This window comes from Triticum dicoccoides, chromosome 5A (genome assembly GCF_002162155.2).
Source record: "Triticum dicoccoides isolate Atlit2015 ecotype Zavitan chromosome 5A, WEW_v2.0, whole genome shotgun sequence".
Taxonomy (NCBI): domain Eukaryota; kingdom Viridiplantae; phylum Streptophyta; class Magnoliopsida; order Poales; family Poaceae; genus Triticum; species Triticum dicoccoides.
The window spans coordinates 441,157,107-441,229,195 of NC_041388.1; positions in this window are offsets into that span (position 1 = coordinate 441,157,107).

The following is a 72,089-nucleotide window of genomic DNA, read 5'->3' on the forward strand; positions in this document are numbered from 1 at the left end:
GTAGTGTGTGTTGAAGAAAGATGATATCTTCATCGATTGGTCCTTGTGATCAGTTGCTGGACCTATTGTCTTATCAATCCTTTGATTTGAGTGTGGGCTATCGTCAAATCAAATCAGTACCAACGATGCTCGTAATGTTGTCTTATTCGTGGTTGATCCCTCGAGCATACACCATTACATCTTTGGTCTGACCAATGCTATCACCGTGTTCACTTAACTATGGAATTCCTTTTAAAAGGAAACCCGGATGAATTGTTGTTGAGCCCATTGACAACATCCTTGTCTTCTCCATAATTTTGCTGAACATTAAGCTAGTGTTGGAAATTTTTGAAAGCATTTGTTCATGCTAGCTCATGAAGCATATGTTTGGATGAAGGTAGTGACTTCCTTTAATTCATGTGCATCTGATGCAAGTTGCCGCCGTGGATTCGAGAAAGTCAATGTTGCTTTCTTTGGAATCATTCCAAATCAGTCATGCACACGTGCGAAGAATGTTGTGGTTTGAAGACTTGCAACCTTCAATCTATATGTATCCCTAGCACACCAAGCCACTGGTTGATTTGTTCAAGGAGAAGGAGTTCCTTCATAAGAGCTAATCCGGACTTATGAAAGAACTTCGATACCCTCGTTGATGGTTCCCCCTCCTGAACTCGGTAGTGTTTTGTTATAAGACTACTATGTGGTCATGCTTGTCTGGGACAACGTGTTCACATGTTAGTAGCAGAACCAGCTCATGTTTTGGAGCTTGCTATCGTAGTTCATCTCCCGAGAATCCCGCAACGTCATCTCGTCGATTTGTGTTGCAAACTTTCATTTTTCTTCCTAGACTCGATGGGTCTGGAATATTCTGACACCAACCAGATCTGAATCTCAGGCAGATATGATGGTTGGAACATTTCCCCAAGAACTATAATATTGGTTCCTCGATAACCGGTAAAGTGGATGTCGTGGCCAACACACCCAACCGGAAGACCTATTATTGTAGTATCTTGATTGAAGAAGTTGGCCACCTCCCCTAAGGATTTCGTAGGATTTACTCCCTAGTTGCCCCTATGGATTTTTGTGTTCCCGAAGTCCGACCTTTTACTTGATGTTTTAGATATCAAACCATATCTATGAATGGGTTATACTAGCACATCAAGGAGAACATTAGAAGCGGAGTGCTAAATGTCTCTCGGTCGATCATCCAGATTTTATTTGCTTGGCCTCGCTAAGGTGAAATCTGAGAAAGTGTTATCTTCCTTTGCATCTGCATCCTCCATCATCATTCATCATGGTAGCAAGTTGTGTTGCCAGGATCCTTGACACGGATATTGGTAAAACCTTGATGAATGTGGAAATGCTCAAGTTCTTGAGAGCACGCACAAGCGCTACGTGTTATCATCGGCACTAACTGGGTTTGCTCTCAGTTTCCTCGACAATGCTATGATCTTTTCAAACAGTAAATTCACTCTCTGTTGTTGGGTTCTTCCCCAGTTACCAGAATCATTCCCAGCATTTGCATTTTGTTCCCAGCTTGCACCGCCAATGTGCCATTCTACCACGGGTCTCCTCCATTTCCGGTGATAAGCAAATTCATCCATTGCGTTGTCTTCAACAAGTAATCCACATCATCCAAGTCCAAGTATGCCATTCTACCGACCCCGCCAATCGATTGCTGTGATTTGCCTTAGGCTGATATAGAGAGTCTCAATGATCTCTATATCAAAGGTAATTCTTTTTGCCACTTGAGGGGAGATATCTATGAGTCACGGTTCCGAAGGTGTCTCGTTGTGGTATCATGGCAATTCAACTCCTCGCTACGTTGACAACCGATTACCACCTTCTTAAGTGTGGAATTGTTGTCCACCTAGTGAACCTTCGTCATCCGTTTCTTTCCACCCCTCTTGATGTGTATCTCGTGTCTCAACCCGAGAGATGGTCCTATGTCTCATTCCGTGAGTTGTTCGATCTTCAAGAAGATCGACCCTTCTAGAGTCTCCTTCTTCCCTCCATGTCATGTTGGCAGGATTTCTCAGAGCAAGACGACAAGACAAAGATGGTGTTCAAATCAACGTTCATTTGAAGTGCAACCTGGATCGTGAAGATTGTGTTAGGTTGCGTTTCCCATCGCCTTACCCTACGCTTGAATCTCGAGACGAGATTCTTGTTTAGTGGGGGTGAGTTGTCACATCCCTAGCTTCAGGCATTGCTCTAGGTTAGCTTCATGTGTGCATCATGTCTATATTTTTGAAACTTGAATTGAGGAATATTGGAAGCCTCAAAACCCTAAATAAAAGAGGGGCAAAAACCCTAGAAATCTCATTCATTGCTCCAAAAATGCCTTTTTAAATGTTTGATAATTTTTGGTAAGGGTTCTGGTCCCAACCAAAATATTGAACATTTTTAAGGAATTATATTTGGGACTTTGGATTTAATTCATTAGCTATTTGAATTTGAATTATATTCATATAACTAGAATATAATTTCAAATACCCCTGAAATATTTTTATAAGCTTTTGGAAAAGTCCATCCAGCAATATAAAATATTCAGAGGAACTTTGGCATTGTTTGAATTATTATTTTTAATTCAAAACAGTGGCAAAAGAATTAAATAAAAGAAAAACAGAACAAAAAATAAAAGAAAAGGAGAGAAGGAAGCTACCTGGCCTTACCGTGCAGCCCACCAGAGCCTGGCCCAGCTCCCCCACCTGACCAGCCCAGCCCATCTCCATCCCTCCTCCTGTCGCCTTCCTCCTCGCGCCAGTAGGCAGAGGAGGGACACCGCGACGCCGCCGAGCTCGCCACGCCACCTCCCTCCTTGCCTGCCTCACCGAGGCGCCTCGAAGCCTCCTCGGCATCGCTCTGGACCCCTGACCCCCCCTCACTCTCCCGTGCACCTCTTCCCTCTCTCCCTGCCTCGCTTCCCTCGCCCCCTCCCCCGAAGCAGAGCGCAGCCGCCGACGCCGTTCGCCGTAGCTGCAGCCACCGCCTTCCCCTCGCTTCTCTGACCGGACCAGAGGCTCCGCCTCGACCCCCTCTTCCTCCCCACCGACCCACGCCCTACCGGAAGCCCTGCAGTGACGCCATCACCACCATCTTCATCGCCACGGCTGGCGATCGTCGCCGTTCGATTCACCGCTGACAGGTCGCCCCCGAGCCCGCTGAGACGCGCTCTGCAACCACAGTGAGCTCTTGGATCGATTCCCCCTCCTCTCCTGCTCGCGTTCTTGCTCTAGCCCCGTTCCCCACCTCCGCCGAAGCTCGCCGCCGCCATGGCCGACGAGCTCCATGCTCCTGAGCTCGTCCGCTCGCCCGAGCATCACCAGCGTGCTCACCGCGCTCCTGCGAACCCGAAACACCCACGAGTGCTCCCTGCCATGCCCTATAACGCCATCTCCGCGGTTGCCCGAACTCCGGCCGCCGCCTTTGAGCTCGCCGCCGTCGATATAGGTCGCCCCCGGCCTAACTGACCGCACCACTCGACGCGCGGGATCTTCAGCGTCACGTAGCTGCCCTCCGCCGGCCATTTGGTCGCCGGAGGAGGAATTCCGACCCCCTCCGCCGTCTCTGGCTCCGCCGGCGACGAGCCGCGAGTCAACTCCGGCGAGTTGACCCGGGGTTTGACCCCCTGACGTGTGGGCCCAGGCGCCTGCTTAGTTAGTGCTAGGTTAGTTAGTGTTAATTAATTTAGTTAATTAGGTGAGCCACTGACATGCGGGCCCCGCCCGGCTAACTAAGTTAGTTAGGGCTAACTAACTTGGTTAGTTGACTGGGTCACTGACCAGTGGACCCCACTGGTCAGGTTTGACCTGGTCGACGCCTTTGACTTGCTGACATCATGCCGACGTCATGCTGACGCAGTAACTTATTTTCTGAATTTATTTTTATATAAGAAATTTCAGAAAATGCCTAAAACTTCTAAAAATCATAGAAAATTAACCGTAACTCCAAATTAAATAATTTATATATGAAAAATTATCAGAAAAATTCAAGGAATCCATCTGTACCATTTTCATGCATGTTAGAACAACTTATAGCTGCTGTTTAGCACAAATCAATTAAAGGGCATTTATTTAATCACATATGGAGTTTGAATTTGAATTTTATATTCAAACCAACTTCATTTAATCTGTTGCTAGTTGCATTAGCCCAAAACACATTCATATTGCCATGTCATAGCATGCATCATATTGTGCATTGCATTGATCGTGTTTTTCTGTGTTGCCGGTATTTGTCCCCTCTCGATAGACGTGATACCGATGATGTGATCGCTGACACTGATGAAGACTCAATGTTATCTTCAGAAGTGCCAGGCAAGCAAAACCCCCTTGTTCATTCCGATACAATCCTACTCTCTCGCTCCTGCTCTCTTTTACTGCATTAGGACAACATCGATTCATCTGTTACTTGCTGCGGTAGCTGAACCCCTTTATCCTCTGCATGACCTGTCATTGCCACAGTAAATAGATGAAACCCACTAGCATGAGTAGGAGTTGTTTGAGCCCTGTTGTGCCTACTCATTCATGCTTGTTTGTCACGCCTGCTACTGCTTAGAGTTGAGTCAGGTCTGATTCATCGGGGATGAATCAGAGGCGGGTGAACATGTCCTACTGTGTGTGAGCTAAGTGTGTGAACACGATTTGGTAAAAGGTGTCGGTGAGAGGCCATGTAGGAGTACATGGTGGGTTGTCTCATTGAAGCCGTCCTCAGGAACTGAGTTCTGTGTTTGTGATCCGTGATTCAGCTACTACCATACATTGGGCCCTGAAATATGACCCCGCTCGACTTCTTATTCACCCTTGTCCTCTGTCCAGGAGTTGCAAGTAGTTTCTGGTGTTTGTAGTATGCTGGAGGCCGTGGACAGCGCTGACCGTAGGGGTGGGCTGTGATGCGGTAGGCACGTGGCCGGGTATACCGGGCGCCCGTTTGGTGTCACGGAACCCTGTTCACATCGTTTGGGGCTGTGAGCGAAACTCCGGCCGGATCTCCTCATGGATGGAACCCGAATAGGCGATAAACCTGGACTAGAGACTTAGGTGTTTAGGTAGGTCGTGGTCTACACCCACGTCGGCTTTCGCTTGAAGTCTGCCGAGCACATGTCGTGTGCAGACGCTAAGTGGTGGAAACATGTATGAAGAGGTACACCCCTGCAGGGTTAACATCATCTATTCGAATAGCCGTGTCCGCGGAAAAAGACTTCTGGGTTGCTTATATCAGTTCATAGACAAGTGAAAGTGGATACTTTAAAATGCGCAAGATAAGCGTGAGTGCTATGGATGGCATTCTCGTAGGGAGACGGGAGCGGATCCATAGTGGTGTATTGATATGGTGAATATGTGGACTCGTGTGCGCCACCTCAAAAGAGTCGCTTGCAGTCGTAGTTCAGGATAGCCACCGAGTCAAAGCTGGCTTGCTGTAGTTAAACCCCACCATCCCCTTTGTTGATAATGATGCATATGTAGTTAGTTCTGATGTAAGTCTTGCTGGGTACATTTGTACTCACGTTTGCCTATTTTATGTTTTTGCAGAGAGACTTCGGTCTCACTAGTAGTTCCACGTGGACTTCGACGTTTAGCTTGATACCTCAGCTACGATCTTGTGCCTCGGCAGGATTTGGTAGATAGTCAGGCTTCTCAGCCTTTTTCATTTATAGATGTCTGTACTCAGACATGATAGCTTCCGCTTGTGCTTGATTTGTATGCTCTGAATGTTGGGTCATGAGACCCATGTTTGTAATATCTCGCTCCTCGGAGCCTATTGAATAGAATACTTGAGTCATAGAGTCATGTTGTGATGCCATGTTGTATTTGCACATATCGAGCATATTGTGTGTATGTTATTGAAATGCTTGGTATGTGTGGGATCTGACCATCTAGTTGTTTATCTTTAGTAGCCTCTCTTACCGGGAAATGTCTCCTAGTGTTTCACTGAGCCATGGTAGATTGCTACTGCTCCGGAACACTTAGGCTGGCCGGCATGTGTCCTTCTTCGTTCCTGTGTCTGTCCCTTCGGGGAAATGTCACGCGATGAATACCGGAGTCCTGTTAGCCCGCTACAGCCCGGTTCACCGGAGTCCTGCTAGCCCAGTGCTACAGCCTGGATTCACTCGCTGATGACCGACACGTTCGATGCTGGGTCATGAATGCCTGTCCCTGTAAGTCTGTGCCACTTTGGGTTTACGACTAGCCATGTCAGCCCGGGCTCCTTATCATATGGATGCTAGCGACACCGTCATATACGTGTGCCAAAAGGCGCAAACGGTCCCGGGCCAAGGTAAGGCGACACCCGTGGGAATACCGTGCGTGAGGCCGCAAAGTGATATGAGGTGTTACATGCTAGATCGATGTGGCATTGAGTCGGGGTCCTGACACTCCGGCTCTCCGACAAGTCGGCGGTCCGCTTGCCCAGCTCTTCAACATTACGGTTGAAGGCAGTAACACGGAGGTTGTGGTAGTCCTGCGACAAAATATTTCAAACAAAAGTAAGTACCCGGAACTCACCAATTGGAGTTCCGGGCCGCCTGCTCAGCAGCCGGCCCGAAACTCGGGGACTACACCCAGTGGGTGCGCTGGCGCGCCCCCACAAAGAGGAACAAAAACAAGAAAAAAAAGAGGACCAAAGAGAAAGCATACCCGGACGGCTGCTCGCGACACCAGGTATGCCTTGGTGCAATTCTGGATCGCGTCGCCCTCAGCTCACAGCTTTGTCTAGACGTCCAGAAGCGCCTGGTTCAGCGGCCCTGTGCCGCCTCCTCGCACCCACCCAATGGGCGCGGCACTCGTTGCTTCGGCGTCTGGGATCGCTGAGCTGGCGATGCCGGTCTCCAGGGGGCGTGGCGCCGAAGTCGCCTTCTCAAGACGGCGGTGCGTTGGCAAGCCGACTTGAATGAGTAGCCTTGCCACGGCCTCATCTTCAGTCAGTGGCACCGGCGGGTCCGCCGGCTGTTCGCCTTGCGCGCCCCCAGATGGCGGCGGAGGTGGCGGCGGAACGATCACGTCCGGTGTCGAGGAGTCGCCGCCTTCCCTCTCCAGGATGGGGTTCTCGCTGCCGGCTTCCCCAGTATGCCCCGTGAACTCCGGAGGCGGCGGCACAGAGTTCAGTGGGGTGACGAACACCGCCGATTGGCGGCACGCGGCCTCCTCAGCCTGCCGTTTCATCGCGGCGACGGCTTCAACCTCGGCCAATTTCTTCTTGGCGGAGGCCTCCGCCTTATCGGCCTCCACCTTCTCCAGGCGGGCGGCCTCTTCCTCGTTGCGCTTCTCCTGCGCATTCCGCTCCATCGCCTCCTGGAGGTCGGCGGCGGGGTCAATTCGCCGAGTGGTAATGGACGTCTCCGCTGACCCCATGACGGAGGCGGCGACGACCCTCTCAAGATTGAGGGGAGCCCTGAAGCAAGGGAAGCAAGTAAAAGACTTAGACAAAGCCACAAAGAAAGAATAAAGCGTTGAGACGGAATACTCACGCGGAGACCAGTGGCGGCTTCTTCACTTCCTTACGGAAGCGGATGGCCTTCGCAGCCGCCTCGTCCCGCCGGGTCGCCGCAGCCGAACTCTTGGGCTTCTTCGGCCGACTGCCGAACAAGGTCGGCACGGCCCTACGCTTCTTCCCGCCGCCTGGAGCACCCGGCGCGGTAGAAGGGCCCGCGCCGGGGTGGCTGGCTCCTAGCCGATGGCGGGGGCGACCTCCTCATCATCATCAAGCCAGTCCTCTGGGCTGGCCCCGAGCCGCGGGCCGCCTCCTCCCTCCGCGTCGTCTTCCAAAGCTGCCGCTCCCAGATCGGGGTCGTCGACATCGCTCTCTGCCCGGTCAGCAAGGAACTCGTGGGCCGGCCCCGTGGTGCCGGCTAGTGGATGGAGGAGGGGATTCTGACCAAAGCTGACTGGTCAAGCCGCACAAAACTAACTCGGCAAGAAAGAAAACAATCCAAAGAAAGAAAGAAAAGGCAACTCACTGTGGGTGGGGGGTTGGCGCGGGAGTACGGCTCCTTGCCAAACCGCCAGTCCTCCAGGAGCTTGCTGTCCGAGAGGTAGTTCACCATGTAGGCCACCTCCTCGTGAGGCATGTCCTTGGTGCACATCCGACTCGGGTCACGGTGCCCGCTCATTTGGCATATCATGTGGGGCGACCTTGGAGCGGGAGAACTCGGCGCGCCATGAAGGCGGCCAGCAGGTCTGGACCAGTCAAGCCCTCCGACTACGCCAGCACTTGGAGTTGCACGACGGCATCGGCTCCCGCAGGCGTCAGCGACTTGGCCCGGTACGACCAGTTGGGCAGTCTCCCAGCCGGCGGGCCGGCTTCGAAAGCCGGCAGGTTGACCCAATCGTCCCTCACAAAGACGCTCTTGATCTAGAAGTACGATCGCTGCCACATCTTCACTGACTTTATCAGCTTGATGGTGGGGAAGCGGTTGTTGGCCCCCGATCTCCGCCCGGCGATGAACGCGCTGCATTGAGCCGGCATGCCTGCAGCCTGGGTGCCGAGCTTGGAGTAGAAGAACTCCCCCAGAGCTCGAGGGTGGGGAGGACTCCGAGGAAGCCTTTGCACAAGGTCACGAAGGCGGACAGCAGCACCAGCATGTTGGGCGTGAGGTGGTGCGGCTGGAGGCCTTAGAACTCCAGAAAAGAGCGGAAGAAGCTGCTCGCCGGTAGCCCCAATCCGCGCAGGCAGTGCGAGCGGAAGATGACCCGCTCGCCCACCTCCGGCGCTGGGGAAATCTCCCCCCTCGGTGCAAGACGCACCCGCACATAATCTTCGCCGGGGAGCCGACGAGTCTTGCGGAGGAACTTGATGTGGTCGTCGTGAACTTCTGAGCCGTCCCAGGTGCCGGAACGCACCGAGGGAGGCGCGGCGGCAGAAGAAGAACTCATTGTGAGCTGATCCCACGGCGTTCGTCAAAGCTTGGGCGCGCGGCGGGGCGAGGAAGAACAAGAAGGAGAAGAGCAAGGAGTAGTGGGAAGGAGGGGCGCACGTGCTCTGCCGCGCCCCCCTCCTCCCCCTACTTATAGCCTCATAGGCTGCGAAGCCGAGGGGGCGGTCGTGGGACTTACTGCGCCCACGACCCCACGACCCCCACGTTTCCACGACAAAGTTACTACGCGCAGTAACTTCACAAGAATCCCAACCGTCCACTCGGGCCACAGCGGATCCGCTCGAGCGCTGAGGCACGGTAATGGCGGGCCCCTCCTACGGGCCTGTCCTATCACGCGTGTAGGCTGGCAGACTGGCCCGGCCGCGCGTTGCCACGTGACGGGCCCGGAACGGGCGGCGGCCTGGAAGCTTAGCCAGCACGCTACTTGGATCCCTCCATGACGTTTGAAATACTGTGCAAGTTAGAGTTGGGCGGGTCCGACTCCTTCTAGTCGGCCCAGCAGAAATCAAGCAAGAACCATGTGTCGAGCATCCGGAAAGAGAAACTGCTGAGGCTTCTCGGTCGATCATCTGCGGCGCCTCATCAGCTTCGGGGACTACTGTCAGAGTAATGGGCCACGGGTAGGCTAACCCGAGCCCCAAAACCTTTCAAGACATCGGGGCAGGTTGCGCCCCTCAAGATCCCAGGACACGGAGCCGCCTTTAGAGAAGTCGACGGCAAGGCAACCGACTAGCCACTCGCGGCCGAGTCCCAGGAACGACTTTAGGATAAGCCGACTCCTGACTGCCGACTTCCCAAGAAGCCGACCTTGGGGAGTCAGACTGCGACTCCAACAAACCCCATATCCTCATCGGGAGGGACAGGACCGGGGAGTGGCTACAGTAAAGCCCGCTCCCGCCCCTTACCAGGGGCAGGCATGGCCACAGCACGCCGTACCCGGGGAGATCTCCGTGCGGCGTGGCACTATTGTCGTGCCGGCCCTGACATCAGCGCCGAAGGACCGAATCCTGCACCCACGACGGCTTGTCTGTACGACCCTGGGGTGGCGGGTCCCACTAGCCAGTGGGACCCCAGGAGACGGCAAGTGCGCCACCAGTCGGCCCCCGAGAGTCGGCCAGATCCTCCCCCGGGGCCCACGCGCCATTAATCAGATGTGACGGAGAGTGGCAATAGTGATCGCCCGCCAGGCGGCGGGGCTATTGCCACGACTCCATGACCAAGCTCGTGTCATCAGAAGCACGGCTACAGTAACAAGCAGCCGGCAAGACCCGCCCGCGGCGGACGCGGTCTGTCGGCTCCGTACCTAGCCAGTCGGCGGGGTCCACCAGTCGGCGGGTCCCAGTAGTTGGCAGAGAAGACGGAGGCCGGAGGCACTGACGGCTGGGCCCGTGTCCAGCCGGATTACCATCGTACCCCTGGGGGGTAGGCCTATATAAACCCCCCAGGGCACCCATGCAAAGGGTTGGAATCCATTAGCTCTAGACCAGATCATATAGGAGGGAGAGAGCTAGCCTTGCCCTCTCCTACCTCCAGGAAACAGCTCAAGGAGCAATCGTGTAAACACTTTGCCATAGTGATCATGCGGAGACCCCATAGAGCGGCAGTAGGGGTATTATCTCCCCGGAGAGCCCTGAAGCTGGGTAAGATTTGCCGGCGTGCATGTCTATGCCTCATCCCGTTTCCAGGCACCGGCGACGTTCTACTCGCCCCCACCATGATAAGCCATCCTTTGGCATATGTCGCACCCAACCCCCGACAGAGGGACTCATCATATTTACCAGAACAAAAGAGGTCGAGTTCATACCAGCTTTTCTCATCTCAGTCAGTCCATCATATATCATCATAATTGCCTTTCACTTGCACGACCGAGCGGTGTGAATAATAATAAGAGTGCACGTGCATTGGACTAAGCTAGAATCTGCGAGCATTGAATAAACAGGAGAAGACAAGGCAATATGGGCTCTGGGTTAAATCAACAATAGTGCATATAAGAGCCACTTCAACAATTTAATTATGGTCTTCTCCTACTGACCCCCAAAGAAAAGAAAAGAAATAAAACTATTTACACAGGAAAGCTCCCAACAAGCAAAAGAAGAACGGGAAATATTTTTGGGTTTTCTTTTTAGTTATTACTACTACAGCAGAAAAATAAACTACTACTAATTTTTTTTCTTAAGGTTTAACAAACACACAAGAAGATAGCAGGAAAAGGAAACTAAACTAGCATGGATATTACAGTGAAAAAGTATGAGCACCGACGTCTAGCAATGAGTGTGTGTGAATATAAATGTAATGTCAGTGAGAAATACGTACTCCCCCAAGCTTAGGATTTTAGCCTAAGTTGGTCTATGGCCACGGCTGGCTTGGCGGATATCCATAATAATAGTTGTTGGGGTGGTACTGTGATGAGGAGGAATAGTTGGGATCATACTATTGTGCAGCGGTTATCGCCTGCTGAGCTGCAACGTGGAGTCGGGCTGCCTCCGCTCTCCTCTCGTACTCTTCTGCCTCCTCTCTGGTAATAACTTATCTTCCTTTTGTTTGTGAATTAAAGAAGGCAGGAGAAGGGAGAGTAATACGGAAAACACGTCGTTTATCAAAAATTAAGCGATATAAGAGAGGTGATTCAGGCATCTCGACAAACTGGTGCGATGCCATAGAGTTATAATCTAAATATGCAGGAGGCAACTCCATATCACCCTCACGAATGTCTATTTCAAGAAAATGAGCTAAGCGGGTTGCATAAATTCCTCCAAAGAAATCTCCATTATGTCTATTATGATGCAACCTACGAGCTACAATGGCTCCCATATGATAAGATTGGTCTCCTAACACAGCACTCCTAAGAATGCTAAGATCAGGGACACACATGTGACATGCTTCATCCTTAGCATTTATGCATCTACTGATGAAGAGAGCAAAATAATGTATAGCAGTAAAGTGAATGCTCCCTATGGTAGCCTGCGTTATGTCTCTGGATTCCCCCACAGTTATACTAGCAAGAAAGTTTCTAAATTCAGATTTAGGGGGATCCCTAATACTGCCCCATGATGGGAGTTCGCAAGCAGAAGTGAAATCCTCTAGGTCCATGGTATAAGATTTGTCATAAAGATCAAACATGACTGAAGGAGAATTACGCGATGATGAATACTCAAACCTCCTCACAAATGAACTTGTCAGATCATGATACTGGGGGCATTTGTTAGCCTCAAAATCCTCAAGACCGGCATTGTGCAAATATGCTTTGAATTCTTCTTTAATTCCCGCACGGTCCATAAAATTTTCTGACGGCCATTCGCAGGGCCGTACTGGAGCGTCTCTTGGTGGATCCTTGGTAGCATCGCGCATAGCAATCCTGGGTCCTTGCTTCTTAGAGGAACCACCTTGGAACATCTTCCTAAACATATTGTTTTTCTCTGAAAAATTCTGAAATTTTTAGTAACTTCAAAAAAAAGTGAACCAACTTCAATAATATTGATAGCAACTACTCCTACAAGTGCCTAGAGCCTATATCAAGCATTAGTACTACTTGGAACCATATAAATTTGACATGCAAGCTCAAGAACATGGTCACCTATGTAGCACAAATTTGCAAATAATAAAGCACTAGAACAAAATCTAATTGGACCAATGGAGGAGTCACATACCAAGGAACAATCTCCCCAAGCAGTTTTGCGAGAGGTGCTTTGAGCAAGGAGATCGAAAATCATAGCAAAAGTGGCTGGAACTCGTGCTTGAGTTGGTTTTTTGGGTTTGTGTGAGATAGAGGAAGAAGATGGGTGCTGGGATAAGTGGAGGAGGGCCACCGTGGGCCCACGAGGCAGGGGGCACGCCCTATAGGGGGGGCGCGCCCACCACCCTCGTGGTCAGGTGGCAGCTCCCCCGCGGTAATTTTTGCATAGTAAATCCTCAAATATTCCCAAAAAAATCATATTAAATTGGCATGGCATTCCGAGGACTTTTATTTTTGGGATATTTTTATATTGCACGGATAAGTCAGGAAACAGACAGAAAAATACTATTTTTACTTTATTTAATATAAATAACATAAAGTATAAAGAGGGTACAAAAGGTTGTGCTTCTAGTTTCATCCATCTCATGCTCATCAAAAATAATCCACTAACAAGGTTGATCAAGTCTTGTTAACAAACTCATTTCGATAATCATGAAACCGGAGAAATTTCGAATAACACTAAGTTACCTCAGCGGGGATATGCACATCCCCAATAATAAGAATATCATATTTCTTTTTGACAGTAGGAAGAGGAAATTCAAAACCTCCAATTATAATCAATGGAATTTTTCCAATAGAGTTGATACTATGAACTTGAGGTTGTTTCCTCGGAAAGTGTACCGTATGCTCATTACCATTAACATGAAAAGTGACATTGCCTTTGTTGCAATCAATAACAGCCCCTGCAGTATTAAGAAAAGGTCTTCCAAGAATAATAGACATACTATCATCCTCGGGAATATCAAGAATAACAAAGTCCGTTAAAATAGTAACGTTCGCAACCACAACAGGCACATCCTCACAAATACCGACAGGTATAGCAGTTGATTTATCAGCCATTTGCAAAGATATTTCAGTAGGTGTCAGCTTATTCAAGTCAAGTCTACGATATAAAGAGAGAGGCATAACACTAACACCGGCTCCAAGATCACATAAAGCAGTTTTAATATAATTCTTTTTAATGGAGCAAGGGATAGTAGGTACTCCGGGGTCTCCAAGTTTCTTTGGTATTCCACCCTTAAAAGTGTAATTAGCAAGCATGGTGGAAATCTCAACTTCCGGTATCTTTCTTTTATTAGTAATGATATCCTTCATATATTTAGCATAAGGATTTGTTTTGAGCACATTAGTTAATCTCATACGCAAAAATATAGGCCTGATCATTTCAGCAAAGTGCTCAAAATCCTCATCATCCTTTTTCTTGGATGGTTTCGGAGGAAAAGGCATGGGTTTCTGAACCCAAGGTTCCCTTTCTTTACCATGTTTCCTAGCAACAAAGTCTCTTTTATCATAATGTTGATTCTTTGATTGTGGGTTATCAAGATCAACAGCAGGTTCAACTTCTACATCATTGTCATTACTAGGTTGAGCATCATCATGAACATCATTATTGATATTTTTACTAGGTTCTTGTTCATTACCAGATTGTGTTTCAGCATCAGACATAGAAATATCATTTGGATTATCAGGTGGTTCAGCAATAGGTTCACTAGAAGTTTGCACAGTTCTATCATTTTCTTCTTCTTCTTTTTAGAAGAACTAGGAACATCAATATTGTTTCTTTGAGAATCTTGCTCGATTCTCTTAGGGTGGCCTTCAGGATACAAAGGTTCTTGAGTCATTCTACCAGTTCTAGTAGCCACTCTAATAGCATAATCATTTTTCTTACTATTCATTTCATTAAGCACTTCTTTTTGAGCCTTAAGTACTTGTTCTACTTGAGTGGTAACCATAGAAGCATGTTTGCTAACAAGTTTAAGTTCACCTTTAATATCAGCCATATAATCACCCAAGCGTCTAATCATATAAGCATTTTCTTTTAATTGTCTACCAAAATAAGCATTGAAGTTGTCTTGCTTATACATAAATTTATCAAACTCATCCAAGCATTGACTAGCAATTTTAGTAGGAGGGACTTCAGCTTTATCATATCTATAGAGAGAATTTACCTTTACTACCTATGTCGGGATATCGGGATCAGGAGGTTCTTCAGTGAATAAATAATTGAGATCATATGTTTCTTCAACATGCGGTATATTAAGACCATGTATTTCTTCAATAGGAGGTAAATTCTTAACGTCTTCAACTTTAATACCTTTTTCTTTCATAGATTTCTTTGCCTCTTACATATCTTCGGGACTGAGAAATAAAACACCTCTCTTCTTCGGAGTTGGTTTAGGAATAGGCTCAGTAATTGGCTCAGGAGTTGCCCAATTATTTTCATTTGTCAACATATTATTCAATAGAATTTCAGCTTCATCCGGTGTTCTTTCCCTGAAAAGAGAACCAGCACAACTATCCAGGTAATCTGTGGAAGCATCGGTTAGTCCATTATAAAAGATATCAAGTATTTCAGGTTTCTTAAGAGGATGATCAGGCAAAGCATTAAGTAACTTGAGAGGCCTCCCCCAAGCTTGTGGGAGACTCTCTTCTTTGATTTGCACAAAGTTGTATATTTCCCTCAAAGCAGCTTGTTTCTTATGAGAAGGGAAATATTTAGCAGAGAAGTAATAAATCATATCCGGGGGACTACGCACACAACCAGGATCAAGAGAATCAAACCATATCTTAGCATCACCCTTTAATGAGAATGGAAATATTTTGAGTATATAAAAGTAACGCGATCTCTCATCATTAGTAAATAGGGCAGCTATATCATTTAACTTAGTAAGATGTGCCACAACAGTTTCAGATTCATAGCCATAAAACAGATCAGATTCAACCAAAGTAATTATATCAGGATCAACAGAGAATTCATAATCTTTATCAGGAACACATATAGGTGAAGTAGCAAAACCAGGGCCAGGTCTCATTTTATCTCTAAGTGATTCTTTGTTCCATTTAATTAATAACCTCTTAAGCTCATATCTATCTTTGCAAGCAAAAATAGCGGCAGAAAATTCCCTATCAAAAAGATAACCCTCAGGAATAACAGGCATATTTTCATCATCACTATCATCGTCGTATTCAGATTCAATAATTTCTTTTTCTCTAGCCCTAGCAATTTGTTCATCAAGAAATTCACTAAGGGGCACAGTAGTATAGGGCATAGAAGCAGTTTCATCATAAGTATCATGCATAGCAGAAGTGGCATCATCAATAACATGCGACATATCAGAACGAATAGCAGAAGCAGATGTAGGTGTCGCAAACTTACTCATAACAGAAGGTGAATCAAGTGCAGAGCTAGATGGCAGTTCCTTACCTCCCCTCGTAGTTGAGGGATAGATCTTGGTTTTTGGATCTCTCAAGTTCTTCATAGTGTCCAGCAGATATAAATCCCAAGTGACTCAAAGAATAGAGCTATGCTCCCCGGCAACAGCGCCATAAATTAGTCTTGATAACCCACTAGTATAGGGGATCGCAACAGCTTTCGAGTGTAGAGTATTCAACCCAAATTTATTGATTCGACACAAGGGGAGCGAAAGAATATTCTCAAGTATTAGCAGCTGAGTTGTCAATTCAACCACACCTAGAAACTTAGTATCTGCAGCAAAGTGTTTAGTAGCAAAGTAATATGATAGTGGTGGTAGCGGCAACAAAAGTAAAGTCAGCAAAAGTAATGTTTTTGGTATTTTGTAGTGATTGTAACAGTAGCAGCGGGAAAGTAAATAAGCGAGAACCAGTATATGGAAAACTCGTAGGCATCGGATCAGTGATGGATAATTATGCCGGATGCGGTTCATCATGTAATAGTCATAACATAGGGTGACACAGAACTAGCTCCAATTCATCAATGTAATGTAGGCATGTATTCCGTATATAGTCATACGTGCTTATGGAAAAGAACTTGCATGACATCTTTTGTCCTACCCTCCCGTGGTAGCGGGGTCCTATTGGAAACTAAGGGATATTAAGGCCTCCTTTTAATAGAGAACCGGAACAAAGCATTAGCACATAGTGAATACATGAACTCCTCAAACTAGAGTCATCACCGGGAGTGGTCCCGATTATTGTCACTTCGGGGTTGCCGGATCATAACACATAGTAGGTGACTACTGACTTGCAAGATAGGATCAAGAACTCACATATATTGATGAAAACATAATAGGTTCAGATCTGAAATCATGGCACTCGGGCCCTAGTGACAAGCATTAAGCATAGCAAAGTCATAGCAACATCAATCTCAGAACATAATGGATACTAGGGATCAAATCCTAACAAAACTAAATCGATTACATGATAAATCTCATCCAACCCATCACCGTCCAGCAAGCCTACGATGGAATTACTCACGCACGGCGGTGAGCATCATGAAATTGGTGATGGAGGATGGTTGATGATGACGACAACAACGAATCCCCCTCTCCATAGCCCCGAACGGACTCCAGATCAGCCCTCCCGAGAGGTTTTAGGGCTTGGCGGCGGCTCCATATCGTAAAACACGATGATTTATTCTCTCTGATGTTTTCTCATCGAAACTCAATATATGGAGGTGGAGTTGGAGTCGGAGACGCAACAGGGGGGCCACGAGGTAGGGGGGCGCGCCCCCCACCCTCATGAGAAGGGTGTGGGCCCCCCGGTCTTCATCTTTGGCGAGGATTTTTTTATTATTTTTTCTAAGATGTTCTGTGGAGTTTCAGGTCATTCCGAGAATATTTGTTTTCTGCACATAAAACAACACCATGGTAATTCTGCTGAAAACAGCGTCAGTCGGGTTAGTTCCATTCAAATCATACAAGTTAGAGTCCAAAACAAGGGCAAAAGTGTTTGGAAAAGTAGATACGACAGAGACGTATCACGTAACAAAATTATACTGAACCGAGACCACTTCCAAGACAGTTCAAGAAAGGTTAGCCTTGAGGGGGAACTGCTGCGCAAGCTGCTGAGCAAGGCTGTGAGACCGGCCTAGCATGTCGGTCATAGCTTCCAGGTGTAGCTGTTTAGCGATGAGGTTCTCATTGGTGTTATCCGCAATCTTTCTTAGAGATAGGACTTCAAGTCGAAGTTGAGTTGCAGAATGCCTTTCTGCTAGAACTTGGGACTGAAAAAGTCGAACTGATTCAGACAACAAATTCTGTGAGCTTGTCTGACTGTTAGTCTCAAGTAACTTGAACACTGCATCAAGACAAGACTTTGGGTTGTCTTGCTATCTTCAAGATGTTTTGCCTTCTTTGCTGCAATATATGTTGGGTTTGTCTCACAGCCTTCAGCAGACTTGTGCATGCCATCAGGCATATCACCCTGAAACAAAGCAGAGAGATGACAGGTTTTGCACGTGTATAAACAAAGATGATAACTGTTCTGTCAATTCTATCCAATTTCAAATTAGAAAATAAAGAGTATGTTCAAAATATCAATAGCATAATTTGGCATTGTTCACAATGCGGGGAGCTTCACCACACTACTGGATTACCATGTCAACATAACAAGCATAGATGAAGGGCAAAGAAAATCATGGTATCTATTTTGGATAATGTGCATGGCATGTTGTTCATATCATCAGCCACATCAGTAAGATAAAACAGGAGATGACAAGGTGCAAACGTGGGCTGCTTCACCACACACTGGATTATAGATCCACAAAAACAAGCATACATATAGGGAGTATTAAGTAATGTGCATGGTATGAATAAGGAATTTGGTTTTACAAGTAAAACTTAGAACTTACGGTTCTTACGAACATGCATTTTGGTAGAAACAGCAAACTAAACAGCAGTAAACGATAGGGAGTATGAGCAAATTAAACAGCAGTTGAGGATAAAGGCTTTAGAAGGACTGACTTACATTAATAGTTAACACCGCCTTTATAATGCCCTTCTCCATGGCAAGGGAAGGATAACTCAAGAATTTCAGCACAGAGTCTTCTTCATAAGCATTGCCTGTACTCTACATTTTGTAGAGAGTAATTATAGATATGATAATACTGGAAGGGATAGAGGATATTGAAGATAAGATGCAGATTGATGCTACATAATCAACTACCAATCCCTGGAAGTACAAGCGTTACAGGACAAAATGTACTGACAAGAGCAATGGGCTACACTTCTGCACTAGCATTGTCTGTGTATTCTACTTGTTGGTAAGATTAAATATAGATTTGATCTTTTTTAGTAAATGGTGGGCAAGGGAGATAAGATGCAGAATGCTACAAAATGAACCAATTCCTCTTCCCATAATACAAGAGTGTTTTGAACACTGGTGTATTGTACAAAACATTCTTATATTATGGGACGGAGGGAGTAGCTGTTAATGTAAGTATAGTGATAGACCACGTTCAGTCCTTACAAGAGGACTGCAGAGCTAAACTTCTTCAAAAGCATTGGGTTGATTCTAAATTTATGTAAGAGTCCATACGGATCTTATAATGTCCACCAAATGGACGATTACAAGGCTAACATGTGCAGTGATGCTACATAATCAAACAACTATGAAAGTAAGTATGGTCATACAGGGCAAGAGGTACTCACAAGAGCAATGCAGTGTGCAGTATAGTTGTGAGATTCTGTGGTCCCTTGAGAACGAATGTTCTTCCGCTAATAGTTTTCGTACAAGTGAGACATTAAGGCAAATGCAGAAATGTAGTTCAAATTGTGATGTGATATCATAGACAGTACCTTACGCTGCACCCAAGACCAATGTGTAACAAGATTATTCCAGTCACCGTCGGATAAATGTAGCACCGGAGACTTTACAGAAATTTCGTTCAGAGGCTTGCAATCGAAGTGCGCTTGCCTCAGGTAGGAACGATACTTCATCAACGAGTGCTTGAAAAGCGCAACCAACCCTTGCTCATCATCACAATCCAGTTTGCGCCTCGCCTATTTAAAAGAATGAAATCTTGTGTCTTCTGTCAGCAGAAACATATGCAGTAATGACCATGAATAACATTAGTACATTACTTACGCGTAAGTTGCGGAGGAAGACTAGAAATTGTTCTGTGTCTGCGGTATAACCTTTCCATGAAGGAAAGATGCGCACAAAGTTCCTGACAACAACATAAGCTTCGTCTTCTAAACTGGGAAGAAATGGAACAGGGGTCCTATTTGCTGCAATTGGGGCTCTCTCTGGTTCGAAAAGGGATTTGGCAACTGGATTTGGTGTACTCTTTGCTGGAATGGGGGTTTTGCGTCGTACAGCTGGTGCTATGTCAACTGGCATAATCATACTGTTTGCTGTAGTTGGGGTCTGCTGAGTTGGGGCATCAGAAATGACCAGTGTAGTAGGGCTAGAGTCTGCTAGAGTTGGGGTATTTTGTGGGTTAAATGATATTGCAACTACACCTAATGGGCTATTTGATTTATCAGGTGCCACTACCTTTTTCCAAATACTTTGCTTGTGCTCCTCCACGATCAGCAATCGCCCTCTTCCTTTTGAACGTCCGATACACAAGAACATCATTTGAATGGATAAATATGGTATGATGACAGATGGAATATGTACTGAAAATGGATAGGCAGGGTGTATTCACATACACGATGTGTAAACTAAGCTAATGGCATTTCAACAAAGTAGAAGCAATGCAAAGCATCAGTTGCAAGATATGTGCGAGCAATGTAACCTTGGAAAGTTAGAGCAAGTACTTTGATGGGTGAATAAGATAGGGCATCTTCCTCTGACTCCTCCACTAGGGAGCTACATTGACTTAGGTCTCCCTCTAGCTCAGAATCACTGTTAGGATCATATTCTGAGCATGAATCTGTAGGTGGAGAGTGTTTGCATTGCATTGCATCCAGACTTGATTTCAGTCCCTTAATGCCAAGTTTGACAGCCATGGCATTGTTCTGCTTTATTCTTTTCATGCGTGCAAGCTCATAATCATTATGATGCTGTTCAGAATTTGAGATTCATGAAAACATAAAAAGTAGTCAGATTATCTATGGAATGCATTGCGGTTTCAACTCGGAGAGTGTCTCCCTATAAACCCCTGCATATGCAAAGTTCACCTCCCCAACCATGCTGACCAGACCACACACAGAGATACACACCCGAGCGGCGAACATGCATTTTCGAAACTAATTTAGGAACATTTAGCTGACCAATTAAACAACTCTGTTTTAATAATATCAGATTCGTATTTGAACAACTAAGCTTGTTTAGCTTGATGGGTAGAGCAGTGTTATTATGACACGAAGCATGTATTCCGATCGTATATTGAACATAAAAGGGGGAAACTCTAAGCATATATTTTTTTAGCAAAAGAGGGTTTCCCCTCTGATTTCTATTAAAGAAACCACCATAGAACCAACATGATCAATTAAACCCTAAGGATGATCAATTAAACTGTATTATGGTTGTGCCATGGCAGATTTGAAGCTGCAAACCGGAGAAATGATATTTAGCATCCATTGTTTGCTTTGAACTAAGAACTAAATTCTAAGAGCTGAAAAGAAAGTAGAGTAACCAAGTTAAGATCTATTTTCTGGTTGAGATCAAAAAGTTGAGGAGATATGAAGTACCACCTCTCTTGCGGCGCCGTGTTGGCACCGAAGGTGCGATGGCTGTCGGTGGCGTTGAAGCAGATCTGTGAGGGTAGACGGGTGCATCGGGGGATAAGTCCCGTTGCGGTGGAAGAGAAGGTCGTGTGAGCAGCCCCGGCAAAGAGGACGACAGCGCCGATGAAGCGAGAGGACGCGATGCAAGGCTATTGGTCCATCACCGTGGATGAGAAACGTCCCTCTCTAGCAGTGGACGATGCGGTCTTGGTAGGCGCTCCGTCATGGTGGAGGATGGTGGCGATGGATGTGGTGGAGGACGGCGGCGATGGATGGGGTGGAGGACGGAGGCTGGTGTGGGAATGGGGTGTTCTAGCGTGGACAGTGTATGAATGGGAAAATGGAGGGAGAGGTACGGGGAACCATGTTTTTGGGACGCGCCTGTCTGAAATATGGGAGAGTTACGAACTTATCCCCCGTTTCAAATTTGGACGTCTCGTCGGTTGAAGATAGGACGGTAATCTCGCATCTCCCAAATATTTGCCGTTAACTATTTTGGGGGAGGAGAGGGTGTTTTGCCGCCCACGGTTGGTGCCCATAGTGTATGAACGGGGCTGACAGGTAGGGCGGTTGTGTCACGTCTGATGGAAGTTACACATCTACCCCTATTTAAAATATTAGCCTACATCTATTTCAGACGAGGAGAGGGTGTTTTGCCGCCCACCGTGTATGAATGGGGAATGGAGGGAGAATCAGAGGTCTTTCGGACGAGCTTGAATCAAATGGGTTTTGCCGCCCATGTTTGACGCCCACCATGTCGGAATGGGCTCAGAGGCGGTCGTGTCACGTCTAATTGAAGTTACTAACCTACCCCTATTTAGAGCAGTGGAAATCGGGCTGATGGATTGTCCGTGTAATGGGTAGACAGTAATTTCCATCTCCCAAACACTTGGCTTCGGGAAGCCGATGTGGGAGTGGACATTTTGTTGTTTCTTTCAAATTTTGGGAAAATAAGCATCCACGTTTACCCTGGCAACTAAATTCGAATCCATTTTGTATTCCTATATGAATCTTTATAAATCATTCTATGTGTTTTTATATATCTTCAAAAGGACGACAAAGATGTATTCCACTGTCATATATGAATATGGTTTACAAATGCCGATACTCAAATTCAGAAACTAGAATCTAGTTTAAGGTGAATTCGAATATTTGGAACACTTCATGTCCAACTCAAATGTCACACGCAGCATAATGTGTACTCCCATTTAGATATGTACACAAGCGATGTATCAAGATTCCAATACCGAGTCAATCAACCAAGAATGTACGGAACTAACAGACATATAAACACTTATAGAGTATTTGGATCAATAATATCAACTAACATACATAAGCCGGGCCGTTGTACTTTTTTTGGCTACAACAGCATCCTTTTTTTAGCCAGCATCTTGGCCCTTTCCGATGCGTGCCACTTATGGTCCATCTATACTACTATTGTTGAATGCACATTCAGTCCGATTGGCATATTTGTAGGTCTGGCACTGCAATCCAAATGAAATGTCTCCGAGTCTTATCAATTAATACAGACTTGTGCTCAAATAAAATTACAAAAAACAAAAAAACAATTATTACATGATCTCTAAAACAAATGGTTTAATTGATTACATGAACAGACAACACAAAGGTTATTCAACTATGGAAAGAACATTTCACCTATGATTTACCAAGTAGGAATTTAATTTCCTTTTTTCCTTTAGGACCTTAACAATCTGGTCAGTCTCAGCTTGCTTCGTTTTGAAATCCACCAAATATTTAATTGTTGTCTTGAGTACTGCTTGTGATTGTGCTATTTGCTTCCTCAACATGTCAACTTCATCTCTAAGTGCAGAAGCAGAATCTCTTTCTACCACTAGTTTAGCCTCTAGAGCATCAGCAGTTGGAAATTCATAATGCACGATTGGGGCAGTGCCACTATTGTGGGATGATGCAACGTTCATGGGGACCTCGCTCTTTGATCTTGGGCTAACCTGTTTTGCCATTAAAGTTCCAATTGGATTCGGAAAAGTTGAAGTTAGCAAAACATCTCAACTGGGAGTTATAACAGCAAACCAGTTAAACAAACAAGGAATTAAAGAGTTTCAATTGGATGCTGAAAAGTAGTTATTAACATCATTGTAACCCGTTGTTGCAGCAGCAAAGCAGTTAAACAAACAAGTAGATATTTAAGTTAAGGCAAACAGGTAATTCTTCACAGTAAGTATCAAACACATAGATAGGCGCAGTCTACAATATGATTAACAGGTTGTGCCATTATGTAATCAGTAGCAAACTAAATTAAGCCAAGCAACGTAATTGAACAATTTTGCAATAAGTGGCTAACTAAAATTTCGAGAAGCAGGTAACTGAACTTATGCTAGTTCTTTGTACAGGCACACTGCAACTTCTTTTTCGCTTACAAGGTTGTACGAAGGAGTCCATGGCATCAATTGCTTGGATACGCAGTCCCAATACTTCTTTCTTCCCACACTGCATGGGTAAGTCGAATGGTTAGTCTGGTAAGATGGTGCGTCCTTGATGTGTTATATGAGGACGTGTAGTCAGACTAGTTGTAGCCAAACACATCACACTGGCTTTTACTGTATATTTCATGTGATTACTTTTGGCATATCAAGATCTAAGCAATCTACAATAAGATGAAAAGACTGGCATCCTTCACATTATTGGCGAACTCAGTTCATAGAAACAAGCAATTCAACCATTCTGTGGGTAAATCAAAAGCGCCACTGGAATATTTTTCACTCTCCAATCATACACGTAAAAAGGGGCGACGCCACCATAGGGGCTGGTATGGGCGGCCGCCTCAGGTGGCAGGAAAGTGTGCACCTAGTTTGAGTCGTCCAGGTTGGCCCATGCTAGTTTTGTTCGTCCCAACGCACGAGCAGGCAATGTAAAAAATGAAGAAAAATATTTCAATTTGGATGGGCCAATAACATAAGTGCAAGGCAGGCGCTATAGCAGGCTCGCGGCCTAAACAAGTGCCTCCCATTTCGATCGACACCAGGAAAAATCCCAATTCATTCGCTCCAGCCTCCAGTCTGGTTCGCTCCTAACCTAGCCGCCGTTGGACAGACGGACACAGCACTTCCTCGCGCCCTCATTGGAGGGCGGTTGCCAGGCTTCAAGCGAACGGAAGGACAATGTCCTGGATTTGTCACGGCAGATGTCCTTAGTATCAAGACTTAGTCGCGAGGCCAACGCATCTATGTGGTAGCTTGAGAGGGGTTGAGTGGGACGAGAGACGCAGGGCGGATCAACACCTAAGACAAGGATTTAGACAGCTTCGGGCCCCGGGAAATATCATCCGGTAATGACCCTACCTGCTGTTTGTGGCTAGGTCTCATTATCATCACGAGAGAGACGCTGTAAACCGGCCCTTTGTGTCTAGCCCTAGAGATTGTTTTCTTGCTTGTTGCTTGTCCCTCTTTAGGGAGCCCTGCCCCTCCTTATATATGTTGAAGGGGCGGTTTACATGACTAGTCCTAGTTGGATTAGGATTATTCTATTACAAGTGGAGTCCTAGTCTTGCTTCCTTTGTAAGGGAATATTCCTTGTGCTTTCCTCATAAACCGGCCCACCATTAAACGTGAACCGGCCTTCTGGGCCATGGGCCTCGTCATCCATCTGACCCGCCCGCCGGGTTACTAATGAACCGCCAAGACCAGGCGGGTAGCCCGTGAACCGCCAAGCTCAGGGCGGGTTACGAGTGAGTCGTCCAGTCCGGCCGGGTTATACTTCGGTCCGGTTTACGCCACGCGGTATATCCCCGACATTAGCCCCCAGTTTAATTTGGATTTATCCATGTTAAATTTATCCTGTAAAATAAACACAAGAACAAACATGACAGGTTGTGCTCCGGGTTAAAAATTCTTGTAAACCGGCACCTGATCATCCTTAAGTCCTTGTCATTTCCTCCTTCTAAAAAATCCAGGTCAATAAGCCAGTGTCATACTCAATTTGCTGACATTGGTTTCTCACAGACAAATATTGTGAAGAATAATCCACTTGAGTCGGCTTCCAAAGCGCCGGTTTAAGAAATATTGGTCTTGAAATATTCATCTGATATTCAGCCGGTTTGAAGATGTAAAAACTTGTCGGTTTAACATTACCAAAATGGCCGGGTTATAAAAACGGATGATCCCAGATTATGACCGTTGATAGACGCCGGGTTATGATTGTTGCCGACGCCGGATCACACAATTAATCTTCCTGATTTGCCAAAAACTGAGAAATTTGAAGATGTTCCTCCTTTATATGCATATTACCTATAGCCCCCAAGTCTTAAGAGGAGAACATAATGATAGCTTAAGACTTGTGTCAATATAAATGTTGCATGCTTGAAGAAATCCAGACTGTTCATCTCAGTTACTAGTCACAACTGAATATTCCACATATGTAGCCCCCAAGTACCGGGTTGTTATGCTTGCAGCAACCTGGGACTTGTAATTGCTTTATGCATATAAAAACTTCAACCAATGTAGCCCCCAAAGGCCAGGTCATTATGCAATAATGAGCAGGGACTTTGTAGATATGATCATATAGATTTGAACAGCAACGTGTAGCCCCCAAGGGCCCGGTCATTATGCAATAATGAGCAGGGACTTCGTAGATATGATCATGTAGACTTGAATTGTTGATAGGAGCAATTGGTAGCCCCCAAGGGCCGGCTCATTATGATGTGATGAGTCGGGTCTTCAATAAGACGAGCAAAAAATGACTTTGCATTAGCCCCCAAGTGTCATGGTGCATGCTTGCAGCGACATGAGACTTGCATGTAATCTCAATTTGAATAATGTAGCCCCCAGGTGCCGGGTCGTAAGCCTGCAGCGACTCGGGACTATTCCTTCCATTGTAGAATAAATCATATCCTTTGATAAAATAATAGCCATTGCACTAAAGCGACTTTGAAAACCTCAATAATACCGGTTATTAATGATCATAATAAAATCCAGCCATGTTGGCTATTCAAGATGATATAACACAATAAGCGCGTGATTCCAATGGCGCAATCCAAGTATATACTGGCGACTTATAGTCCAAAGCCAGGCCGGTTTAATAAACACCGAACAATTTCTCATCATAGACTGGCGATTTATCGTCTTAAAGCCAAGCCGGTTTAAGAAACACCAGATAATTTATCATCATACTGGCGACGTATAGTCGAAAGCTAGGCCGGTTTAATAAACGACGGTGACTTATAATCATGCTTTATTCAACCTGTTTCTGCATACAACAAGTTTAAAATGGCCTGGCAGTTTACCGCCGGACGGGTCATAATGCCCAACATATAACCTGGGTTTATAACCAGGGCTGCACTTAAGAATAATCAAATATGAAATATATCATACCTGTGACATTGAATCACATCGTTGATTTACCATCTTTTTGTAGTAAGGGTGATAACCCGAATCTTGAGTACTGATAACTCCTTCCATATTGTGCCGGTTTATGATAAAACCGTACCGGGTTGTGATAAACACCGGTTTAACCATATATAATACTGGCGACTCGTAGTCAAACCAGACCGGGCTGATAGTCTCTGGATTATAATTTGATCGTGTACTGACAACTTGTAGTTGAAAGCCGAGCCGGGTTGATAAACACCGGTTTACTCCATAATAGGATGGTAACAGAAAATCAAACCGGGTAGATAGTCTCCGGATTAAGATTTGACCGTGTTCCATCAATTTGTAATTGACAGTCGAAACGGTTTAAGAATTTGTCGGTTTTCAAAATGCAACAAAAGAAATATATGTCTAAATGAAACAAAATTTCAAAGGCAATGATAAAACAATTGGCAAAAAATAAGCAATTGAGGTCATCAAATGGCATTACCATGGTCGGACACGACCAAGCCCCCAATAGGCATAGCTATGGTTCAAGTCAGCCAGGTCCCCAAATGATGCAGTGGCATTGTGCCGATCAAGAGGCGTAGCGATGGTTCGTGTTCGACCAAAGCCCCCAAGTGATTCTGTGGCCTTAGGCCGATCAAGAGGTGTGACTGGTTCAGACGTGACCAAGTCCCCAAGTGATCTGGCGGCTTTCGCCTATCAAAAGGTGTTGCATTGGTTCAGACATGACCAAGCCCCCAAGTGATGTTGTGGCACTAGGTCGATCAAGAGGCGTGACTATGGTTCAGACGTGACCACAAGTCCCCAAGTGATCAATAATATGATAAGCCAATAAGGCATGATACCCATGTTTGAATCGCGCATCATGGCAGCAGGTCCTCTTTGGCACCTTTTAACTTTTTGCAAGAGATAAATCCTTCTTGAACCAGATGTTAAACCGGATATTGAGAGTGTTAAAGCTTTGTGGGAGGCATCTTTCCCTTGAACCGGATTTTAAACCAGAATCATCATTTTCAGCCGGAAATTTTCTGACGGCCTTTAAACTCGAACTTGCGAGAAGTTAATTCCTTTTTGAACCGGAAATTCTTAAACCGGATTTGAAAGCTTCATAGCTTTGTGAGGGACAAATTTACCTTGGGCCGGATTTTGAACCGGATTTGAGAGCTTCAGAGCTTCATGGGAGAACATATTTCCCTTGAACCGGATTTTGAGCCGGAATCTTTCTTGATAACCCGGAATTCTTCTATTGAACTGGAACTTTATGAGTGTCAATCACTTTTTTAAACCGGAAGTTTTTCCGGCCGGCCTTCAAATTTTCTCCAATAAGGCAGTAGCCTCCAGGGCCGGATTATTTTTTCCCTCCAATGACCCGGAGTTCATGAATTTGTAATAACACCATTGAGCCATCTGATGGAGGTTGATAATATATTATGATCTGCTCCAGGTTTGTTAGAACAACCCGGACCACAGGTCAGCGGCTTGCACACATTCGTTGGACAGCTTGTATGAGCAGGCATGGCTCTGATTTGTTGATATATGTGCAAGAGTCGGCCGGTAACCCGCCACGAACAAGAGAATCGGCCGCGCGGGCGTTGTAGGCTGGCGCGGACGGGAGAGTCGGCCACGGGAGTTGTAAACCGGCGCGGATGGAGAGCCGCCTGCGGGTATTGTGAACCGGCACGGACGGGGAGTCGCCTGCGGGCATTGTAAACCGGTGCAGACGGAAAAGTCGACCGCAGGCGTTGTAAGCCGGCGCTGATGGAGAACCGGCCGCGTGTTGATGTAAACCGGACCACAGGCGGTTTGCGCCCGTCCGTTGAGCAGTGCGGAATGGTCAAAAGCCAGTATATACTGACGCCAGTGCGCGCTCCATATGCATGGTGTAACACCAATGTTGTGGCGAATAATTGTCCTGCATATAAAAATATGCAAAACCAACGTAATTGTTCTTTTTACAAAAACAATATATGTCAAAAACAGACTTAGATAGATGTCACCTGATGTTTCAGAAACCGGTGAGCCATGGCAGCGGCTTTGGCGCGGTCCTTGGCGGCTCAAGATGGACGCAACGTCGACGGTTCAACGTCGACGGCTGCATCGGAAATCTTGGTCTTGGCGACTTGGCGATTTGACGGCTCGATCGACGGTGGCTGTTTCAAAGCGGTATGCGAGGCAGCAGGGGTGGTTCAGGAGCGATGAGACTCGACATACGACAGGGTCGCGAAGCGGCCACCTCGGTAACTTGTGCGGGCAGGGAGGTAGAGGCATCAAGTGATCCGGACAGCGTGGTTGAGGCAGTGCTGGCTCAGAACGGGCGGCTCGAGGCCGCAAGAAGCGGCGGCTGACCCGGCCAAACGGGCTACAACAGCCGTAGCAAACTGTGGCTCAGGCGGACCGGCCAGCCACGACAGAGGGTGAGGCTTCAGCAATGGCTCGACGCTGACCCGCCATCGTGGAGGTGGCTCGGCCATGAAGGCGCTGGCTTGCATGCAACCGCAAGAGCTCACGGCGACGGCAGGTTATGGCGATGACTCGGGGTCAAACCTGTTGCAGCTCGGTGACGGCAGCTCAGAGGCGGAAGTGACTCAACAATGGCAGCAGGTGAATCACCGGCGGGTTGAAGTAACGGAGATTGCGACGGCGGGGACGAGGCGATGGCTCCGCCATGATTCAGGCAACGACGGTTTTGGCATCCGGCGGCAGTTTTGCGAGGTCAGGACGGCCTGGAACGGACACGAAGCAGCCAAGGCAGGTTTTCCTTCTCCGAGTCGCGGTAGTTTTTGACGAATCCATCCCTGTCGACTCAGAGTGAGGCCGAGATAGCGACGGCAGGAGCCGGCCGACTCGAAGGCAGACCCACTGAGAGGAAGCGGTGCCACGGCGGTTTGCACGCTGCGGGCAATTTGGAGGACAGGGCGGGTTCGACAGCGAGTTGAACTCTGAAGAAGATCCACACCCATTAACCTTCTCCTAATCATTGTCTGTGTGGCGCTGGAGATTGAACTTGTTAATCTGTCAGTCCTATCTGGTGTTGTAGTCTTTTTCCCAAATATGCATGCTCACGTGAAGCAGTTTCAACAAATATTATTTCTTATCTGGGAAGATTTGCCTCCTCAAAATCTGAGCTTTAATCATGAACAGTACGCAAGTACTTGATGGAGCAGCAACGAAGTAGTACTATTGCCTTCTCACGCCTGCGTTGATAAGGATTGATCTGACCCGGCCTACTGTAATTATAGAAAAAATTCTTGTCGGCCTCAGCAGTACGCGTTTGTAACAGTAAACTTGGTCTTCTATTCGGATTCGACAGATTGCGTTGCATCGGTGACGCACCAGAAAACCCTTATTTTTCTTTGAACGCAAATCTCATAGATTGCAAGTGCAGACCCTTCCAATCCGGTTCTTCTTGATCCAGATTTTCATGAACTTCTTGAAATCCTGGGAAAGATCCCTCCAAGAACTCAACACCATCGTGCGCGAGCCCCACAGTGGGCGCCAACTGTCGTGGATTTGTCACGGCAGATGTCCTTAGTATCAGGACTTAGTCGTGAGGCCAACGCATCTATGTGGTAGCTTGAGAGGGGTTGAGTTGGACGAGAGACGCAGGGCGGATCAACACCTAAGACAAGGATTTAGACAACTTCGGGCCCCGGGAAATATCATCCGGTAATAACCCTACATGCTGTTTGTGGCTAGGCTCATTATCATCACGAGAGAGACGCCGTAAACCGGCCCTTTGTGTCTAGCCCTAGAGATTGTTTTCTTGCTTGTTGCTTGTCCCTCTTTGGGGAGCCCTGCCCCTCCTTATATATGTTGAAGGGGCGGTTTACATGACTAGTCTTAGTTGGATTAGGATTATTCTATTACAAGTGGAGTTCTAGTCTTGCTTCCTTTGTAAGGGAATATTCCTTGTGCTTTCCTCATAAACCGGCCCACCATTAAACATGAACCGGCCTTCTGGGCCATGGGCCTCATCATCCATCTGACCCGCCCGCCGGGTTACTAATGAACCGCCAAGACCGGGCGGGTAGCCCGTGAACCGCCAAGCTTCGGGCGGGTTACCAGTGAGTCGTCCAGTCCGGCCGGGTTATACTTCGGGCCGGTTTACGCCATGGGGTATATCCCCAACAGACAAGAAGATGAAGATCCAACCCTGGGTGTAGCCTGCGTGGGAGGCAGCGACGGCAGCACGGGCATGGCATCGAGCTTGCGCTAACGGACAGTCGCAGCTTGCAAGAGTAGCATGCGCAACGAGCAGGTACATCACATCCCTGATTATATCTAATTCAACTCTTGAATTTCTGGCCAATAGTTAAACCTGACGGTGTTGTAAAACTGCTTGTATGTAGGGAATCTATGAGAAAATGAAACCAATTTATACTTATTTTATAACTCCCCCAATCAACACGGAACTGACTGAATCTGATATATCTAATCAAGTTTCCGGTGCAAACATACAAGCTCATGTTGTTCTTGAGCCTGAAGTGTCTAATGAACAGACTGCTAATGAAGGATTTGATGCAAACATTTTACATGCTCCTGGTGATGAACATATAGTGTCTAATGAGGGATTTAATGCAAGCATTTTGCAAGCTCATTGAAGGATTTAGTGTCTAATGATGATCTACTATGTTGAGAGAGATAGACATTTGCAGGCATTGATGACAAGCAAATTATAGTGCATTTTCATAGCTTGAGGAAACATCGAGGCCATCTACCAGAAAGTCCCCGTATCATGACAACATAGCATAAATACTTTTCTAATCTGTTGTTTGAAACTATTGGCATACTTGTGCAGGATAGATATATTGATATGCAGTTTGCGCACTGGTTATATGTGCAATTACACTTCGATATTTTCAGTCAGAGAATGAATAATTCAAGCAGGTACAGACCATGTTTGTAGTCCTTGTACACCATGTTGCATTTTGTGTTTTTTGGTGCTTCCATCATTTAGTGTTTGTAATCTGAACTACTTTGGATCATTAGCTGGTTTTCAAAGTGCATGTAGCTTCACATTTCTCAAGTTATGTTGATTTCCGGAGTGCAAGTGCCTTCGTATTTTTAAGTTAAATGTTCGCCCCTGGTAACTTGAATTTGTGGATCAGCCACTGCACACAAATCATACACGAATGCCAGTACGAATTAAATGAAATGCAGGGACTTACGCTAGATCGTTGTACAGGCTCACTGCAGCTCTGCTTGCGCTTGGGATGTTCCATGTACAAGTCCATGTTACCACTTGCTTGGATGTGCAGGCCTTGTGCTCCTTGCATCCCCCTCTGCATTTTTGACACGGCGAATGGTTGATCAAATAAGAGGAATTGACCTTGATGTTGTACCGGAGGACAGATACTTACAAGGTTATACGGGTGTGCAGGATGTGTACCAGATCCCGTAGCGCCATCATGCTTCGCTAAAATATGGATTTGCTTGTTTCAGATGATATCTCCAGAAGAAATAAGAGTTAAGGTCAGAGTTGCATAGGCATGTAAGCTAAGAGAGCAATGAAAGGACATCCAAACATCGTCGGAACAGTGCACAAGGGAGTGATGTGTGGATACCTAGTTCGGGCCGGCGTTTGGGCATGCTCACCTAGCTAGAGTGTGGGTCACTTCAGAGCCGTTGAGGGTGATGCGCTGGCATTGGCTGGCCACGCACGGATGCAGATCTTGAGTGGCAGTGGAGCGCTACGATGCGGTGGACGAGACCGTTGGTGAAGCCCCAACGGCCTCGGGGGGCGGAGGTGCGACGATGTGCTTGGTGAAGTAGCCCCGGTGAGCTGGGAGACGGCCTCGGTGAAGCGCACCTGATGCGGTGGAACTCGGTGTCTGTGAGGCACGTCGGTTGCGGCGGCCGACATTGTCGACCACCCGGTGCGGTGGACGAGGGCGTAGATGAGGTAGCTCCGGTGCGGTGGTGAAGCGCGACCGTCGTCTTCGTCGTCGTCGACCGGCACAGAGGTGGGGAACGGTGGGGAAAGAGACGAGACGAGGGGTGATTCGACGGTTGGCGGCGAATTAGGGATTTGAGCAATCTGGGCGCGGAAGGGGACGGTGGAGAAGAGAGATTTTGCAGGGCTGGAATTGGGGCCGCCAGATATTTCAATCCAAAACGTGGAAGCGCGAACTTATATTGTCGTCATCCTTTTTTAGGGGGGGGAGGGGGTGGGTGGCTGGGTGCTACGCGTCCGTCCGACACACGCGACCACCCCGACAGGACTATGCTTTGGTGCCTTAAGGCATCTGCCTTTGTGTCCATGACATATGGGCCCAACAGGTGGCTGGCCCACATGTCAGTGACCCAAAGGCAGTTGCCTTTAAGGCACCGAAGCAGCGTCCACCCCGACACGACCCTGGTTTGCCTGGTGCGCCTACATTTGAGAATGCAAATGAATCTTCTTTCATTTGCAAATGAATCTGTATGTATTACCATGCCCGTGTTTTCCTTGCAATAATTAGTCATTCGAAACGAGATACTCCATCTGTTCACTTCTGTAAGTCGTTTCAGACATCTTAAAATGAACTGTTTTGCACATTGTCTGAAATGTCTTCAAGGTCTTATAAAAGTGAACAGAGGGAGTACTATAAATTAATTAATGAGGAATTATTTGAAAAAAATCGAAACGGTACCTGTCGCGGAATTGTCACGTCAGATGTCCTTAGCGGAAGGACTTAGTCGTGAGGCCAACGCATCTATGTGGTAGCTTGAGAGGGGTTGAGCGGAATCGAGAAACGCAACACAAGACAAGGATTTAGACAGCTTCGGGCCCCGGGAAACATCATCCGGTAACAACCCTACATGTTGTTTGAGGCTAGATCTCATTATCATCACGAGGGAGTCGCCGTAAATTGGCTCTCCTCTAATTGTGTCTAGCCCTAGAGATTGTTGTTTGCTTCTCCCCCTTTGAGGAGCCCTGCCCCTCCTTATATATGTTGAAGGGGCGGGTTACATGTGGAGTCCAACTCGGACTTTAACTTAAACTATGTTGACTTCCCTTCCTGGGCTTCTTAACGACTGCCGGTTTAACATTGTCTACCGGTTTAACATCAGCCGGTTTACCGTCTGTCTTAGCCATCTATCTTGACTCTCTGTCTTAACTCTCCGCCGGTTTACCATCCGCCGGTTTACCAAGTCCCAGCCGGTTTACAACTCCAGCCGGGTCATACCGCGGGGTATATCCCCGACATTAGCCCCCAATTTAATTTGGATTTATCCATGTTAAACTGATCTTGATTATCCTTAAGTCCTTGTCACTTCCTTCTTCTATAAAATCTGAGTCAATAGACCAGCTTCATAATCAATTTGCTGACATCGGTTTGTCATAGTGAAATATTGTGAAGAATAACTCCTTTGACTTCAGCTCCCAATGCTTAACAAAAATATTGGCCTTTGAAATACTCATTTGATCTTCAGTCGGTTTAAGAATGTAGAACTTGTCGGTTTGAGAATGTAGAACTGTGCCGGTTTAAGACTTGAACTTGCCGGTTTATCATTGTTAGTTTACAAATATTGATGGCACCAGGTCATAATTATAGTTAACATGAAGCTTGAAAATATACCTCTTATATGCCTATCACTTGTAGCCCCCAAGTCTTAAGAAGGTAGCATAGCAACAGCTTAAGACTTGCTTCAATATGAATATCACAATCTTGAAGAAATCCAGGTTGTTCATCAATCACTAGTCAGAATTGAGTATTCTACATATGTAGCCCCCAAGTGTCGGGTTGTCATGCTTGCAGCAACCTGGGACTTGAAATTGCCTTATTCTCATAAAAACTTCAACCAGTGTAGCCCCCAAGGGCCCGGTCATTATGCAATAATGAGCAGGGACTTTGTAAATATAATCTTGTAAACTTTGATCATCAACGTGTAGCCCCCAAGGGTCGGCTCAGTAAGATAATATTGAGCTGGGACTTTGATATATTCTTCAATAAAAATAACATCATATGATGTAACCCCCATCATGGGGCTTGAATTCACGTCCACAAGGTTAACAGCCTTGTGCTTTACCAACTAAGCAGTAGACCCTTCAATGTAATGGATAAAAAGCTTTATACCTTAAATTGTTGACAGAGGCAATTGGTAGCCCCCAAGGGCCGGCTCATTACCATGTGATGAGTCGGGTCTTCAATAAGGTGAGCAAAAAAATGACTTTGCATTAGCCTCCAAGTGTCATGGTGCATGCTTGCAGCAACATGAGACTTGTGTATTTAATGTAATTTCAACTGAAATAATGTAGCCCCCAAGTGCCGGGTTGTAAGCCTGCAGCAACTCGGGACTATTCCTTCAATTGTAGAATAAATCATATCTATTGATAATATGATAGCCATTTGTGCTAAAGCGACTTCGAAAACCTTAATCATAATACTGGTTATTAATAACCATAATAAAAATCCAGCCATGTTGGCTATTTGAATAATATACCCAATGATTTATAAGCGCATAATTCCAATGGCGCAATCCAAATATATACTGGCGACTTATAGTCCAAAGCCAGGCCGGGTCAATAAACATCGGATTATAAGTGATTATGTACTGACAACTTGTAGTTGAAAGTCGAGCCGGGTTAAAGAACACCGGGTTAATTTGATGACTGATAGTCATGCCGGTCAATAGACACCAGTTCAACATAAAATTTATCAAAAGAGAAAAATCTTGACGAAGGCAAATAAAACCGTGTAGTCGAGGCTTTTCAAGGGCTGACAGGCCCAAATTCGAGGCTTTTCATGGGCTGCCAGGCCGCTGAGTTAAACCATTTGACAAAGCCTTTTAAGATGGGCCTCCAACTAACCAATCGTTGTTTTAACTTTGACAAGTTCAGGGTCTCAATGAGAGTAACTGTCAAACGTTCGGCGGGTCATGCCAGGATTACGTGGATAGGAGTGGCTTACTTGATGAAGGCAGGTTAACCCGGGGTTTTAGGTGAATACACCAGGCTTCCAAGCCGTGGGTCGATACCCAATTACGTGGGTCGTTACTTTACACAAAGAGTCCCCAAGTAACTTTGTGAGTTGTGCTCAATGGGTGCCTATGTTTGAGCTGTGCTGTGCAACAGACTCTCTTTGGCCCCTTATGATATATTGGCTTGATAGCCGGATTACGTAAATAACCAGAGCTGTGTTCTTATGATAATATTGGCTTGATAGCCAGATCAAGAGGTGTAGCTATGGTTCAAATACGACCAAGCCCCCAAATGATACTGTGAGCTGTGTTCAAGGGGTACCTATGTTTGAACTGTGTTGTGCAGTAGACTCTCTTTGGTACCTTTAATTTTTCCTTGAGCCGGATTTAAACCAGATATTGAGAGCTTCAGCGCTTTGTGGGAGACAGATTTCCCTTGAACCAGTTTTTGAACCGGAATCCTTTTTTTTAAGTCGGAAATTTCCGACGGCCTTTAAATATTCGCCAATAAGGCAGTAGCCTCTGGGGCCGGGTTATTTTTCCCTCCAATGATCCGGAGTTCTTGAATTCATTGAAACCGGCCAATTCTGCCGAGTCACGCCATTGTAGCCCCCGAGTCTCAAGACGAATCGAGGAGTTGGCTTGAGATTCTTCATACTTGGCCGTGATATAAACCGGCATGAGTTAATCAATGGCTTAGTAATATAACTTGTCCTGCACTGGAGAACTTGCAAGCCAGAGTAATTGCTCTTTTAAAGAAAGCAATATGTAAATAAAAATATACTGAATGGATTTCACCTGATACATCAGGCCAATAGTCATCTGCCACGGAGTTGATGATCATGACGAGTGAGTCCACCGGGGGAGTAGACAGATGAGTCAGCCGCGGCATTGTAGGCCGATGGGATCGTGCAAGTTGTCCTCCTTGTAAGCCAGCGTGGACGCGTGAACCGGTCGCGAGGGCGGACGGGCGAGTCGTTCGTGGCGTTGTAAGGCGGCGCGGATGGGCGAATCGGCTGGCGCATTGATGAAAAGCGGACCATGACACGTCTATCCGTAAAGCCGCGCGGCACAGACGAACGTGCATCCATGGTATAACACCACTCATTTTTCGTTTAATAATCGCCCTGCGTAAAAATATTGCAGGTCAGAGTAATTATTGCTTGATCAAAATAATGTGTTAATTAAAATAAACCTAGATAGATATCACCTGATTTGGTCGGACATCACATGGTCCATCGCAACTCCCATGAACAAAACGGCGATGGTATGACCCATCCATCAAGTTAGGGACGTGCATGTTCCTCCTTCTGTTGTAACCCGTCACTCACGTGCGTACTGCTTTTTGCATGACCTCAATCTTGGTAACTTATTTTTAGTATCGCATGTTGTGTCACACAAGAACTTTGAGGTTTCTCAAGATGCAACATGACCCAATAATCAGCAATCCGCACAAACGGCAGGCCAGAAAACACCATGATCCGCACCAGGCTACCACAGACCAAAAAACTTGTCTCGCTCGACGGAAGCAACAGAGCCGAGGGCGGCTCAAAGCCGTGGAGGCCTTGACGGCGGTTCTGGCGGCAAGGTGGCTTGCGGCAGCACGGGGCCGAGGCGATTTGCTGCAAGACACTGTGACAGAGCGACAAGGCTAGGCGGCTCACGGCCAGCAATGACAGCGGGGGCGGCTCAACCTCGGCTGGTCGGTTTGACAATGCCAAGCGACTCACAGGTGGACAGTGGTGGCTGAGCTTGGAAGTGGCAGCTCGTCAACGACGCCAGTGAAGCGAGACACCAGCCTGGACGACGGTTGGGCGCAGGGCAAGGCGACGCGCGGGTCGTGGAAGGACTGCGTGGGCGGCCCGAGCTGCAAGCCGGCGAGCGTGGTGGCAGTTTGTAGGGGGTGGCTCGATGCCACAGTGGAAGGGCGCCAGGTTGGATTAACTCGGCACTGCTGAAATTGAGGAGGCATCCGGCGAGGTGAGACAATGGCTTGACGAGGGACCGTAGGTAACGGATTTAATTCAGAGGCGACTCAGTGAGGCATGGCCATGGAGACTCAGCAGTAGTGGTCGGCGGATGCAGTACGTAGACATAGCACTGGCGGCCCTCCCGTAAGATGTGCTAGTATGGTAACTAGACTTTGGACTTGTTGGATGCGCGTAGACGTAGCACTGATGGTCCTCCCATGAATTGTGCTGCTAGATTCCCTTGTTTGATTAACCTCGGTACATGTTTCATTGACCTGGCACTGTTTTGCTTCATATACACAACGATGGCAGTAGCAAAAAAGAGCTCCCGGCTCCTAAGTAAAGAAACAGAGATTTGTAGCCGCCGTTGATCACACGTGATGTTGCATCCTAGTTTGACCAGCATGCTGCTGCCCTACTATGACGCGAATTTTGCCTCAGCGCCTGTGGTTGCAGAGATTCGGCTTACATGGCGTGCCAGAACCGGCCAGACTTGTGACTCGGCAAAGGTTGTAGACTTTAGGCGTTTTTAGATTTTGAGGCCTAGGGGTCGTTCCCGTGAAGTGTTCCAGCATTGATCTCCTGTTCCCGTAAAGCAAGGTCGCAGCTCAAAGGTGTTGAAACGGCAACGGAGACCGGGGAAGCAGGGCCGACTTGCGGCAGGAATAAACCGGCAATGGCAAGATGGCTCAAGGCCATGTGGGTTGGGGCACGCTCCAAACGCGAGGCGATAAACCGGAAAGATGAACCGGCGATGTTGACCGCCGCGAAGAATGCGTCCTCGAATCCATGTAGATGAAATCGGGCCCCGAGCAACAAGGCAAGTCGACCGGGCGGCAGGCTGTCTCAAGAACAGCTGTGGCCACCCTGCCGCGGGCGGCTCGAATGCACAGGGCCGGCGACTCAACAGCCGTCGTGGCCCTGAGCTAAAACAGGCTGCAGCGGCGGCTTGGTGTGAGGTCGGCGGTGACAGCAAGGCGCGCAAGCGGCTCAGAGGAGGCGAGACGCACCGGTAACTCGGAGGAGGAGAGGCGCACTGGTAACTCGGAGGATGCGAGGCGCTCGGCAACTCGGAGGAGGCGAGGCGCACCGGTACTCGGAGGAGGCGAGGCGCTCGGTAACCCGGAGGAGGCGAGGCGCTCTGCAACTTGGAGGAGGCGAACTCGGCGCAGGCATAAGTGGCCTGACGCAGCCATGGGGGCGGCGGAGGCAGCCAGGCACAGCTGTGGCCGAGGCCCGCGGCGATCGGGCTGTGGCTATGGAGCCGGGAGGCACTCGACGCAGCTCGGCGGCTTGTTGGCGACCCAGGGCGGTTTTTGGTGAAATCGGCGGAGGTAGTGACCCGAAACGATCCCACGGCAGACGCAGCTTGCTTGCGACGGGTCGTATGGTTGGAGCAGCGACTCACAGTAGGCCGAGACAGAGCGGCAGCTTGCTGCACAGCGGTCGAGGTGAACAGTCCGGGCAGACTGAATCTTACGAGGCCTCAGTAGAGACGAAGGTGAGTAGCCGATAGCGACTCACGGCGCGGGCGGTTTAAAGCAGCAAGTCCGTGGAGGTAAGCCGGCGAGGCGAATTGTGGCAGCAGCCTTGCGCGACCGATGTGTCTTCGGCAGAGCCCCCATGTCGATCCTTAATGAATTTGGTGATGAGTCAGAAGGTGGTGCAGAAGGAATCCGACGGAATCGGCAACTTGTATGATCTTGGCCGAGGATCCCGAGGCGACTTAGACTTGTTTGAAAAATAACCTGTTTGAAAAGGATTCACATCAATCGGAAGGTGGGTGAAGACGGCTCGGAATAGCAGATGTGAGACCGGGTATAATCCGGCTCAGGTGGTGACTTGAATCGCACTAGAGCTTCGCAGGGCGACGCAGGATGATCCTATTTGACACTCGTTAGCGTCAAAAGATCGTGCCTTCGCTGAGGCGATCGTCCGGTTGGGCCGGCCCACGTACGCGATTCGCCTGTTATTCGTTCGCTGCTGCTTCCTTTGTTGTTTCCTGCGGGGTTTTTTTTCGTTTTTCTTCTGTAGTTTTTTTCTTCGGCTTTTCAATGCTTTGTCCAGTTGGTGATGGTTTTTTTGTTCCTTTTACCTTTCATTCTTTTTTCTTTTTCTTTTATTTTCCTTTATGTTTTTTCTTCTCATTTTTTGTGTGTTCACCGCGTATAACAACAATGTTCATCGTATATTAAGACATGTTCACCATATATTATGATAAATTTCACCATGCAATATAAAAAAGTTCATCATGTATTACAAAAATGTTCATCATACATTAATAAAATGTTCATGATATATTACAAAAACGTTCACCGTACATTATAAAAAAGTTCATCATGTTTTAAGAATTTGTCCAATGAATACTAAAAAAAATTCTCTGTGTATTTGAAATTTGTTCAGCATATTTTACAAAAATATTCAATGTGTATTCGAAAATTATTAAATTAATATTACAAAATGTTCATTGTATATTAAAAAATTGTTCAGTGTATATTATAAAAAAGTTCAACGTACACTTAAAATTGTTCAGCGTATATAGAATTTTGTTCATGTTTTTCTGTTTTTGTTCACGTTTCTTTGTTATAAAGGTTTTTTCTAATTTTGAAATGTGTTCACATTTTCAAACGTTATTCGCATTTATTAAGAAAGATTGTTCATATTTTTTCAAAAAAAAACTGAAAATTTTGAAGGAAAAAACGAATCTGTCATTACTCCTTTGTACTTATACCTTGGCGTTGCAATCAAGGAGAGCACGGTTGCTACCTCAACTGGGTCCCGACGGTGCTTCCTTCCTCGAGGTAGTGAGTTCGACTCCATGTGTTAACTTAATTTTTTCCTCATTCCCAAAGTTTTACATTGGACGCTGCTAACAGGCCGGCCCGTTTTGCGCGCCCTTTTAGTGAAAGGAGGTCGTATTGACGCACACGGGCGTCGAGCAGGGACTCTCGTTCGCGCGGCGGGTTGCAGTGACGCAAGGGGCGGCTTGATCCGGCTAGAGCGGGCTTTCTCTGGGTTGGCCCAAATCTCCGGGTTGACTTTGTCTTCTCTGAGTTGGAGTTTTAGTGCAAATACCCATGATGGCAGCGTTGGATCGAATCTTTTAGGAAAATCCTTTGACCCGGCGACTTAACATTCACCAAAATAGCCATAAGATGGTGGCGCAATCCTAACTCCTCTCAACTTTGTATAATCCACTGCTAAAAAATTCCCTTGATCTTTGACGGATGAAACTCCGATTGATGTGAATCCTTTTCAAACAGGTTATTTTTCAATTGATTTTTTTTTAAAACTTCTCGATCTCTGGAAAAGATCTCTCCAAGAACTCAACACCACCGTGCGCGGGCCCCATGGTGGGCGCCAACTGTCGCGGAATTGTCACATCAGATGTCCTTAACAGAAGGATTTAGTCGTGAGGCCAACGCATCTATGTGGTAGCTTGAGAGGGGTTGAGCGGAATCGAGAAACGCAACACAAGACGAGGATTTAGACAGCTTTGGGCCCCGGGAAACATCATCCGGTAACAACCCTACATGCTGTTTAAGGCTAGATCTCATTATCATCACGAGGGAGTCGCCGTAAATCGGCTCTCCTCTAATTGTGTCTAGCCCTAGAGATTGTTGTTTGCTTTCCCTCCTTTGAGGAGCCCTGCCCCTCCTTATATATGTTGAAGGGGCGGGTTACATGTGAAGTCCAACTCGGACTTTAACTTAAACTATTTTGACTTCCCTTTCTGGGCTTCTTAACGTCTGCCGGTTTAACATTGTTTGTCGGTTTAACATTGTCTGCCGGTTTAACACCAGTCGGTTTACCGTCTGTCTTAGCCATCTATCTTGACTCTCTGTCTTAACTCTCTGCCGGTTTACCATTCGCCGGTTTACCAAGTCCCAGCCGGTTTACAACTCCAGTCGGGTCATACCGCGGGGTATATCCCCGACAGTACCCACGCTAACATGGATTAGAGTGTGTGTCACATAATTAGTTAATTGAATTAGAGTATGTGTCACGTAGTTAGTTATTTGAATTAGAGTGTGTGTCAAGTAGCCATCTCCAATTCTAACGTGGATTTCGCATTTCACTGTATCCATGCTACTTTTTTAATACAAATTCATATGTATATGATGAACACCATGGTAGTGAGAAAACTTTTGGATGGATTCAAACATATGACCTACAAAATAGCACAACAAACTTAGTCAATGTCAACTTTTCGAAACTTAGTATGGCACGAATTCAAAATAATTACCTGTATGCCTGGTCCTCGGTTCAAATCTTACAATGTAAACCGAATTGAAACATCGATATTAAGTCTCGTGCTGTGTACACTCAAATGTTGTTTTTAGCCCCCCCCCCCCGCACAAACGCTACATACTTCCTGTGTCGGTCAATCTTCCTCTCCTAACCACCTCAGGAAGCTATCGGTTTTCAACACACGTTCATTCTTTCTCTCCATGTTTCGATCTCTAGGTCTCTCAACTACACAACCCCTTTTTCCACTCTGTTACCAAATATATTTACCTCACACACCGGCCATTGCACCCCATGCCGAGCTCTCTCTTCCCCTCCCACCCTCTCCCTCTCACCCTCTCGCGCTAAATACATGCATTGCCTATCTAGCCCCCCAACCTCTCGTGCATGCGCACGCACGCATGTTGTATATCTAGGTCACTCCCTTGAGACTGTCTCACTCTTTCTTCTGCACGGCGGGCCACACTCGCTCAATCTCGCTCTCTTTATCTATGTCTCGTTTAACCTCATTTTCTTTCACACACAAATGATATATCTCCCTGTTCAGGCCTCGACCGACACACTCTATACTCTCTCACGCAGATTGTCTATCTAGGTCAGTCCATCCAAGACGCCGCCACTCTTTCGACCTCATGGTGGGCCATGCTCACTCAATCTCTCTCTCTCTCTGTCTCTCTCTCTCTCTGTATGTCTCGATTAACCTCGCTCTTTCTCGGACAAAAATGATATATCACCATGTTTGAGCCCAATTCGACCTATTCACATTGTATATTCTCTCACGCACATTGTCTATCTAGGTCACTCTCTCCAACCCGTCTCACTCTTTCGATCGCACGGCGACCCTATGTGATCGGTTGACCTTGCTTCCTCCCACGCACAAAATATATCTACACGTATGTGACTGGATCATCTCTCAAGCTCTATCTTACAGCCCTCACCCTTGCCAAAAAGCTCAATCGGACAATATCTCTCCAGAGCATATATATTTGTTCAATGAATGTCAGACCACACTCACTTTGTCACTCTATCTATATGTCTCTCGATTAACCTCGCTTTCTCACACCGTATCTTCCATGCGTTGAAGCTACTACCTCTCCATCCCTCGCAAAGCCGGAGCTATTTATATTGCGAGGGGCACTCCAACCTTGGATTAATTTGTGTAGGCATTTATTCCGGTCGGTTTAGATTATATTTTCGTAGCATTTGGCCCACAAGTACTCCAATCATCATAGCGGGTAATTAAGCTACGGGGAGCACCTAATATGAGAACCGGGGAGCCGTTGGATTGAAGATGCAGCGGCACACACGAGGCCTGAATGTTTTATTTGCAAAAAAACCTTTAGAGAGTTTGGAAATTGCGCATAATTACAGAGACTACTCCCAAGCCATTGGATCTCACTTCCAACGGTGTAAAAACTCGTATCACCATAGTATCTAAGCTGCAGGGTGGATGTGATATTCTATGCCGCTGTCATTTTTGTTCGTAAACTTGCAAAAAACGTGTAACTCGTGCCGTTACTTGTCTAACCGCGCAAAGTGTTTGTTCAAAAAAACCATCCTACACTGAAATATCGGAACAACACACGGGGGTCCCACTTGTCATTAATCAAATTTGGACCTAAAACTAACAAATCTGAAAGACGAGATTCGAACTGGCAACCTAGACTACAAAGCGTAAGTCGATAGCCTGAAAAAATGAACGCTTGTTGGCTTTGTCCCATAACTTGATTTTATACAGTACTTGCGTTGAGTAGAGTAGAGGGACTGCCTCGTCAACACGTGCATGACCGTTATCTCACTTACTGGTGGGTCCCAGGTCTGCGATCTCAATCTCTCTTCTCTCCATCGTCTAACCTTTGCACGGGCACACACGAAGAGCGGCGCTAGCTTGCCGTGGTGTTATTACAGCTAAAAAAACTTGGAAGATAGAAGAATCGCCTAGAACAAGAGACGTTGTGGCTGGTCGAGATGGAGCTAACCACATCTATCCTCCGTGCCACGTTTGCATGATGAAGCTGTGTGGCTAGTGGGCTGTTTTCAACCGACTGGCTGGGTCCCGAGGTCGAACCATAGGTACTACGTCTGATATAGTATATTTTTACACGCACATTTTTCCTCCGTGCCGAGACGTGGCACACCCTACCGCGTGGTTTCGGGGTCCTCCCGGGTGGTGCACGCATATATTCTTCCTGACGTGGGACGCCCTACCGCGCGTTTTCTGGGTCCTCCTCGGTCGTAGCGCCGAAGCAAGTAAATGAGTCGTCAAATCACGAAAGACCACCTTTCCCGCCGAGTACATCAGTGAATCATGGTGGCTAGCTAGTTGGGCTAGTTTGACAGATTAGCTAGGCCGCTGCCACATTTGGTTTTTCACCCCTTTTTTTATCTACTTGCCGGCAGGTAAATTTAAATATCCACCGCGGCGTTGCTCTGGTGTTTGGGCGTGGCAGGATTTTTAATTTTTTGATTGACGGGAGCAGGCGCGGCAGGATTTTTAATTTTTTGATTGACGGGAGCAGGTGCGGCAGCAATTAGTCACGATGACTCCGCCTGTACCCACTTCTCCTTGATGTGAGAAATCGTCGACTGGTGTTTTACCGTGGTGAAAACCAAAAGATTCCCCGATCCCTCCGCCTTCCCGTAGATTGCATTGCCTTTCAGCCGTTTCGCCCCCTTTGCTTCCTCTCCCCATTGCTTCTACATGGTGCCATGGCGGCGCAGTAGATCACGGAGTCCGAGGTGAGGCTCCTGACACAGGAGCTCCATGCCAAGGATGCGGAGCTCAGGGCCAAGGACGTGGAGCTCCGTGAGCTCAAGGAGGAGAGGAGTGCCATGCCCCTCCGTTATGTGTGGGAGTTCACGGAGCTTCAAAAGCGGCAGGCGTCCACCACAAAGATGCTCGAGGCGTTGGCGGCGTTGCTGCAGAAAGCGGGAGATGCGATAGGCCGTCAGGGGAGCCGGCTGGAGCGCGAGCGGGCCGATCGTGACGAGGTCCAGGATCGCCTCAGCCACTTGGTGAACCAAGTTGCCACGCACGTGTTGCGGCTGCGCGATGCCTACCGTCGTGCCAGCGCGACGATGCCAGCTGTCGGGCTAAACCCGTTCGACCACCCGGTCGACTTCAACGAGCTGCGGCTTCCTGACCTGGTCTCCTTCTTCACCTATATCTCCGAGGAGCTGAGCCATCTCCGCGCGATGGTGGGGGCTGAGCTGGACAAGGAGGGGTTGCGGGCTGCCGTCGCTGTTGCTGGGCGAATCCTTTCAGGGCTCCGTCACCGGAATCCATTCGTGCCATTGGACGCCGTCTTTGACGAGCTGGCTCCCATCGACTGGGAGCAAGCTCTGCGGGCGGTTGCACCCTGCGTCACCAACGTCGTGCGCCTCAAGAAGCAAAGGGACTTCGGTGGTGTTTAGGCGCCCTCTACATGGGCATGTCCATGTCTCGGTGCAACATGACCGTTGGATCAAACTCAGACGGTGCAGATTAGTCATTGTATCACAAAGCGTGTGGGTGTGTTTGGTTGCATTCTCATCTCAATATAGTTGTTTCCTCTTCGTGTATTTTTGTCAACCTACTAGTGTGGACTCATGCACCCTTCATGCACTTTGCCAAACACCCAAAAGTGGGTCGAGAAGGGAACTTTTGCTCCCATCCCGTGCACCCTTCATACACTATAGGATCGAAAGTATGTCTAGAGGGGGGTGATTAGACTACTTGACCAAATAAAAACTTAACCTTTTCCCAATTTTAGTTCTTGGCAGATTTTAGCTATTGTAGGACAAGTCAAGCAATCATCACACAATTCAAGCAAGCATGCAAAGAGTATATTGGCAGCGGAAAGTAAAGCATGCAACTTGCAAGAATGTAAAGGAAAGGGTTTGGAGAATTCAAACGATTTGGAGACACGGATGTTTTTCCCGTGGTTCGGATAGGTGGTGCTATCCTACATCCACGTTGATGGAGACTTCAACCGACGAAGGGTAACGGTTGCGCGAGTCCACGGAGGGCTCCACCCATGAAGGGTAATGGTTGCGCGAGTCCACGGAGGGCTCCACCCACGAAGGGTAATGGTTGCGCGAGTCCACGGAGGGCTCCACCCACGAAGGGTCCACGAAGAAGCAACCACCCATGAAGGGTCCACGAAGAAGCAACCTTGTCTATCCCACCATGGCCATCGCCCATGAAGGACTTGCCTCACTAGCGGTAGATCTTCATGAAGTAGGCGATCTCCTTGCCCTTACAAACTCCTTGGTTCAACTCCACAATCTTGTCGGAGGCTCCCAAGTGACACCTAGCCAATCTAGGAGACACCACTCTCCAAGAAGTAACAAATGGTGTGTTCATGATGAACTCCTTGCTCTTGTGCTTCAAATGATAGTCTCCCCAACACTTAACTCTCTCTCTCATAGGATTTGGATTTTGTGGAAAGAAGATTTGAGTGGAAAGCAACTTGGGAAGGCTAGAGATCAAGATTCATATGGTAGGAATGGAATATCTTGGTCTCAACACATGAGTAGGTGGTTCTCTCTGAGAACATATGAGTTGGAATTGTGTATGTGTTCTAATGGCTCTCTCCACGAATGAAGAGGAGGTGGACGGGTATATATAGCCTCCACACAAAATCCAACCATTACACACAGTTTTCCAATCTCGGTGGGACCGAATCAACAAACTCGGTCAGACCGAAAAGGCAAACCTAGTGACCGTTAGAGATTTTCGGTGGGACTGACATGCAACTCGGTAGGACCGATATGGTTAGGGTTTGGGCATAACGTAATCTTGGTGAGACCGATTACACAAACTTAGTGAGACCGAGTTTGGTAATAAGATAACCAGAGAGTTGGTCAGGTAAACTCGGTGGGACCGATTTGCTCTTTCGGTGAGACCGAAAAGTTACAAAAAGGAAACAAAGAGTTTACACTGCAATCTCGGTGGGACCGATTCGCTCTTTCGGTGAGACCGAAAAGTTACGAAAGGGAAACAAAGAGTTTGCAATCCCATCTCGGTGAGACCGAGATCCCTATCGGTAGAACCGAATTTCTAGGGTTTGGCAGTGGCTTATGACAAGTGAAACTCGGTGGCGCCGGATAGGAATAATCGGTAGGACCGAGTTTGGCTTAGGGTTTAGGTCATATGTGGATATGGGAAAGTAGTTGAGGGTTTTGGAGCATATCACTAAGCACATGAAGCAAGAGGCTCATTAAGCAACACCTCATCCCTCCTTGATAGTATTGGCTTTTCCTAAATACTCAATGTGATCTTGGATCACTAAAATATAAAATGAAGAGTCTTGAGCTTTTGAGCTTGAGCCAATCCTTTGTCCTTAGCATTTTGAGGGTTCCACTTTCACATCCATGCCATGCCAATCATTGAGCTTTCCTGAGATAGTCATCTTGGAATAGCATTAGCTCAATGAGCTATATGTTGTTATGAATTACCAAAACCACCTAGGGATAGTTGCACTTTCAATCTCCCCCTTTTTGGTAATTGATGACAACATATAGGTCAAATCTTCGACAAATGATAATAAGCATGAAATATATCATTGCTTTGAGAAGTATGTGACAAGTAAGAGCTCCCCCTAAATTTGTGCATATTTAAAATTTGCTTTGGACTGCAAATGCACAAAGAGTTAGAGTCATGGGTTACTCTTCCATGTCACATACATCTTGGTGGAGCGCTTAAAATGATAAGAATGAAATACATGCACTCATCACCAAGAATAGTGAATGATCACATAAGATAGATAAGATGATAATATTAAGAAAACATTAAGTGTAGCTTATGATCAAACACATGATCATCAATGTCTCACGAGCAATGACATAGTATCTCAGACAAAAGCAAACAAAGTTCGAAAAACCACCAAATAAAACAAGAGAGAATAAAAGCAACACTAAAAGCAACACTCTCTCTCGAAGCCTATGATCTATACATTTTCTCCCCCTTTGGCAACAAGTTACCAAAAAGTTCCTAGAAAATGCATAGTGCTAAGTCGACACTCAGGCTTGATCTTCAGGTGGTGGTGGAGTCCGGAGCACTCCAAGGACGAAGCCTTCTGTAGACGTGGTCGGAGTCGAGGCTGAAGTGGACGCTGGAGCTGGTGGAACTGAGGCTGTAGCTGGTGCAGACGTGGTGGCTCTGGGGTCAGCAACTGGCACGACAGACGACCTCGGACCTCGTGGCACTCTGGCAAAGGCATCAGTTGTAGTCTTGCCTCTCCTCTCCTGCATGTCATCCTGGAGCTGCTCCACTGCAGTCTGAATCTCTGTCACTTTGACATCCAAGTCATAGAACTTTTGTTCCATGATCCTCTCTAAGCTTGCCTGGTTCTGAGTTAGGGTGGCTAGTCCTTGCTCAATCCGCAGGGTGGATGCAATCAAGTAACCAAGCTGCTCTTGTTTGGTTTTCAGGAAATATTTAGATGCCTCCTCTTGAGTAGGCATCTTGGCAGCTTTCTCCTTCCTCGCCTTCTCCTTCTTGGCTTGTGCTTGGGCAGATGATGGCTCATTCTCAGTCATGACCACTTGATTATCTTCAAAGTCTGGACAGATGGGCAGGTGTTCCTTGTCCAATAAGTATATGCCCGTGCCCATCTTAGAGTTGATGAGCTCCGGAATCTGTGGGGCATATCCACAGCTCCTCTTCTGGTCTGCTGCTGTCCTCTTGATTGTTTCAATCATAAGGCTCATGACTTTGAATTTCTGTGGCACGTCAAAGATATGAAGCAAGTTGATCGCGTGGCCCCTGATCATCTTGTGATCTCCAGACTTGGGCAATAGGGTGTGCCTAAGAATCCATTTGATGGTTGGCAGCCCTGACAGAAGATAGTATACTGAGCCAAACTTGAACGTATCAAGTGCTTCATTTGGAATCTCCTTGTACATGTTTGACATTGAGTTGTGGTCCATCTTCTTCTTGGCATAAATGTCCAAGTCATCATCATGCTCTTCTGGGGCATTAATCAGCTGAGCCCATTCAGCAACTGTAGACTGGTACCTCGTACCCTCTGACATCCATACAATCCTGCCATCTGGATAGAAGTGGGCTGTGGAGTAGAACTGCATGATGAGTTCCTCGTTCCACTTTGTGAGCTTCTGCCCAACAAAGTCCTCTACTCCACATGCCTTGAAGCTGTCCTGCACTCCAGGGTAGTACTCTTCGTTGTCCTTGATGTATTGCCAATCAACCCATCTCATATCACAGACAATTGGCTTCTTGTCTAGCAGCACTGTCTCATAAAAGTCTTGCTGCTCCTTGGTGTGAAACATGTAGTCAACTGCAGTCCTTCTCCTTGAAGCATACGGGTCTGCTTCTCTCCACTTCCGGAGCCCTGAATCTCTCCTGAGTTTCATATCCTCAGCCACAGGATGAGCATCGTTGTGGTCTGGGATCTTGGGCTTGAGCTTTCTAAGAACATTCTCTTCTTCTTCTTCTGCAGCCTCAGGCATTGGGGCCTTGTTCTTCTCAGTACCTGGGATGCTTCTTGTGTTCCTCTTTGGCTTTGGCTTTGGAGCTGGCTTGGCCTTGGAAGCAGCTGCCCCTGTTCTTATGGCATCACCCATCAGCTTGGGTGCCTTAGGTGCTGGTGCAGCTACCTCTTCTTCTTCCTCCTCATCTTCCATGATGGAAGCCTTGCCAAGCACTCTGGCTACAGTTTTCTTCACCCTTTCTTTCCTCTTCTTGCCTTCAGCAGCAACTGGCTCAATGGGAGTGGGCTTCTCAGTTGAAGCTCTGGCCTTTGACATAGGCTGCCTGCTGGCCTTTTGATCTTCATCCCTGGTTTTATGCCCTGTGCTGGCTCAACTCTCTTGGAAGTTGCTTCCTCTTCTGCCACATAATCCTCATCTTCTGAGTCTGAGGTTCTCTTCTTTCTCTATCTTGTGGCAGCTTTAGGCAGATTGCTAGGGGTGCTCCTGCTGCCATCATCTGAGGAACTTGAGGGACTAGTGCCCTCACTCATCTGCACTTGCTGCTCTGACAAGTTTTGGCTATCACTTTGGTCTGACATGATGCAAACTCTGACTGCTGACCCTATGAATAGGTTATAGATGAGATAGAGTGGATGAGCATCACAAAATGCAGAGATTTTTGCAAAAGAATAATTCAAAAACTTAGTTTTAGTTTCCCACTGAAAGCATCTCGGATCTACCGATTTCTAAACTCGGTGATACCGAAGCAGTTTTGGCACCTAAACTAGTGAACTCGGTCAGACCGAGTCACAGTTCGGTGGCACCGAGACTGCTAGGGTTTCACAGAGTTCCAAAATCGGTCGCACCGATAAGTAATTCTCGGTCAGACCGAGTCTCACTTGTGCAATGGCATAAGCCAAATCGGTGGGACCGAGTTTTTCAACTCGGTGGGTCCGAGATGGTTTCGGCGGAAACCTAACCCTAAAATTTTCGAATTAAACCTAATCTACGAGTTCATTGACTGGATAGAAGTTTAACAAACGTGGCAAGAATCATGATGATCACAATGTGCTAAGAATCGGATTGGGGAATAGCACAAAGATCGAGCCCATACCCTAGTTCGGCGGAGACTCGCTACGGCGGCAACGGCGGGGTTGAATTTCCGTTGACGGCGATGGAGACCAGCGACTGGAGGCGGCTGGCGGCGAGGAGACGATCCGGAGACCAAGTTGGCAGAGCAGGCTATCGCGCGGGCGAAGGGGTTCAGAGAAATTTCCAAATTTTTGCCCGTGACTATATATAGCCCGACCCTATCGGTGTGACCGAGTGAAACAACTCGGTGGCACCGAGATGCAAAACTGTATACAGTTGTTGCAACTCGGTGTGACCGAATGGTTCAAATCGGTTGCACCGAGATCAAAAACCTAGATCAACTTAATGATCTCGGTAGGACCGAAAGTAGGGTATCGGTCAGACCGAGAATCATAAAGAGGTTTTGGAAGTTTAACTCTATGACGAATCGGGGACTCCGAGCGCTCCTCACACAGAGTGGTTCGAATCTGACTTGATCAAATTTTGTGATGTAGCATGAATAGAGTTTGAGACGAGAAAAGCATAGATAGCTAGAGGAGGTTCTTAGGCATTCTTGTCCATCCACTTGGCAAACCAAACAATCAAAAAACAAGTGGATGTCCTCGAATGAGTAAAATATGCAACCAGCATGCTCACACAATAAGATGGCAAATAAAATATGTGACAAGGCATGCACAACCAATTCTAGCATCTATCAAGCAATTTGCGATGACAAGGTCATCTATATATGAGTATATTGACTTAGGAGTCAAGTGAGAACACTTGATCATAGGTCATACTCATCGTTTAAGCTCAAGTGGGGTTACCACTTTTACATAAAGCATTGTTGTGTTCACATCTTTAGAGTTGCTTTAGCTCAAGTCTTAGAGTAAAGCTCCCCCTAGATGTGATATCTCCCCTTAGAGGGATGAACTAACCTCGGGTTTTGTCGATGATGACTTCATGTAGATGTTGAAGATGTGGATGCTCAATGTTGATGTAGATCACTTGGAGCTATCCATTTGAGTGAATTGCACTTTCAATACCTACATGGGTTAGTCCCACAAGGAACAAACAAGGATATCCATAGACATAGAGTGATGCACACACAAGATGATGTCCATGAAAACTTTTAGGTTACCTTGTCCCTTGTCTTACCAACAAGAGGGTTTGTGACTCCTTGAACTAGTGCAAGATGTGGAAGTTGGTTGCACTTGTTCTTGCCAAAATGATAAGAGTGAAGTATGTTGGCGGAGTCACCCTCAAGAACTCTCTAGTTCTTCTTCTTTTGGATCCACACCATCTTTATGGGAATCCTTGGAGTTGTAGTCGTACTTGATGAAGTGGAACTTGAAGTAGTCTTGGGAATCCACTTGACTAAGGTCTTAGGAGCTTCTTCAAATGCATCAATTTCCTCTTGAAGCTTGTCCTTGCCTTTTTGCTTGTAGTCTTGTGGTGGAAGATCATCTTGAGCTTGTGTCCCCTTGAAAGAAGTATCATACTTCTCTTGTTGAGGAACAAACTTTGTCTTGGGGTATTAATCTTCTTACAACTCAACTCCATTGGCATTGAACTTTCGTTCAAAACCAACACCTTGATTCTTCCGGTGCATTCCTTGCTTGCGCACAATTTCCTCGAATTGCTTACTCCCGGCAAGGCTTTTGTACACTCCTTTCTCTATAATTCCCTTCAATAAGCTATTTTCTTGCTCAAGTGTAACTTGGCTAAGAGAATCATTAGTGGAATCAAGAGAACTACTATAAGCAACAATATTGGATTTAGCATGATCATTGTTACTGCTAGAGGAAGAATCTTTCTTGTTCTTGTTACTAGACTTGACTTGAGGCATGTAAGTGGATAAGAGTAAACGCTTGGCAATGTAAGAAGAACTTTTCTTGCGGAGATCATCATTGATTGCTTTTAAGAACTCATGCTCTTGCTCAAGATTGAGCTTTTCAAAGCGTAATTTCTCATGAGCTCTTAAAAGTTCTCGATGATCTTCGAAGATAGTTTCATGAGCTAACTTAAGAGTGTTTAGTTCTTTAGTTAGAGCCTCAATCTTCTCCTTATCATTGTCATTCGTTTTATCTTGATTAGCATGATTAATTGACGTTTCATCATAGTATTCATCACTAGAGTTGTCAACAAGCAAATCATCACCTAACAAGTCATCTTCATCACTATTGAAATCAACATACTCGGGGTGTGTTACCTTAGGACCTTTGGCCATGAAGCATCTTCCAATTCCTTCATTTGGTGAGTCAAATATGTTGTAGGAGTTGGTTGACACAAGTGCTAGACCGGCAACACCTTCATCTTGAGTATCTTCGGAGTCGGAGTGATAACTTCTCTCGGAGTGGCTGTCGGAGTCGGAGCCGAATACCCATTCACCAACATGAGCTTGATGTCTTCGTTTTGTGTAGCTCCTTGATGATTTTTCCTTCCTTTCCGAATCCTTGCTTCTCCGTGAGTATCTTCATTCATAACGATCATCTCTACTCCTTCTCTCTCTTGGTGGTGATTCTTTGCTTCTTCTTTTTGGAGAATCTTCTCTTCTCTTGTAGGGAGCCATACACTCATTGGAATAGTGTCCGGGTCTTCCACAACTGTAGCAGTTTCGCTCTCGACTAGAAGATCTTTTGTCATTGTAGGACCTTGACTTGAAGCTTCTATATTTGCTTCTACTCTTGTAGAACTTGTTGAAGTTCTTCACCATTAAGCTCAATTCTTCATTGAAGTTTTGTTTGTCACTTGATGATGTAGGGGCTTCACATGAGGCTTCATAGGCACCACTTGATTTGTTGTGAAGTTCCTCTTTATCCTTAAGTGACATCTCATGAGCAACAATTCTTCCAATCACCTCCGTTGGCTTGAGATCTTTGTAATTGGGCATCATTTGGATCAATGTGCACACGGTATCGTATTTTCCATCCAAGGCTCTTAGAATCTTCTTGATGATGAATCTATCGGTCATCTCTTCACTTCCTAAGCCGGCAATCTCATTTGTGATGAGAGCAAGCCTAGAGTACATTTCAGCGACACCTTCACCATCCTTCATTTTGAACTTGTCAAGTTGACTTTGAAGCACATCCAACTTGGATTCCTTGACGGAGTCGGTACCTTCGTGCATATCAATCAAAGTGTCCCAAATTTCCTTTGCATTCTCAAGACGGCTGATTTTGTTGAATTCTTCGGGGCACAATCCATTGAAGAGAATATAACAAGCTTGAGCATTGTATTGCAACATCTTCAACTCATCCGCGGTAGCTTCACGGTTTGGTTCTTTCCCATCAAAGAAGTCACCTTGCAAACCAACACACACAATAGCCCAAACGGCGGGGTCATGTCCAAGAATATGCATTTTCATTTTATGCTTCCAACTAGCAAAATTAGTACCATCAAAGTAAGGACCTCTATGGTGATAATTTCCCTCGCTAGACGCCATACTCTCCTAGGTTGTGAAACCAAGGCTATGACCACCAAAAGCTATGGAGATCAAAGAAAATGGAGACCAAAGCTCTGATACCACTTGTAGGATCGAAAGTATGTCTAGAGGGGGGTGATTAGACTACTTGACCAAATAAAAACTTAACCTTTTCCCAATTTTAGTTCTTGGCAGATTTTAGCTATTGTAGGACAAGTCAAGCAATGATCACACAATTCAAGCAAGCATGCAAAGAGTATATTGGCAGCGGAAAGTAAAGCATGCAACTTGCAAGAATGTAAAGGGAAGGGTTTGGAGAATTCAAATGCAATTGGAGACACGGATGTTTTTCCCGTGGTTCGGATAGGTGGTGCTATCCTACATCCACGTTGATGGAGACTTCAACCCACGAAGGGTAACGGTTGCGCGAGTCCACGGAGGGCTCCACCCACGAAGGGTAATGGTTGCGCGAGTCCACGGAGGGCTCCACCCACGAAGGGTAATGGTTGCGCGAGTCCACGGAGGGCTCCACCCACGAAGGGTCCACGAAGAAGCAACCACCCACGAAGGGTCCACGAAGAAGCAACCTTGTCTATCCCACCATGGCCATCGCCCACGAAGGACTTGCCTCACTAGCGGTAGATCTTCACGAAGTAGGCGATCTCCTTGCCCTTACAAACTGCTTGGTTCAACTCCACAATCTTGTCGGAGGCTCCCAAGTGACACCTAGCCAATCTAGGAGACACCACTCTCCAAGAAGTAACAAATGGTGTGTTGATGATGAACTCCTTGATCTTGTGCTTCAAATGATAGTCTCCCCAACACTCAACTCTCTCTCTCATAGGATTTGGATTTTGTGGCAAGAAGATTTGAGTGGAAAGCAACTTGGGAAGGCTAGAGATCAAGATTCATATGGTAGGAATGGAATATCTTGGTCTCAACACATGAGTAGGTGGTTCTCTCTGAGAACATATGAGTTGGAATTGTGTATGTGTTCTGATGGCTCTCTCCACGAATGAAGAGGAGGTGGAGGGGTATATATAGCCTCCACACAAAATCCAACCGTTACACACAGTTTTCCAATCTCGGTGGGACCGAATCAACAAACTCGGCCGAACCGAAAAGGCAAACCTAGTGACCGTTAGAGATTTTCGGTGGGACTGACATGCAACTCGGTAGGACCGATATGGTTAGGGTTGGGGCATAATGTAATCTCGGTGAGACCGATTACACAAACTCGGTGAGACCGAGTTTGGTAATAAGCTAACCAGAGAGTTGGTCAGGTAAACTCGGTGGGACCGATTTGCTCTTTCGGTGAGACCGAAAAGTTACAAAAAGGAAACAAAGAGTTTACACTGCAATCTCGGTGGGACCGATTCGCTCTTTCGGTGAGACCGAAAAGTTACGAAAGGGAAACAGAGAGTTTGCAATCCCATCTCGGTGAGACCAAGATCCCTATCGGTAGAACCGAATTGCTAGGGTTTGGCAGTGGCTTATGACAAGTGAAACTCGGTGGCGCCGGATAGGAATAATCGGTAGGACCGAGTTTGGCTTAGGGTTTAGGTCATATGTGGATATGGGAAAGTAGTTGAGGGTTTTGGAGCATATCACTAAGCACATGAAGCAAGAGGCTCATTAAGCAACACCTCATCCCTCCTTGATAGTATTGGCTTTTCCTAAAGACTCAATGTGATCTTGGATCACTAAAATATAAAATGAAGAGTCTTGAGCTTTTGAACTTGAGCCAATCCTTTGTCCTTAGCATTTTGAGGGTTCCACTTTCACATCCATGCCATGCCAATCATTGAGCTTTCCTGAAATAGTCATCTTGGAATAGCATTAGCTCAATGAGCTATATGTTGTTATGAATTACCAAAACCACCTAGGGATAGTTGCACTTTCATACACCCTGCCTAACACTATTCGTGCTTCATATGGTTCATGTTTCATGGAGTATTGTAGCACCGTACTCTCCGTGCGCTGTGGACCTAGTTCTGTTAACATTGATCTCACCGTCCATTCTCGACCGGATAGTCGAAAAAGCGGTACTATGTTACATATAGGAGTAGTTGACATGCGCACAACATCATTTGTTATCGTCATATATTACTACACTAGCAACAAGATTATGTTGTACTGACGTATGAACCACTGCACATGCCTAGTAGTAGGAGCACTGTGTATGTTCAAGTGGCTACCGTGTTTCGCACTCCTCCGTCGTAAGACTGGAAACGCTTGCTGTAATCATTTTTTCTTCTGAAAAATAGTGGACACGCTCTACCATGCGGATCCTCCTCCAGCCATGCACTAAATTACTCACTTTCACCGATGTGTGGGACAGCCAGCATCGGGGTCCACCAGCCATGCACTAAATTACTCCGTAGTAGAGTGACGGTAGACTACCTCGATCGAAGCGCCGCAGTAGTGCCCAATGAGCCGTCAAATCACAAAACCCCCTCCTTTCCAGCAGTAAGTTGGACGGACGAAGCAACCATCATTTCACTCTTCTCTCTCAGCTTCCTCTCTACCCAACCCTCGCTTCTGCCTCATCTTGTTCCTCATTTCTTCAAGAAAACCCTGACCTGCTTCTGCCATTGTGTTGGGGAATGTAGTAATTTCAAAAAAATTCCTACGCACACGCAAGATCATGGTGATGCATAGCAACAAGAGGGGAGAGTGTTGTCCACGTACCCTCGTAGACCGAAAGCAGAAGCGTTAGCACAACGCGGTTGATGTAGTCATACGTCTTCACGGCCCGACCGATCAAGCACCGAAACTACGGCACCTCCGAGTTCTAGCACATGTTCAGCTCGACGACGATCCCCGGACTCCGATCCAGCAGAATGTCGGGGAAGAGTTCCGCCAGCACGACGGCATGGTGATGATCTTGATGTTCTACCGTCGCAGGGCTTCGCCTAAGCACCGCTACAATATTATCGAGGATTATGGTGGAGGGGGGCACCGCACACGGCTAAGAGATCAATGATAAATTGTTGTGTCTATGGGGTGCCCCCTACCCCCGTATATAAAGGAGCAAGGGGGAGGAGGTGCGGCCAGGCAAGGGGCGCGCCAGGAGGAGTCCTACTCCCACCGGGAGTAGGACTCCCCCCTTTTCCATGTTGGACTAGGACTTGGGGGAAGGAGAGAGAGAGGGGAAAGGAAAGGGGGGTGCCGCCCCCCTCCTTGTCCAATTCGGACTTGGGGGGAGGGGCACGTGGCTGCCCCTTGGCCTCCTCTCTACTTCCTCCACTAGGCCCATTAAGGCCCATTAGGTTACTGGGAGGTTCCGGTAACCTCCCGGTACTCTGGTAAAATGCCGATTTCACCCGGAACACTTCCGATGTCCAAACATAGGCTTTAAATATATCAATCTTCATGTCTCGACCATTTTGAGACTCCTCGTCATGTCCGTGATCACATACGGGACTCCGAACAATCTTCGGTACATCAAAACATATAAACTCATAATGAAACTGTCATTGTAACGTTAAGCGTGCAGACCCTACGAGTTCGAGAATAATGTAGACATGACTGAGACACGTCTCCGGTCAATAACCAATAGCGGAACCTGGATGCTCATATTGGCTCCTACATATTCTACGAAGATCTTTATCGGTCAGACCGCATAACAACATACGTTGTTCCCTTTGTCATCGGTATGTTACTTGCCCGAGATTCGATCGTCGGTATCTTAATACCTAGTTCAATCTCGTTACCAGCAAGTCTCTTTACCCGTTCTGTAATACATCATCCCGCAACTAACTCATTAGCTGCAATGCTTGCAAGGCTTAAGTGATGTGCATTACCGAGAGGGCCCAGAGATACCTCTCCGACAATCGGAGTAACAAATCCTAATCTCAAAATATGCCAACCCAATATGTACCTTTGGAGACACCTGTAGAGAACCTTTATAATCACCCAGTTACGTTGTGACGTTTGGTAGCACACAAAGTGTTCCTCCGGTAAACGGGAGTTGCATAATCTCATAGTCATAGGAACATGTATACCTCATGAAGAAAGTAATAGCAACATACTAAATGATCAAGTGCTAAGCTAATGGAATGGGTCAAGTCAATCACATCATTCTCCTAATGATGTGATCCCGTTAATCAAATGACAACTCATGTCTATGGCTAGGAAACATAACCATCTTTGATCAACGAGCTAGTCAAGTAGAGGCATACTAGTGACACTCTGTTTGTCTATGTATTCACACAAGTATTATGTTTTCGGTTAATACAATTCTAGCATGAATAATAAACATTTATCATGATATAAGGAAATAAACAATAACTTTATTATTGCCTCTAGGGCATATTTCCTTCACATTGTTCTTCCCTCCCAAAGAAGGAAAGGTGAGCGCATCAATGGTGTTGATTCTGGCCAAGGCCCGGTCTTGCAACCCCGAGACTGATCCTATAACTCCCTCTCTTTTCTTCTTTTGGGTTTGTGATTATGGTTTCTTTTCTTTTATTTCTATTTGACAGTTTCTTGATGGATGCTGGAGCATCGGCCGAAGTGATGTCTATGGCTCCGGCCAAAACCGTCGAGGCCCATGGTACGAAGAAGTGAAAGCACCCCGCCGAGACTACCGCAGACAAGCTCAAAGCCATCACCCTGTCCAAGCCCCCCTCTCCGGGATCCCTCATTAAGCAAGTCCAGGTAATATCTCTTCTTGACGATATTTTTCTCGATCTTGATCGTGGTTTTCATCTCACACGCAGTACTAGTACTAGTAGTACAACTTTCTGGGTGATCTTGCATGTGATTTTTGTGTGCCAAATGATGGTTCTAAATTCCTCTTTTGACAAAAACATGCGAGAGGTTGACACTGATTTCTTATAGATTACTTTCAACTACTCCCTCTGTCCCAAATTTCTTGTCTTAGATTTGTCTAGATACGGATGTATCTAATACTAAAATGTGACTTGATACATCCATATCTAGAAAAATCTAAGACAAGAATTTTGGGACGAAGGGAGTACTTTATGAACATCAATGCTACCTTTTAAGAGGGTATATTTGCCTCAGTAACTTGTGTTATGGATATTGCATGTAATCCCTCTGCTCTCCTTTGAAGACATGTTCTAGTGTCTTTGTTCACTCATTTCTGTGCGTATATGTAGTCATATATGGAGTATAATATCGAAAATCATCTTATATTTCTGAACGGAGGTAGTAATAAAATATGGTTTCTGTTTGAATTAGAACTAGGTCCGCTGATATGTGGGGCAACCGGCAACGGGGTCCACATGCCATATGCACAAATTAGAGTGCACAACTTCACGGTAGACACACCCCGGTCGTAGCGCCACAGTAATGCCCAATGAGCGGTCAAATCACAACCCCCCTTTCCAGCTTTAGCAATAAGCTAGACGGACGAAGCGGCAATATTTCACTGGGCCTGAATCCCCTTCTCCCTCATCTGCTTGTTCAGAGAAAACCCCCTCTCGGCGATTGCATAGGGTTTTCTCATGGAGAACCAGGTACGAATTCTTCATCCATCCCCGATAAACCCAAGTCCCTTAGTCGCAGGTAATCCTAGGATGGCAGCCGCCGCCATTGATGCATTTTTCTTCCTACTGAATCTAGTGTGTTTCATTTGCAGTGCCCGAAGTGCGAGTACCCTATAGGTTTCTGCACCCTCGGCGAGACGCCACACTTGTTCCTTCTCATCCTAACACAGCATTTTGAAACGCGCACAGTATGTTCCTAGAATCCTCTTTTCTATCCGGGAGGGTGGGGTTTTTTTGAACATGTTGTGTTCTCATATTATTTTTCCTGCAGTGTATTATTTGCTCTGCCAAAACACATGTACTCAAGATGCTCGGCCTTGCCATAACTGAATACACTATTTTAATGGTCACAGTGAAGACAAGCCATGGATATAAGTTCCGAGTTGGGTTCATGAACCAAGAAGATCGCTGCTTTTTTTGTGGCCGAACTTGGATAAACTTTCTCAAGTGTTACGGACTGAAAGTTGGCACACGAATGTTGATGGAAATAGCAGAACCTGATCTCATCTTCACTGCGATCTTCCACCTCGACGTTGTTCCAATTGTTCATCCATGTTAGTTTTGTATCTGGTTCTTGCTTGTTGCCTCGATTACTTCTTAATCCACCTATTCTGTCTAACTAATCACAATTTAACTTTAGAAGTAGCAATGAATCTCTCACGAAGATGCTACTTCTAACTAATATTTTCTTATAATTGGTGGCACGTGTAGGTTTTTTCAGAGTTAAGCAGTATGCTCGCTTGTTACTCTGTAATAACTCGGCTGTTACTAATGGCACTGAAGTTGACTGGATCGACATCCACAAGTTCCTACACTTTATTGATCGTCTTGAGGTCCTTGTGGGGCGTTTCAATGGTGGAAGGCCACGTGGGATATGTGTGCCACTGCTGCACTCATTGAACAGGTCCAACTGTGTCGAGAAACTTATGGTACGAGCTGTTTTCTGTTATATATGTTGTTCATAAACTATTGATTATACACAGTTTTACAGCTGTGATCTTCTTGAAACAGGAACTGTCGAGTTCTATTGTTCCTATACAGATGCCTGACCATGGTCGGGTCAGACTTGCGCTTGGTCACAACATGATGTTTATGTCGACCTACTCAATTCCCCTTGGAGGTGAAAAGATTCTTATTCATGGGTGGTCTCAAATAATGAAGGCCCGTCCATCTTGGAGAATAGGACAGAAGATTATGTTCATGCTTTTCCATGGCTCTAAAGCGAATATCCTGTTTATTGACCACGTTGCGAGATGAAGCCGCTTTCAGAAGGTTGTGGATGCGCAGGGTGGCGCCTGGGCCTTGTCCTGGGGCTTGGCGGCCTCACCCTTGGTTAACTGTAGGCAAAGTAGCATTGTTTGAGGCGTGCTTTGTACTGTTGAACCTGTATAAGTACTCATACTGCTTTTAGCTTTGGTTGTTAAGTGCCCCTGCTGGTTTCAGTTAAGATTGTTAAGTACTCCTGCTGCTTTTACAGTCTGTCGTGCTTCTTCGGTCATGTCTTCCTCCAGCCGCCAAAACCAAACCAGCGCCGGCGGGGCCGCCTGCTTCCGCCTCCCACGGCTAGCTGCGCCTCAGCGCACGCATCGCCGCCCCACCGTCTCCTAAATCGTTAACACCGACGTCCTCCGTGCACTTTGGTGCGCTCGCCGCGGAGCCGTCCTCTCACGTTGTCAACATGGTCAACAAACAACAGGAATCGGCAGAAGTACGTGGAGAGGATGACAGTAGGGGCTCACCACGTCAGCGTATGGAAAAATAAAATGCTTCCTCCTAGTGTTTTCCTGACATCTGGGACCCACGACATTGTGAGCATATATAGTCAATAGACAAGAGAACAGCACAAGATCGGCTGACACCTGGGACGTAGCTACTCGAGCAGTATTTTTTTTGTTTGGTATTGTTGAGACGGAGCAGGGTTTGAACTTGGCTGTGGCCCGTCTAGCCCAGGCTTATATTTTATGTTCACCATGTGACCAGCCCAGCTATTTTTTCTTTGTGAAAATGAGCCCAGTTTATTTTTTCTGAAGAATACCCAATCCATGCCTACTTATTTTTCTACGCCCTGATGAGCTGCAACTCTTTCAAGACGCCTGCAAATCTTGAAAGTAATATGAAATGGGTTGTAAATATAAAAACAGGTGACAAATTGGCAATTACTTTATAATTTCTGAATTTTATTACATTTTCATATTCCTATTTCACTGGGCATTAACCTAATTTAAATATATCTTCAAAGTACTTTAAATCTGGCTGGACATTTCGGTATTAAAAATAGTTTGGAACCCACAGAAATATGTGAAATTGGCCCTGGCCAACCAAAAAACGACTGTAATAAATTGCATAAGAAGTTGCCATGAGCTATATATAAATTATTAATAAAAGAGGGAGTGGTCTGACTTGTGGGCCTATTTAGTTGACGCGTATGCAAGATTTTTTTAGTTATTATATACATCAACAAACGATTCTAGCAGACGTAACCGTTGAATGTCAATCCAACGGCCGTCGTGTTTCTTCAATCTCTGATCTTCTTGCTCCAGCCGCCAAAGCAACGCCGGCGGGACCGCCTACTCCCGCCTCCCGTGGCCGGCTGTGCTGCCGCGCAAGCCTCAGCGCCCCCTACTACTCCCACCGCTGGCCAGGGCATCCCTCTACTCACCCACACCCCCTGTTATTCTGCGGCGACGGTAGCCTCACACCGCAGCCAAACCGGTGAACGCTCGTACTCCTCTCAGGGTGGGCATCCACTGCTGCGTCTTCCCTGGCTCCGCGTCGTCCCCTTCCTATGCCTCGCTGTCGTCCACCGCCGTGGTGCTCTCGGCGCGGCGTGGTCAATGTGGTCAACGACCGACTTCCATCAGAAGAGTACTGTACGTGGAGAGGCTGGCAGCTGGGTCCACGGCAGCCGCAAGGAAGTGCCTCCTTATTACGCGGGTAATTATTCCTCCACCTGACAGCGGGGACCCACCGGACGGGCCACCAGTATTTTGCGAAAAAAATCATTTCCCCCTGACTGTTGGGACCCACCGGATGGGCCACCGTATTTCGGGAAAATAATGTTCCCCCCGCTGTCAGCTCGGACCCACCGGAAGTGCCTCCTTATTACGCACAAAAAAATGAATACTCCCCCGGCTAGCTGGGACCCACCTTGGTGGGAGGCTGACTTGTGGGCCTACTAAGTTGACGGGGACGAAGGGCTTTGTCAACTTAGTCAATATGAACAATTTTAGCTCCAGTGACCGTACGATGTCCATCCAATGGCCATAGTGCTTCTTCAACCTCTGGTCTTCTTGCTCCAGCCGCCCAAAGCAGCGTCGGTCATGCTGCATGCTCCTGCCTCCCATGGCCGGTTGTGCTACCGTGGAAGCCTCACCGCCCCTACTATTCCCACCGCTGGCCAGGCCCTGCGGCGACGGCAGCCTCACACCGCAGCCGAACCAGTGAACCCTCGTACTCCTCTCCGCGCGGGCTTCCACTGCCGCGTCTTCCCCAGCTCCGTGTCGTCCCCTTCCTAGGCCTCGCCTCGTCCACTGATACGTCTCCAACGTATATATAATGTTTGATTGCTCCATGCTATATTATCTACTGTTTTGGACTATATTGGGCTTTATTTTCCACTTTTATATTATTTTTGAGACTAACCTATTAACCGGAGGCCCAACCCAGATTTGCTGTTTTATGCCTATTTCAGTGTTTCGAAGAAAAGGAATATCAAACGGAGTCGAAACGGAACGAAATCAACTGGAGAAGTTATTTTTGGAACGAAAGCCACCGGATAGACTTGGACTCCACGTCAGGAGATACGGGGGGTGCTCACGAGGGTGGGCCCCCCCTAGGGCGCGCCCCCTTCCTCGTGGGGCCCCCGTGGCTCCTCCGACGTACCCCATGCACCCATATATACCTACGTACCCTAAAACTTCCAGAACACAATAGATCGGGAGTTCCGCCACCAAAAGCCTCCGTAGCCACCGAAAGCCAATCTAGACCCGTTCCGGCACCCTGCCAGAGGGGGCAATCCCTCTCCGGTGGCCATCTTCATCATCCCGGTGCTCTCCATGACGAGGAGGGAGTGGTTCTCCCTCGGGGCTGAGGGTATGTACCAGTAGCTATGTGTTTGATCTCTCTCTCTCTCTCGTGTTCTTGAGGTGATACGATCTTGATGTATCGCGAGCTTTGCTATTATATTTGGATCCTATGAAGTTTATTCCCCCCTCTACTCTCTTGTAATGAATTGAGTTTCCCCTTTGAAGTTATCTTATCGGATTGAGTCTTTAAATATTTGAGAACACTTGATGTATGTCTTGCCGTGGATATCTATGGTGACAATGGGATATCACGTGATTCACTTGATGTATGTTTTGGTGACCAACTTGCGGGTTCCGCCCATGAACCTATGCATAGGGGTTGGCAGACATTTTCGTCGTGATTCTCCGGTAGAACTTTGGGGCACTCTTTGAGGTCCTTTGTGTTGGTTGAATAGATGAATCTGAGATTGTGTGACGCATATCGTATAATCATACCCACGGATACTTGAGGTGACATTGGAGTATCTAGGTGACATTAGGGTTTTGGTTGATTTGTGTCTTAAGGTGTTATTCTAGTACGAACTCTAGGGCTGTTTGTGACACTTATAGGAATAGCCCAACGGATTGATTGGAAAGAATAACTTTGAGGTGGTTTCGTACCCTACCATAATCTTTTCGTTCGTTCTCCGCTATTAGTCACTTTGGAGTGACTCTTTGTTGCATGTTGAGGGATAGTTATGTGATCCAATTATGTTAGTATTGTTGAGAGGACTTACACTAGTGAAAGTATGAACCCTAGGCCTTGTTTCCTAGCATTGCAATACCGTTTACGCTCACTTTTATCATTAGTTACCTTGCTGTTTTTATATTTTCAGATTACAAAAACTATTATCTACTATCCATATTGTACTTGTATCACCATCTCTTCACCGAACTAGTGCACCTATACAATTTACCATTGTATTGGGTGTGTTGGGGACACAAGAGACTCTTTGTTATTTGGTTGCAGGGTTGCTTGAGAGAGACCATCTTCATCCTACGCCTCCTACGGATTGATAAACCTTAGGTCATCCACTTGAGGGAAATTTGCTACTGTCCTACAAACCTCTGCACTTGGAGGCCCAACAACGTCTACAAGAAGAAGGTTGTGTAGTAGACATCAAGCTCTTTTCTGGCGCCGTTGCCGGGGAGGTTAGCGCTTGAAGGTATATCTTTAGATCTTGCAATCGAGTCTTTTAGTTTCTTGTTTTATCACTAGTTTAGTTTATAAAAGAAAACTATAAAAAATGGAATTGAGTTTGTCTCATACGCTTCACCTTTTTAATATCTTTCGTGAGTATGATGGAAAGGATAATTGTGCTCAAGTGTTAGAAGAAGAGATCTCTAAAATGTTTGGCACTAAATATTTGAATGATGAGCATGATTGCAATGTTGTTAGTACGAATTCTTTGAATATCCATGATGCTAATGATGATTGCACTAGTTATGATGAAAATGCCTCCTATAAACATGTCAATTTTTGTGGAGTACACTAGGTTTGCAAGTACACACTAAATAGGGAAGATAGATATTGCAAGAGGCATAAGTACTAAGAAACCAAATTGTTGCAAGAAGAGCTAGATGAATGTGCTGAAAGATTCAATATTTTTCGTGCCCCTTGTGAACTTTGCAATGAACATGGTCATTTAAAGCTCCAATACTATTTGTTTCATGATCAAGTCGTGTCCAAACATTGTGATAATTTGATTACCCTTGAGCATCATAAAGAGCTTAGCCTTCTTTTGGGTTATGAAGAAATGAAATGTATAACTGAGGGTATTCCAAAGTTTAATCTTGATAGATTTCTTGATTTTGATCTAGAGAAAATTTATACGTATTGTGCGGTGAATTGTATTGAAAATCCTCATATTGCCAACTACATAAAGAAAAGAAAACAAATAGAGGATGAAGAGAATACTAATGAAAGGGAAGGGACTTCCCAATATCCTCCTATTATTTCTTATGATGAATCAGGTAACAAGGAGGAGCTTTCTATCCAACCAATCTCATTAATAAGGAGCTCCAAAAAGAGGATTGAACCCACACATGATGTGGTGAAGAAGAAGAAAAGAAAAAGGAAGAGAGGTAAAAAGGTATCTCTCCCAAATAAAGTTGCTCCTATTATTGATGTGCCTCATGAAAATGATACACTTGATGATCTCATTATGCCTATTGCTTGTTGTGATGATTATGATTGGGAAGATAATGACACTTCTTATGATCTTGAAAATCTTTTTGGCACTTGCTTGGAAGAATATTATAATTGCTACACTATTGGTGCTATCTATACTATTAATGACGAGAGTGATTATGTTTATGATATGAAAAGGCCCAAGCTTGGGGAAACTATGTTTGATGAGGATGACATATTTGAGAATATATTTGCTGCAATTAATGTTTGTCCCAAACTTGGGGATGATATGTTTAATAATGATGATATTTTTAGCCTCTCAAGTTTTAATATGCAAATTTGTTATGATGATAGAATGCCTTCTACTTACGATGATAATATTTATGAAAGTGGATTTGGAGAGGTCATGACTTTATTTAGTGATGTATCCACTATCTTGGAAGAGGTTTCAATAGATTATGATGAGAACAAAGTTGCTACTTATGATGATTATTGTGATAAAACTTATGCTATAAAGAGTAGTGATGATTATATTTATAAAACTTGTCATGATTATGAGTACCCTTTCTCTGAACATTACTCATTTAACGTGGAAACAATTTACAGTATTCAAGTCTCTTATGATACTCCCACTATTCCGAATGAGAAGAATTTTGCTTATGTGGAGAGTAGTAAATTTTCTATGCAAGTAGATCATGAAAAGAATTATTTAGGTGCTGGTTATATTGTTGAATTCATTCATGATGCTACTGAAAATTATTATGAGGGAGGAATATATGCTTGTAGGAATTGCAATAATATCAAATTTCCTCTCTATGTGCTTAAAATCTTCAAGTTATGCTTGTTTTGCCTTCCTATGCTAGTTGATTATTGTTCCCATAAGTTGTTTTCTCACAGAATCCCTATGCATAGGAAGTGGGTTAGACTTAAATGTGCTAGTCATATTCTTCATGATGCTCTCTTTATGTTTCAATTCTTATCTTTTATGTGAGCATCGTTGAAATCATCATGCCTAGCTAGGGGTGTTAAACGATAGCGCTTGTCGGGAGGCAACCCAATTTTATTTTAGCTCCTTGCTTTTTTGTTCCTGTTTAGTAATAAATAATCCATCTATCCTATGTTTAGATGTGGTTTTATGTGTTCAATTAGTGTTTGTGCCAAGTAGAACCGTTGGGAAGACTTGGGGAAAGTCTTTGCGATCATGCTGTAAAAAACAGAAACTTTAGCGCTCACGAGAACTGCTGCCATTTTTATTTGGAGAGTGATATTTAGTTAATTCTTCTTGCACATGATTAATAGATAAATTCCTCAGGTCCAGAAATTTATTTGAGAATTTTATGAGTTCCAGAAGTATACGTTTGATCCAGATTACTACAGACTGTTCTGTTTTTGACAGATTCTGTTTTTCATGTGTTGTTTACTTATTTTGATGAATCTATGGCTAGTAAAATAGTTTATAAACCATAGAGAAGTTGGAATACAGTAGGTTTAACACCAATATAAATAAAGAATGAGTTCATTACAGTACCTTGAAGTGGTGATTTATTTTCTTATACTAACGGAGCTTACGAGTTTTCTGTTCAGTTTTGTGTTGTGAAGTTTTCAAGTTTTGGGTAAGGATTCGATGGACTATGGAATAAGGAGTGGCAAGAGCCTAAGCTTGGGTATGCCCGAGTCACCCCAAGGTAATATTCAAGGATAGCCAAGAGCCTAAGCTTGGGGATGCCCCGGAAGGCATCCCCTCTTTCGTCTTCGTTCATCGGTAACTTTACTTGGAGCTATATTTTTATTCGCCACATGATATGTGTTTTGCTTGGAGCGTCAATTTATTATGTTAGGATTTCTTTCTGTTATTTAGAACAATGTTTTGCATCTCTTATTTCAATAAAAGTGGCATTGATAGCCTTTACTATGCCTATGTTACAAGTATACATGTTGCTGTTTGAAAACAGAAAGTTTACCGCTGTTGCAATAATTCCCTAGAAAATTCAGAATGTGATAAAATGTTGAAACCTTTTGCATATTAAGATCTGATAAATTTACTACAGTGGGAATTTTATTTCATAATTTTTGGATCTAGGGAAGTATGGATGTTGTAGCATTCTTTACAGACTATCCTGTTTAGGCAGATTGCTGTTATGTTTGCATTGTTTGCATATGTTTGCTTCTTTAATGATTCTATTTGAGGATAGGACTATTAAATATGAAGAGGCATTTAGTATGCAATGTTGAATAATAATTTTAGTGATTTTCTACAGTAGAGTATGATAAGGTTTTTGCAATGGTCACTAACTTATCTCACGAGTCCTTGTTGAGTTTTGTGTGGATGAAGCTTTTGAGATTTAGGGAGACCGTGATGTGAGAGGAATTAAGGAGACACAAAAGCTCAAGCTTGGGGATTCCCAAGGCATCCCAAGATAATATTTCAAGAAGTCTCAAGCATCTAAGCTTGGGGATGCCCCGGTTGGCATCCCACCTTTCTTCTTCAACAATTATCGGTTAGTATCGGTTGATCCTAAGTTTTTGCTTCTTCACATGATGTTTGCTATTCTTAGATGTAATTTTATTTTTCTTTGCTTGCTGTTTGAATAGAGTACCAAGATCTTAAATTATTAAATGTTGGAGAGTCTTCACATAGTTGCATAATTATTCGACTACTCATTGATCTTCACTTATATCTTTCGGAGTAGTTTGTCATTTGCTCTAGTGCTTCACTTATATATTTTAGAGCATGGTCATAGTTTTATTTTGAAGAAATAGATGAACTCTCATGCTTCACTTAGATTATTTTGAGAGTATTAAATAGCATGGTAATTTTCTTAAAATCCTAATATGCTAGGTATACAAGATTAATAATAAAATTCTCTTATGAGTGTGTTGAATACTAAGAGAAGTTTGATACTTGATGATTGTTTTGAGATATGAGGATGGTAATATTAGAGTCATGCTAGTTGAGTAGTTGTGAATTTGAGAAATACTTGTGTTGAAGTTTGTGATTCCCGTAGCATGCACGTATGGTGAACCATTATGTGATGAAGTCGGAGCATGATTTATTTATTGATTGTCTTCCTTATGAGTGGCGGTCGGGGATGAGCGATGGTCTTTTCCTACCAATCTATCCCCCTAGGAGCATGCGCGTAATACTTTGTTTTGATAACTAATAGATTTTTGCAATAAGTATGTGAGTTCTTTACGACTAATGTTGAGTCCATGGATTATACGCACTCTCACCCTTCCACCATTGCTAGCCTCTCTAGTACCGTGCAACTTTCGCCGGTACCATAAACCCACCATATACCTTCCTCAAAATAGCCACCATACCTACCTATTATGGCATTTCCATAGCCATTCCGAGGTATATTGTCATGCAACTTTCCACCGTTCCGTTTATTATGACACACTCCATCATTGTCATATTGCTTAGCATGATCATGTAGTTGACATAGTATTTGTGGCAAAGCCATTGTTCATGATTCTTTCATACTTGTCACTCTTGATTCATTGCATATCCCGGTACACCGCCGGAGGCATTCATATAGAGTCATCTTTGTTCTCGTATCGAGTTGTATCATCGAGTTGTAAATAAATAGAAGTGTGATGATCATCATTCAATAGAGCATTGTCCCAAAAAAAGGAAAGAAAGGCCAAATAAAAAAAGAAAGGCCAAATAAAAAAATAAAAGGGACAATGCTACTATCCTTTTACCACACTTGTGCTTCAAAGTAGCACCATGATCTTCATAGTAGAGAGTCTCTCATGTTATCACTTTCATATACTAGTGGGAATTTTACATTATAGAACTTGGCTTGTATATTCCAATGATGCGCTTCCTCAAATTGCCCTAGGTCTTCATGAGCAAGCAAGTTGGATGCACACCCACTAGTTTCTTTTGTTGAGCTTTCATATACTTATAGCTCTAGTGCATCCGTTGCATGGCAATCCCTACTTACTCACATTGATATCTATTGATGGGCATCTCCATAGCCCGTTGATACGCCTGGTCGATGTGAGACTATCTTCTCCCTTTTTTCCTCTCCACAACCACCATTCTATTCCACCTATAGTGCTATGTCCATGACTCACGCTCATGTATTGCGTGAAGATTGAAAAAGTTTGAGAACATTAAAAGTATGAAACAATTGCTTGGCTTGTCATCGGGGTTGTGCATGATTTAAATATTTTGTGTGGTGAAGATGGAGCATAGCCAGACTATATGATTTTGTAGGGATAGCTCTCTTTGGCCATGTTATTTTGAGAAGACATGATTGCTTAGTCAGTATGCTTGAAGTATTATTGTTTTTATGTCAATATTAAACTTTTGTCTTGAATCTTATGGATCTGAATATTCATATCACAAGTAAGAAGAATTACATTGAAATTATGCCAACTAGCATTCCACATCAAAAATTATCTTTTTATCATTTACCTACTCGAGGACGAGTAGGAATTAAGCTTGGGGATGCTTGATACATCTCCAACGTATCTATAATTTTTCATTGCTCCATGCTATATTATCTACTGTTTTGGACTATATTGGGCTTTATTTTCCACTTTTATATTATTTTTGGGACTAACCTATTAACCGGAGGCCCAGCCCAGATTTGCTGTTTTATGCCTATTTCAGTGTTTCGAAGAAAAGGAATATCGAACGGAGTCGAAACAGAACAAAATCAACTGGAGAAGTTATTTTTGGGGCCCCCGTGGGCGCGCCCCCTGCCTCGTGGGGCCCCCGTGGCTCCTCCGATGTACCCCCTGCACCCATATATACCTATGTACCCTAAAACTTCTAGAACACAATAGATCGGGAGTTTCGCCGCCAGAAGCCTCCGTAGCCAACGAAAGCCAATCTAGACCTGTTCCGGCACCCTGCCGGAGGGGGCAATCCCTCTCCGGTGGCCATCTTCATCATCCCGGTGCTCTCCATGACAAGGAGGGAGGGTATGTACCAGTAGCTATGTGTTTGATCTCTCTCTCTCTCTCTCGTGTTCTTGAGGTGATACGATCTTGATGTATCGCGAGCTTTGCTATTATAATTGGATCCTATGAAGTTTCTTTCCCCCTCTACTCTCTTGTAATGAATTGAGTTTCCCCTTTGAAGTTATCTTATCGGATTGAGTCTTTAAAGATTTGAGAACACTTGATGTATGTCTTGCCGTGGATATCTATGGTGACAATGGGATATCACGTGATTCACTTGATGTATGTTTTGGTGACCAACTTGCGGGTTCCGCCCATGAACCTATGCATAGGGGTTGGCACACATTTTCGTCGTGATTCTCTGGTAGAACTTTGGGGCACTCTTTGAGGTCCTTTGTGTTGGTTGAGTAGATGAATCTGAGATTGTGTGACGCATATCGTATAATCATACCCACGGATACTTGAGGTAACATTGGAGTATCTAGGTGACATTAGGGTTTTGGTTGATTTGTGTCTTAAGGTGTTATTCTAGTACGAACTCTAGGGTTGTTTGTGACACTTATAGGAATAGCCCAACGGATTGATTGGAAAGAATAACTTTGAGGTGGTTTCGTACCCTACCATAATCTCTTCATTCATTCTCCGCTATTAGTGACTTTGGAGTGACTCTTTGTTGCATGTTGATGGATAGTTATGTGATCCAATTATGTTAGTATTGTTGAGAGGACTTACACTAGTGAAAGTATGAACCCTAGGCCTTGTTTCCTAGCATTGCAATACCGTTTACGCTCACTTTTATCATTAGTTACCTTGCTGTTTTTATATTTTCAGATTACAAAAACTATTATCTACTATCCATATTGCACATGTATCACCATCTCTTCGCCGAACTAGTCCACCTATACAATTTACCATTGTATTGGGTGTGTTGGGGACACAAGAGACTCTTTGTTATTTGGTTACAGGGTTGCTTGAGAGATACCATCTTCATCCTACGCCTCCTACAGATTGATAAACCTTAGGTCATCCACTTGAGGGAAATTTGCTACTGTCCTACAAACCTCTGCACTTGGAGGCCGAACAATGTCTACAAGAAGAAGGTTGTGTAGTAGACATCTTCCACCGCCGTGGTGCTCTCGGTGTGGTGTGGTCAATGTGGTCAACGACCGACTTCCATCGAAAGAGTACTGTGCGTGGAGACGCTGACAGCTGGGTCCACGGCCGCAGCAAGGAAGTGCCTCCTTATTACACGCAAAATAATTATTCCTCCACCTGACAGCGGGGACGTACCGGACGGGCCACCTTATTTCGCGAAAAAATGTTTGCCCCTGACTGCTGGGACCCACCAGCTACATCTTCGCACGCAAGGAAGTGCCTGACAGTCGGGACCCACCTGGTCGAAGCATACGTAGCGTTGTCATTCTGGTCGTGAACGTGTATGTACATATATACTGGTCGATGTAGAGGCGCGCACGTGTCGTAGTACAGGCGCGCATGTAGCATGTACACGTACGTACAACGGCCAGGGTGCAAGAAAGAAAATACGGTCACGTATGTGTACATACGGGCGGGGTCTCGAACGCCTACTCGCGCATATGTACGGCCAGGGCTCGTGTACATGGCTGGGTCGGAACGGAGAAACAACGTCGTCGTCGTGTTCATGGGGAGGCAACGGAATGCATCGTGTTCATGGGGAGGCAACAGAATGCGTCGTGTTCATGGGGAGGGCTTGGACGGAACAGGCGATGGAAACGAGGCCTGGTGTATCGCAAAACGGAGGAAACGGCCTTGTGTTCGACCGGCCATGTTCGAAACGGGATCATGTTCATCGGGAGGGGTCTGGCGTACCGCAAAACAGAGGAAACGGACCTCCTACGATCGAAACGGGGGTCCTGTTCATCGGGAAGGGTGTGGCGTACCGCAAAATGGAGGAAACGGACTTGTGTTGGAGTGCTACGGTCGAAACGGGGGTCCTGTTCATCGGGAGGGGTGTGGCGTACCGCAAAACGGGACTCCATGGGATACTGTTCATCTCCACCGTCGACCCCCTCCAGCCTCCAC